Source organism: Myotis myotis, unplaced genomic scaffold, assembly GCF_014108235.1.
Source record: "Myotis myotis isolate mMyoMyo1 unplaced genomic scaffold, mMyoMyo1.p scaffold_m19_p_10, whole genome shotgun sequence".
NCBI classification, from domain to species: domain Eukaryota; kingdom Metazoa; phylum Chordata; class Mammalia; order Chiroptera; family Vespertilionidae; genus Myotis; species Myotis myotis.
In genome coordinates this window covers 29,780,773-29,852,861 of record NW_023416314.1, presented here as the reverse complement: position 1 = coordinate 29,852,861, position 72,089 = coordinate 29,780,773, and positions in this window count along the sequence as shown.

Genomic DNA, 72,089 nt, shown 5'->3' with positions numbered 1-72,089 from the left:
CATCGATGAGAGAGAAACATCAATCAGCTGTCTCCTGCACACCCCCTACTGGGGATGTGCCCACAACCAAAGTACATGCACTTGACTGGAATCGAACGTGGGACCCTTCAGTCTGCAGGCCTAAGCTCTATCCACTGAGCCAAACTGGTTAGGGCCAGTAATCAACTTTGATAAGCTCTTTTGTATCCTTCCAACAGACAGTCAATTATTAAATGTTCTAATTCTCTTAAATATTCTAGAATCTGTAATGTTTTCTTCATATCCACTGTAATTATCTCTATTCTTATATAGGTTAATTCAGAAGCCTCCCCAATGTTTCCCTTTTGACATCGTCTAATCCACTTTTAACCCCAAATTCTAAAAAATTACCTTTTCTAAACATAAATCTAAATTATGTCATCCTGTCATTCACCCAAGGATATGCTTATTGATGAGAGGGGGAGGGAGGGAAGGAGTGAGGGAAGGAGAAAGGGAAAGGGAGAGGGAGAGGGAGGGGTGGGGAGAAAGAGAGAGAGAGAGAGAGAGAGAGAGAGAGAGAGAGAGAGAGAGAGAGAAAGAGAGAAAGAGAGAGAGAGAGAAAGTAACAACAATGTGAGAGAGAAACACTGATTTCTTGCCTCCGGCACATGCCCTGAATTAGGATGGAACCCACAACCCAAATATGTGGCATGACCAGAATCTGAATCAAACCTGCAACCTTTTTGGTGTACAGGACAACACTCTAACCAACCGAGCCACCCAGCCAGGCACATTCACAGGCTTTGCTGACTCCCAGTGCTATTTAAATATGACCCAAAATAATTACCAGTACCTACAAGGTTCTGCATGGTATCAGCCTTGCTTCATTAGAAGCCAGTTTCCAATTCTTATTCCATTCTCCAGTCACACAAACTTGTTTTAAATCCTAGAAACTACCATATTCCCCTAGTAACTACTTTTCTTTAAGCCTAGAATAGTGGTTCTCAGTCAGGAGTGATTCTCCCCCTGCAAGGAGTGTATTGTTTATAACTGGACTAGAGGCCCGGTGCACAAAAATTTGTGCACTCGGGGGGGAAGGGGGGTCCCTCAGCCCAGCCTGTGCCCTCTCGCAGTCTGGGACCCCTCGGGAGAAAACGACCTGCTGGCTTAGGCCTGCTCCTGGGTGGCAGAGGGCAGGCCCAATCCCTAGGTGCAGCCCCTGGTCAGGCTCAGAGCAGGGCCAATTGGGGAGTTGGGGCGCTGCCCCCTGTCATGTACAGAGCAGGGCGGATCGGGAGGTTGTGATGCCACCCTCAGTCACGCTCAGGGTAGGGCCGATTGGGGGGTTGGGGCACCGCCCCCTGTCACACTCAAGGCAGGGTCAATGGGGAGGTTGCAGCGCCACCCCCTGTCACGCAGAGAGCAGGGCCAATCAGGGGGTTGGGGCGCTGCCCCCTGACATGCACAGAGCAGGGCCCATCAGGAGGTTGGGGAGCTCCCCCCTGTCACGCACAGAGTAGGGCCGATAGGGGAGTTGGGGCACCACCCCCTGTCACACACAGAGCAAGGCGGATCAGCCGGTTGGGGTGCTGCCCTCTATCACCCACAGAGCAGGACCGATCAGGGGGTTGGGGCGCCGCCACTGTCACACTCAGGGCAGGGCCGATGGGGAGGTTATGGCTCTACCCCGTCAAACACAGAGCAGGGCCCATCAGGGGGTTGGGGCGCCTTCACCTGTCACGAACAGAGCAGGGCCGATCATGGGGTTGGGGCGCCGCACCCTGTCACACACAGAGCTGCAGGGTGATGAGGGGGGTGGGGAGCTCCCCCTATCAGGCACAAAGCAGGGCTGATCAGGGGGTTGGGGCGCCTTCCCCTGTCATGAACAGAGCATGGCAGATAGGGAGGTTGTGGCCCCACCCCCTGTCACACACAGAGCCGCAGGGCGATCAGGGGGTGTGGGCGCTGCCCCCTGTCACGCTGATCCCAGTGCCAGGAGGCCTCGCGGCTCCACTGATCCCGGTGCTGGGAGGCATATTACCCTTTTACTATATAGGATAGAGGCCTGGTGCATGCACGGGTGGGGGCCGGCTGATTTTCCCTGAAGGGTGTCCTGGATCAGGATGGGGGTCCCCACTGGGGTGCCTGGCCAGCCTGGATGAGGGGATGATGGCTGTTTGCAGCTGGTCACACACCCTTCAGGGTGGGGGTCCCCACTGGGGTACCTGGCTAGTCTGGGTGAGGGGATGATGGCTGTTTGCAGCTGGTCACACACCCTTCAGGGTGGGGGTCCCCACTGGGGTGCCTGGCCAGTCTGGGTGAGGGGCTGAGGGCTGTTTTCAGGCGGGTGACTGAAGCTCCCAACCGCTCGTTTTTTTTGTGTGTGTTTTTTTTAATTCTGGGCCAGCTTTAGCTCTGAGGCTTGGCTCCAGCTCTTAGGCCTCCGCTGCTGAAAGCAGGTTTCTGGCCTTTGTTTACCTTCTGTATTTGAAACAATGTTGCGATCCTGCTGGCTGAAGCCCGGCGGACTAAAGCAGGTTTCTGGGGTTTTGTTTAGCTTCTATATTTGTAACGTAGTTGCTTAGAGTTGCAGCTCAGAGGCCGGCAGCGGCAGGCGGGGAATGTTGGAGTCCTCCATCACTGAAGCAAGCAAGCCTCATGTTACCTTCCAGCTACCTGGCTGTCGGCCACCATCTTGGCTGGCAGTTAATTTGCATATCGCCCTGATTAGCCAATGGGAAGGGTAGCGGTTGTATGCTAATTACCATGCTTCTCTTTTATTAGATAGGATGGTGGGGTATTATAGGTTTCTAGGTAGAGGTCAGCAATGATGCTAAACCTCCCACAATCCACAGGAGGGCTCCCCATGTCAAAGAACTATACAGCCCCAACTTTCAAGAATGCTGAGATTGAGTAAACCTGGGCTGGAAGATTTTCCCTTCTACTTGCACCCCAAATGACCGCCATGTCTAGCTGAAAATACTTACCTATCCTGTCTCAGCTTAGATGGTCTCCATTCAAAGTAATCCTTCCCTGATTTTTGCCTCTAGGTCAGGTACTTCTTTTTTTTTTTACTTTTGTACCCTTACTATAATTTGGAACTAGCTACTTATTCAGTTCATGTTCACTTTCCTTGCCAATTTTTAAGTTCTATGATCTTAAGAACTGTGTTCAGTACAATATCCTTACCATCTAGGTAGGCACTCAAAATATGTGTCAAATGTGCAAGTGAATTGATGAAAGAATGAAGCTATTATATATAGAAAAAGAATGTTAGGCTTTGAACTCTGTATGAGATTTCCTAGCTTTGCCATTATATTAGATGTGTTCCTGAAGAGGTTCCTTAACCATTCATTTGGCCTCATTTTAAAATATGTAAAATAGGAATAGCAATTCCTACTACAAAGATTTTGATGATGACTAAATATGTTGGTGAACTCTATTTTGCTAGGTTAGAATGGAAATTGACATACAAGTGCATGGGAAGGGATAATATGAAACTGAAGACTTAAATACATGTATCTTTTTAAATGAGAATTTTACTTATAGGAACTTATGACAAAGCATTATTGTTAAGCAAAGATTCATTATGTGGAATTTCATCATTAGTTAAATAAATTAATGGGACTCATAAAGATTTTTAAATTTAATGGAGTATACGTTCAACAGAATAAGTTATTTGGAACAATCGTTATATATATCATATATATATATGATATATATATATATATATATTTTATACACATGTACAAACAAGTGTACACATGGATACAGAAAAATGTCTAAATAAAATTACAGCAGTAGTTATCTTACAATTATAGGATTATGATAGTTTAAATTTTCTTCTTTTGAATTTCTGAATTTCTGAATTTTTCTATAATGAGCATGAATTTTAATATTAAAAATAATAAATGCGTGAGAAAAACCACTTTGCAACTATAAAGGGACTGTAAGAAGTTGCTGTAAAATAAATAATAAGACATAATCTTTAAATTTAGAGGTTTTCAAATTAATTATAAAAATTTAATAACTAGATAACTTCGATAAGGAAAAAAGTAAGAGCAGGACAGATCATGATCAAGCAACTAATGGGCATTTTCTCAGGTTCTCCATGCATTAACTTATGAACTATGCAAAACAATGCCATTAGGTAGCTTTCATTGTTCCCATTTAGTGGGTGAAGAAATGGAGGCGCCTGGGAGCTAAGCAAATTACAAGGCCGATTAAGAAAATAAATTATAGAAATCAAATTCAAACTAAAGGCTCTCTAGTTTCAAAACATATGCATTTTTCACTAGGTGCTTAGGAGAAATACTCTGAATTAGGGAAAAGGCAGAGAATGAGTGGTTTCTTGGCAGAGAGAGGCCAAAGGAAGAATACATAGAGCAGTTAACACTTGGAGGATGATTGGGAATTTGATAACTAAGGATTTTAATAACTAAAGCATGAGGAAAGGCATTTCTTGCCAAGGGAACACTGTAAGGAAAAGTAAGAGTTAAATGGATAGTTCATGGAATTTGGGAACTGACAAGCAGATTGGTTGGCTAGAATACCGAGGTTAGTGACAAGAATTTTATTTCCTCAGTGAAAGAACTTGACATTTCTTTGGTAGGACCTGGAGATGAACATAAATAAAAGTGAGGTTAGAATATTAGAAAATCAAACCCTGCCTGGCCAGGAAGCTCAATTGCTTAGAGCAGTGGTTCTCAACCTTCCTAATGCCGCGACCCTTTAATACAGTTCCTCATGTTGTGGTGACCCCCAATTTCATTGTTACAAATTGAACATAATTAAAGCATAGTGATTCATCACAAAAACAATATATAATTATATATGTGTTTTCCGATGGTCTTAGTCCACTCCTGTGAAAGGGTCGTTCGACCCCCCAAAGGGGTCGTGACCCACAGGTTGAGAACCGCTGGTTTAGAGTGTTGTCCTGATACATCAAGGTTGTGGGTATGATCCTTGATCAGAGTACAGACAAGGAGTAACCAATAAACCTATGAATAAGTAAACAACAAATCAATGCTTCTCTCTCTTTGTCCCCCTTCTTCTTTCTCTCCAAAATCAATGGGGGGAAAAAAGAATAATAGAAAAGCAATTATATCATAATAAATTAGAAATATAAAACTAGTTTTAAAAGTAAAGTGAATGAGTGAAATCAGATTGTGCTGTCTTTGTGTTCTTGGAACAAGAAACTTAAGGTAAAAAGGACCTTGGAAAGCACCTGGCAGAAATCTTTTATTTTATAGATGAGAAAACTCTGAAGTCATAAAACTGGACTATAATCCATGTCTCGTGAGTCCCAGTTCTGTACTTTTCCAAGAAAAGGCAGCAACAAACAGTGTATGTTTCCCTTCACAGATTATGAATATGCATTATGCTCATTTTTTTTACATCAGCTGGTAGTGAGGCTCAAATTATGTAACTAGTACAAAAGCCATCTCACTCAAGAACCCATGATTTTCTTATGAATGGAGATATTGCCTTATTTTGCTATTGTGTTCACTAGTATAAGGTTCATAGATACCCAGCATGAGTCAATCAAATAAAAGGCATCATTTGTTATTCTTGATAGAGTTAATATATACAGATTTTATGGACATAGACCACTAAGAGACTAAAGCATGGGAAATAATTTAAAAAGTCACAAATTTTATCCAATTCATTATTTACCAATTCTGAATACTTTTTTTTTCTCCTTTTTTATTTCTAAGAGTTTTGCTTTGGTTACTGGCTGCCACTAATAACTTAAACTGTTTAGGTTTCTAGAGCTTTACATTTCACATGAAACATACAAATTCAGCCAACAGATCACTATGGGTAATATTTTCTTTCTTGTAAAGGTATACAAATTTACCTAACCTACTACATAATTAGACTTTAAAACTAGAATATAATCAGAATTAAAGTTCATAAATGTGTTGTGTTCTTCCTCTGGCACAATTCACATGAAAGAGTTCAAAGCTGGCCACATCTGTAGTTGCTACTTTCCTCTCAAATCTGCCAATTATTCTTCCTCAATTATGCCAGGTGGGTGTCTAAGTAAGAATAGACAGGGAATGAGAACAAAAAGGTTATTAGGGGCAATGCTTCATCTATGTAAGAAAAGTTGCCTAATGACCATTTATCTGAAATACAAACCCTTTGCATGTATGGCTTTATATCTCTTGAAATAGTCCCAAAAATAAAATTAAACATACTCAAAATAATTATAGGATGGGAGGTTTATGACAGGCTAAAATTTCCTTTAATTGTTCAAATACAGATAAATTAGAAAGACACACACAATATAAAACAATGCAATTATCTACAAATGATGCAACTTTAATAAATACTTATTAAAAATACAAAATGACATTGGAAGTGATCTTAGGCAACTTAGATAGTCTCCTTAAAACTCCCCCAAAATAGTATAGTAAGTAAGCAATTCAATACTAGAGACTGAGTATGCCAGTGGACAATGGCTAGGACAGTGGTCGGCAAACTGCGGCTCGCAAGCCACATGCAGCTCTTTGGCCCCTTGAGTGTGGTCACGAAGTTTCAGTCGCACTGTATGTGCGTGCCCGCATGTGGTATTTTGTGGAAGAGCCACACTCAAGGGGCCGCAGTTTGCTGACCACTGGACTAGGGCATAGGCAACAGTAGATCTTTGGCATACAAACTCTGCGTGAACTGGTTGAAACCATAAGGACTGGATCAACACCTGAGAGCTTCCCTATTTTTTGCCCCTGCTTCCAACTCAGGGCAAGAAATAGCCAAATATACCCCTAAAGTAATCATACAGAATTCCCTGCACCTCTAGTTTCCCCACACCAACAATCTCCAATCAGAGCAGATCTGAAGCCTTCTCTTTTTTCCATTATGAATTGTTCCCACTCCCGAACCTACTTTTAATTTTCTGCTAAACCCAGTTGATGGCAGCTGACTCTCTTGCTATATAGCAAGTTCTGAATAAATATCTTCTGCTTATTGTCATCTGGGCAGTCTTTATTTATTTCCACAAATACTTGCAGCAAGTGGAGAATAGTTTTATGTGGGATGACCCTTTGTCCCAGTTTACCAGGGTTAGCACTGGGTTTAGTCCCTTGTCCCAGTTTAATAAAAGCAGCCCTTTATACTTTCAAAAATGGCCTTATCCTTTGCTGTAACTAATACAAAATAATATTGAATAAAAACTGTAATTGAAAAAAAATTTAACTGAACAAAAAGGGAAAGGAAAAAATATCCTTAGCTGGAGGAAAAATTACATGGGAACCTTGAATTTAGGCAGATTGCTCATTAGACAAAAGAATTAACAGGCAAATTGGTATTGAGTCACCTGACCTAGAGCAATAGCACGTGACAATGAAAAGCAGACCGAGACCTTAGGTAACTAACTTAGTCTGTTATCATAAAATCAACTATCAGCTTAGGGGGCGAGAAGTGTCCTTCCTACTGTATCCAGTTCTGTTTTTTATGGGATTTCCAGCTTCATTATATGAGAGACGGGACTTGAAGAGGTGTCCTCTTTTCCCCTCGAGTCATTCCTGCCACCTCTGCAGGATGATGCAAGAGTTGCCATGGCAAATACTTCTCCCACGCTGCCGGGAGACCTTCCACTGCAGGCTAACTTCTGTTCTCTTTCCAGTTTCCTCTCTCTCTGCTACATAGTAAGTCACTCCGAGTCTAGATTTCAGAGTAAAACTTTCTCTGCAGAATCTTTTCTTTGAAAGCAACTTGCTGGCTGCCCACTTTTCTGCAGCCTACGGTGCATTTCCAGACATGAACCCTGATGACAGGGATGTAGAAACATGGGGCCCACAGGAGACCTGACCAAAGAAAGCCAGAGCAGGGCTGGGATGAGTCCATTGAAAGTAAGGATTCTTCAATTTGTTTATCTCAACTGTTATGTTTTCAAATGAAAATAGGAAGTTTTGTAATCTACCTGCCCAGGGTGTATAAATACATAGCTTTTCCCTAAGCAGTAACCTGTTTGGGAGCAGACTAATTCATATAAGCTCAAGGGCTTCAAAGTCAGTAGCACGTATGCTTACATCTGTAATGAGCATGATGGTAGAGACCATTTCTCTCTGCCCACCACCATAAACTGAGTCAGGAAATTAGCAGATACAAAATACATATCTGTTCCCTGAATGTTCGTTGACTTGGAATCCACCAGTTACAAGTAGTAAGTTACATAATTTCTCTGAGCCTCAATGTCCTTGTGTGTAAGATAAGAAAAATAGAGTTGCTTCATAGGGTTGCTGTGCAATTTAATTGAAATATGGTATGGAAAATACCACACAGATGCCTGGCATACAATACATATTTGATAAACAGTCACTGGTTCTGTTCTTGTGTCCCTTGCTGTTATTCAAGAAGTCACGTTCAGGAGGGTCATACTGAGTAGAGCTTTTAGTAAATGCTTCCTACAATATATTATTATTCACACTTGGTTGACTCTAAAATTAGATTACAACCTGTTCAACTGTCACTCACATTTATGCATTTTTAAAGTTTGGAGCATCTGCACTGTGCTAAGAATATTCCTGATCCTTGCTAGATTTTATACTGTTTTTTCAATATTCATACAAATCCTAATTATGAGATTAATAAAAAAATCTTTTGGCTGACCGTGGGTGTTGCCTTATTCCAAATCTTAGTCAGAGCAAATATGGCTATTTCAGTCTCATTACTAGGAAAGTAAAATATGGATCTTTTGAAAATAGATATAACACAGATCGCCTGTTCTTCCTGACTTATCCAGTGACAAAACCGTGAATGACAAATAGGCTTCCTAAAAGGGGGAGGCGAATTTCATATATTCATGGACATATGTACGTGTACTATAAATGCCTATCAATCTGTATGCGTTCACTAACAGTTACTGAGTACCTACTAAGTGCTCTTTGTGTCAGACACTGTAGTAAGTAGGCATTGAGTACACAGGGTGAACAGAAAAGACATCTTCCTTTCTCTGTGGACTCAGTTTCTTTGTTTCTCTCTTGCTCCTCCTGTTCATAAACACTCGCACACACATATACATACACACACCCATACCTTGTGTGCGTGTGTGTGTGTGTGTGTGTGTGTGTGTAATCTATAAATATGCCCCCAAAGGTAGGCTTGTGCAACATGAATTTTTAGGAAAGTTTGTGTGCAGGGAGGTGATAAATGACATATTACTCAAAGTAAAAGGTGGGTGTAGTAATTTGGGAACATTACTTCCTTACGTGTTGAATTATTTATTTAAAATTTGCTTTTTAAAAAATTTACTTTCATCTTGCCTTATTTCAGACAATATGTAAGATAGACTCTACCAGCTGACAATGAGCTCTCCATTTCTGTTTGGGTGGGGATAGAAGGGGCAAAGGACAAGTAGGTCATAAACATGTCATGCTTATCTTGCTTGTCCCATCACTGCCAGAAGCACATCTGTATTAAGCCTTGCATAGATCAGGAAACAACTGGCACTTTAAAAATGATGCCTCTATTTATACTGCAAGTCTTCATTAACATCTAGAAGATCCCAGTATATGCTAGGAACCATGTTGAGAGGTTTTTAAGCGTTATCTCTAATCCTTACAACACATTTGTGTAGGAAGAACTATCTGCATTTTAAATGTGAGAAATTAAGTTTGTGTGATACATAGCATTATGAGTCTGAACTTCAAAACTCAGAACACATGTTCAAGTTTAGAGTAACAGTATTTTATAGTGTTTTGTGAGGAGAAAATGAAATAGTAAACACTTGATATATGTTATATGTTTGTAAGCAAGGTAGATCCTAGTTATTTAGACCAGAAGCATAAACAGAAATAAAATGTTTGATTTGCTCATTATACTTCCCTGTTGTAAATATTGACCAGAATGCAAGTTTTAGCTATGCAAAGGTCCTCACTTATACAACTATGGCTTTGAAAGGTATATATTTTATATACCTATAATGGTGATTCTTTAAGATTACATATCTAAGACTGAATAAAAAACATTCAAAAATACTCATTTAAAGAATGCATACACAAGGAGACCATTATGAAATGTATATAAGCACTAAATTAATATAAATAGAAACTCACTTTTATTCTTCCTGCATTTAAAACTTTGAGTACGTATTACTGCTCTGTCTCTTAAAAATACTTGACTGAGCTTCACTTAATGGGAAATCAGTAACTGAAAGCGTGAATGTAGAAACTACACAATTATAAATTTTCTCTTGAGTGTTCCTTGCCCGTAAGTGGTAACCTGAAAAGTCTATAATGTGCCCTTTGGAAATAAACAATTGAATAATTAAATACTTTCACTCTTCTCTCAGGGAATCAGTTTAATTATGCTTATTCCTTCCCCAATGTGCTTTGGGTCAGCCATTAAGTATCCAGAGAAATCTAAGAGGTACAATGCATCACCCACCTCGACCAGGCCCATTAGAGTGACCTTTTTCTGGGTCCTTAAGATTAAATTTAGAACTTCATTTAATTCTAAACTTCACCAAGAGGTAAGTGTTGCAGTGTAGTATTAAAAGGGCTGGGCACACAGCCTGGGATTTGTGGCTAGGCCTCTATCTTCAATTTGCTCAGGGGTTGGGGATTTGACATGAAAAATAGATGATAATATTTAAGATACTTGTCAAACACAAAATTTCAGGTTTATGTAATAACAGACCCAGAGCCACATGGCTGAAAGGGCTATATAATCTACCCGAAAACCTGAAATCAATTGTCACCTAAAAGTCATTTGCCCACTTGCCACTATAACCTATTCTAAATTTTAATGTCAACAGTCTCCAAGGCCCTCCAGGAACTGAGCCTTTTTACCCTCTCCAACTTTATTGCCACCTTGAAGGTGAGGTTTGGGAGATTCCATTGTTCCATTTCATCAGTTATATAACATCCAAATGCTTTCTGGGTCTTTGGTTATTTCCCCCCACCATTATTTTTCTAGCTCTTTCTTCTGCTAAATTCCTAATGCCATAGTCATGCTATACTTCTCCATATATAGGTGTCTCTTCCTAAAATACTTTTCCCTCCTTTTTTATCTATCCACCTCCTCATTCTTTCCCCACTATGCCATGCAGGGGGAGATATTAGGGGTTAATCCAGGGGTGGGCAAACTTTTTGACTCGAGGGCCACAATGGGTTCTTAAACTGGACCGGAGGGCCGGAACAAAAGCATGGATGGAGTATTTGTGTGAACTAATATAAATTCAAAGTAAACATCATTACATAAAAGGGTATGTTTTTTTTTTTTTTTTAGTTTTATTCATTTCAAATGGGCCGGATCTGGCCCGCGGGCCGTAGTTTGCCCACGGTTGGGTTAATCAGAAAAAAAGTACAGATTACTTCTTGAGAAACCTAATTTAAAATCTCAGCTCATCCATCCACATTTCTGCCTTGTGACCATGGACAATTTACTTAATCTCTGAATTTCATTTCCCTTATCAATAAAATGGAATTAATGATCCCTAATTTGCAGGGCAGTTGTGAATAGTAAGTGGAATAATAAAAATTTAGCACCTGACAAGTAGTAGTCATTCTTCCTCTAATCATGTTCTATTCTAATCTGCTTTCTACATTGCAGGCAATATGATCTTTCTAGAATGCAGAACTAAGTATATAATTCCTTTTCTTAAAGTTCATTCAATGCTTTCTTGTTTTCATAGTTTACAAGGTTCTCCTTTGTTTTCTAATATAGCCTTATTTCTCACCACTGCACTTCGCCAATGCTATGCTCCAGTCAACTGAAGTGTCTCAATTTCCTCAACTCTACCAAGGTCTCTTGTATCTCTGGGCCTCTTTCATGAGCACACACTCTTCTAACCTGCCTCTCTTCATATGTGTCATGCATGAATTATCACATTTCTCTTTCTGCTTGATTTTATTGCTTTTCTCCTGATGTCAGTCTTGGTCATTGTGAATCCCCAACACTCAACAAAGCTTTTACCTATAATCCTCCACGTACTCTCATCCTATCCTTCCTATAAGAACAACCTCAAGTTGAACTTCTGCATTGACCTCCTTTTTTTCTATTATCTAGAGGCTTTCACCACTGGGCCATGAAATAGCAATCTGAATTTCAAGAATGGGGAGATCCGGGAACAATACTCAAGGGAGGCATTTTAGAGGAGAAAAAAAAACAACTGATGTGGACATTAAAGAATGAGTAGGAAGTAGAGAGGAATTTCTTATCAGGGTAAATAGGACAAAGAATGATGATTCCTTTATTCATTTAACAAATCTTTATTGAGCACTTTTTCTTTGCAAGGCCCTGTACTAGCAGCATACTGTACTCTAAGATTGGTAAAGGGATTGACTTTACTGAGCAGAGGTTATGGGCAGTGATTAAGACTGAACACGTTTGGGTGGGACCTGCTTTCATGTACCATAATCCCACTGGACACTGGTGCATTGCTACTCCAAAACACCAGGGCTCTTATTTGACCTTTGTGATGCTTTATTCATTTATCTCATTCATTTTCTGTTTCCCCATTAGGATCCCAGGTCTGTGTGGATTAAATTCTTTTGGTCTGTTTTTTTCACTGCTATATCTCCAGCACTTGAAACATTATCAAGCACAGTGCAGGCAATTGATAAATATTTGCTTGGCACTATGCTGAGCTTATCCGTCACACTGCATAAAATACTATTAGTTGATATGTCTGTCTTTCCCATTAGTCAGTGGTTGACAAACATTTTCCGTACAGGGCCAGTTAGTAAATATTTTTTGTTTTGCAGGCCACGTGATAGTTGTTGTAACTATTCAATTCTGCTATTGAAGCATGACAACAACCATAGCTAATACATAAATAAATGAGCATGTCTGTATTTCAATAAAATTTTCTTTACAAAACCAAATGACGGGCTGGATCTAGCCTATGGCCATGGTTTACAGACACTCATACTAGGCTATAAGCTCATGAGGGAAGGAAAATACTCATTTTTGCATTTCAGTATCTTGCCCAATACCTGGTATAGAACAGGTACTCAGTAATATGGTTGAGTGCTTACTCTGTGCCAGTCACTGTTCTATATACTTTACAAGTACTGATCCATTTAATCTTCATAACAATTCTTGGTCTTATTATTATTTCACAGGTGAGCCAGCATTAGCCCAGGTAGGGTAAGTAATTTGCCCAATGTTACATGGGTAGTAAGTGGCAGAGCTGGAATTCTGACAGTTGAACCCCAGAGCCAGTTCTTTCAATCATAATACCAGATGGTCTCTTAATAAATGAGAATAACTTAATTTGACAGCCCCAAGCATAGGATTCTAGACTTCATGAAATAGGGCAGTGCTTCTCAAAATTAGGAAGCAGGGCACTCGGAAGAACTAATGCTATTAATATACTTAATTCCATAAACCAGAATCAACAAAATTACCAACAGAATATAAGACTATGATATGCACTGAGTGGCCAGATTATTATGACCACCTGACATTTGTAGGCAAATTAGCTATAATTTCGTGCTGAAGTTGCTAGAGGGCCAGACCATTATAAATAGGGAAGCAGGTTGTTTACCATGACAGTAGAAGTGATTTTTTTCCTGAAGATATGGGTAAACATGATTTAACAGCCTTTGAACGTGGAATGATTGTTGGCGCTCGGAGCCATGGAGTGAGTATCAGCAAAACAGCCGAAGGCCTGTTTGAACACCTTTGATGTCCGCAGTTGGCAAGATAAAACATCTCCAATTCGCACAGGAACACAAGGATTGGACAATCGAGCATTGGAAAAAAGTCATGTGGTCTGATGAATCACGTTTCCAGTTGCATCATGCAGATGGCAGAGTGAGTGAGAATTTGGCAGAAACAGCATGAAAGCATGCACCCCACATGCATGAATACAACTCTTCAAGCTGGTGGGGGCAGTGTTATGGTTTGGGGCATGTTTTCCTGGCATGATTTGGGCCCTTTAATTTGTGTGGAACAACGTCTAAATAGCACAACATATCTAAGTATCGTTGTTGATCAGGTTCATCCTATCATGTTGATGGTGTATCCCAATGGAGATGGCTTCTTCCAACAAGACAATGCGCCATGCCACGGTGCTCGTATGTACAGGAGTGCTTTCAAGAACATGAGGGAGACTTTACCTTGCTTAGGTGGCCCCCACAATCACCAGATCTCAATGCAATTGAGCATTTGTGGGACAAAGTTAAAAGAGCCATCAGGTAGCTGGTTCCACAACCATCAAATCTCATAGAACTGGACAGTGCTATTCATCAGGCATGGTGTCAGATTCCTCGCATCACCTTTCAACATCTCGTGGAGTCAATGCCAAGAAGAATCGCCGCAGTATTGAAGGCAAAAGTTGGCCCAATGAAGTACTGATGGCGTGGTCATAATACTCTGCTCTCTCTCTCTCTCTCTCTCTCTCTCTCTCTCTCTCTCTCTCTATATATATATATATATATATATATAAACATAGATATAAATAACCTCTGCTCTCTCCACAAGTGAAGCTGCCAAATGGAGCTTGATTTCTGGAGTTTGTGAATATTTGCTACTTCTGTAATTGTTTGGTTATCTGCCAGCACTCTACTAACTCACAAAGGTGCCAAGTGCCAAAAGTTTTTTTTTTTTTTTAAATACATTGTAGGAGAATAACTTATAAACGGGCACGTTATACTCATTAGTTGATCTTTGGTTTGGCAAGTGGTAAAAAGCACATTTGGCCATGATGAGGATACACATGGGTACACCTGAAATTTAATTCTGAGGCCCAGAAAAAGCACAGCAGAAGAAGGCTTAATAGCGAATGGGAGGCAATGCGTGTTTCCAGGAGAAGAGGGTCCTGTGGAAAAGCTGCCAACCCCCAACAACCAGGCGCCAGGCTGTGGCTGATGATGCCAGGCAGCTCTTCACACCACCTATCACCAGTTATCTGCATGGTTCTCCCAATTATGTCTAATAACTGATTTACAATCCCAGACACTTCACTGGAGGTCTCTTTGACTCTGGTAATAATCTCAAGCAGAGCAAAAAGCTGAACAATGTTCCTGACAATAGGTGAATGTTTGTATAGAAAGTTTAAATAGCAAGCTTTTCACAAGAAAGACAACTCCACATGGAAAAGAGCAGAAGGAAGAAAGGAAGGGAGGGAAGGAGGAAGGGTGGGAAGAATCTAAGCTAAGCATTATATTGGTATCATTAGCCTTCTTTTTTACAGAAGAGAAAACTGAAGCTCATTAACTATATGTAAATTATTCACAGTTCTACCAGTAGTAAATAGAACAGCTTATATATGAACCAAGGTCAAATTTGAAACCAAGTGTATTAGACACCAATGTCGACAGTGGGTCTTGATCAACTTTGCATGCTAAATCTATCATGTTTTCATGTGTCTTTATTATTGGAGTTCATATATTCATGTTCCTCTTTCAAATATATCGATAGTAAACATCTAGTAAATGTCTATTAGGTGCCAAGCACTATCCTAAGCTCTTCATATGAATTAAACAATTTTACCCTCACAACAACTCTAAGGGAGAGATACAATTATGATTTCCATTTTACTGACGAAGACAGAAAATCAACTATTTACCCAGGTTCAGAAAGTACAAGATCCAAGTCTAGCCTTACTAATTCCATAATCTTAAGCATGCTCTTAACCACTATACTTATTGTATTGTATTTTCTACAATATACTACACAGTCTCAGTATATTTTCCTATACCATTAAGTGATTACTAATTACAACTTCATGGTTTTAAATTGCACTCATTTTCTTACCTCATTTATCAGCATCTACATATAATTTAGTCTACATTATGTGTGATACTTAAAAATAAAGCAGAGCTTTATAAGACAATTAAGCTATTTTATGGTCCACCTTTCAGTAATTTGTACAAGGCCACTTCATTTGTTAATTGGATTGTTTGTTTTCAGGTGTTGTTATTCTGAGCTGATTTGCTCAGCCTTTGAAGGCAGAGGCCAATTCCTTTGATGTCTGACTCAAATGCCACCTCCTCTTTGAAATTTCCCTCTCCGTGTCAAGCAAAATGGGTCACTCCTCTGCACTCCCAGGGAGTTGCATTCTTTCATTGCACTGAGTTGATTGCATATCTATTGGTCCAATAAGAAAGGGTCTTAATCCTTTGCATGTAGTATCAAGACGGGCAGGAAGTTGGTGTGTCTTACCTCAATGAGTAAATGCAAACATTTTTAAGTTACAAAAAAATTATGTGGAAATTACCAAGACCTATCTCATCAGTGCACAACTGCTGTGGGATTTCTGGAATGCCACATAGCATCAAAAACAAACAAACAAACAAACAAAAAACCTATGCTCACTGGACTTTGATCCCTTAGTATCCTAAGTGGAAGCATAAACCCCAGATAACACACTTTGTTTGCTAGTTTATTTTGTTCATTAGATTCCACATATAAGTGAAAGCATGTGGTATTTGTCTTTCTCTGATTAGCTAATTTCACCCAGCATAATATTCTCCAGGTCCATCCATGCTATTGCAAAAGGTAAGATTTTCTTTTTATTATATAGATAAAAAGGTTGTGCCAACTATACAACTTTTTTATCCACTCATCTACCGATGGACACTTGGGCTACTTCCTAATCTGGGCTATTATAAATAACACTGCAATGAATATAAGAGTGCATGTATTCTTTCAAATTAGTCTTTCAGGTTTCTTTGGATATATTCCCAGAAATGGACTTGCTGGGTAATAAGGCACTTCCATTTTGAATGTTTTGAGGTAACTCCATACTGCTTTCCACAGTGGCTGTGCCAATCTGCATTCCCACCAACAGTGCACAATGGTTCTCTTTTCTCCACATCCTCACCAACTCTTGTTTTTTTACTGAATGATAGCCATTCTGACAGGTGTGATGTGATATTTCTTTGTGGTTTTAATTTGCATTTCTCTGATTATTAGTGATGTTGAGCATCTTTTCATGTGTCTATTGGCTATTTGTGTTTTCTGTTTGGAGAAGTGTTTATTCAGGTCCTCTGCCCATTTTTTAATTGGACTGTTTGGTTTTTGGTGTTGAGTTTTATAAGAAGTGTAAGTTCTTTACATGTTTTGGATATTAACCTCTTATTAGATGTATCATTGGCAAATATGTTCTCCCATTCAGTGGGATGCCTTTTTATTTTGTCGATGGTTTCCTTTGCTGTGCAAAACCGATTTAATTTGATGTATCTAATTTGTTTATTTTTCCTTTGTTTCCCTTGCCCAAGGAGATACATCAGAAAAAATATTGCTATAAGAAATATTTGAAATTTTACTGCCTATAATATCTTCCAGGATTTTTATGGTTTTGAGTCTAACATTTAAGCCTTTAATTCATTTTGAGTTTATTCTTGTGTATGGTGTAAGAAGGTGATTGGTCTAGTTTCAATTTTTTTTGCACATATTTTCCTAGCACTATTTATTGAATAGATTATCTTTACCCCATTGCATGCTCTTGCCTCCTTTATCAAATATCAATTGACCATAAAAGCCTGGTTTATTTCTAGGTCCTCTATTCTGCTTCATTGATCTATATGTCTGTTTTTATGTCAGTATCATGTTGTTTGATTACTATAACCTTAGCAGGTAGCATAATTCCTCCAAGTTTGTTCTTTTTCCTCAAGATTTCTGTGGATAGTCTTTGTTCTTCTTTCTCAAGATTGCTGTGGATTTAAGTACCTATTTCTATTCCTAGGGTTTCCATGGATCTGGATCTTCTGTGGTTACATAGAAATTTCTGGACTATTCTAGTTCTGTGAAATATGCCATTGTAATCTTGATAGGAATTGTGTTGAATCTATAGATTGCTTTGGGTAGTATCAACATTGTAATGACCCACAGCCAATATCATACTCAATGGACAAAAACTAAAAGTGTTTCCCTTAAGACCAGGAACAAGACAGGGATGTCTGTTTGCACCACTCTTATTCAACATAGTACTGGAAGTCCTAGCCACAGAAATTTGACAAGAAATAAAAGGTATCCAAATTGGAAAGGAAGAAGAAAACTTCCATGATACCGTGTATAGAGATCTCTAAAGATTACACCAAAAACTACTAGAACTGATAAATTAATTCATTAAAGTAGCAGGATACAAAGTAAATACCCAGAAGTCATTTCATTTATATACACCAATAATGAGTTATCAGAAAGGGAAACAATCCCATTTACAATTATATCAAAATAAAATACTGGGGTGTTGGACACAATACAATACACAGATAATTATTATAGAATTTTATTCCTAAAACCTATATAATTTTATTTAACCAATGTCACTTCAATAAATTCAATAAAAACAAAAAACTTGCAATTAAAAGTAAATGAATAAATAAATAAAATACCTAGTAATAAATTTTTAACCAAGAATTTAAGAGTCGTATCCTTGGAAAATTATAAGACACTAAAGAAAAAAATTGAAGAAAATACAGATAAGTGGAAACATATGCTGTGTTCATAGATAGGGAGAATTAATATTGTATTTAATGTACAAAATGTATCCAACAAATATTAGTAGTTATTAATAATAGGACTTCTTTCTGAAAAAATTATGCATTAGGTACTTTTCCTGCATTTTTATTCATCTGCCCTGCCCCATCCCAGCAAATTTCAATTTTCCATTTCCAACCCCAAGTTCATTAATCATTCAAAGAACCCACAGAAACAAATTCTAGAGAGGAGGAGGAATAATTAGAGAGTCCTCCAATCCCATCCTATAGGAAAATGCTTATATTATTTACATGGAAGACCTGTTCAGTAGTCATTTAACAAGACTTGCTGATTATAGAATCCCACATGAATGCACATCATTTATTTAGCCCCCTTGGTCAAAAACTCTTTCCTGGAACTTAGGGCTTCCAAATTTGTTTCTGGGTTGTTTGTGCTTGGCTCCAGCAAAAGGCTAAGCAAACATTAAGCTAAAAAGTTGTGATCTTTCAATCACCATTATTTCTAGTCTTCAAAGTTAGCTCAGTACGAAGCCAGAGAGACACAGATGTGTCTTGTAGGAAGTAGAAATTCCATGTCAATAAAACACCAGGGTGATGTAACATGGAGTGAATTCCTGAGAGAACTCTTGTTTGCAAGCTCTAGCTGGCTGTTCAATATGTGTCTTTAAAAGGCCCTGTCTTGCTTACAAAATCTCAGTGGCCAATATCTAGGTGTCTGTAGGCTTGGTATTCTTTATAACAGAATTAGTATACTGCTGGCTAACTACAAACTTTGACAATTCTTAATAAACATCCATGATTCCACATAATTGACCACACACCCAAGCTCCAAACTCTGGTTTCTAAGACAACTTTTCTTGACAACAAACTTACACTGAATATCAGTTGGAACAAAATGTACTCCCTTAGGTGTGCTTTTGATATTGGACCTTTAACCAGCCCTACAGGAAAGAGGTATCTACTTACCTTGCGGGCTCCCATTTCTGAGCCTGGCTTGTCACACAGCCTTTCCAACAGAGACAAAATTATAGATAGTCTAACTTTGCTTAAATGTCCAGGAACTTTTGCTTCACAAATGCAAATGATGGATTCTAAGTGAATCAAGGTTCTATTTTTATTCCTAGAGTTTCCATGGGCCTGGAGGCTTTATACAGAATCTTAATGGTGATTTCTTTCAGGCATCTAAAAAATGTTCTATAATATTAAAACTCTCCACAGAAGAATTCAAAGCAATAAATGTGTAATAATTACTTAATACTCAGCTAGATGTTCTAAGGAAGGATTATAGAGGAGGAATAAAAAACAGGGCCCTACCATTTAACAGCATATAATTTAATTGCATGAAAGAATATGCATTTATAGTTCTTTTCAAACACCTCTTAGAGCACTTATACTTAACTAGAGGCCTGGTGCACGAACTTGTGCACCAGTGGGGTCTCTCACCCTGGCCTGCGGGATGGGGCCAAAACTGCCTCTCCAACATGCCTTGAGGAGTCCCGGATTGTGAAGAGGGTGCAGGCTAAGCTGAGGGACCCCACCGGTGCACTATCAGTGCTGGGGAGGGATGCGGGAGGTTGGCCATCTTGGGAGGGCTCCAGGGCATGTCTGGACCATCTCACTCAGTCCCAATCGGTTGGACCCCAGCAGAAAACTAACCTACTGGTTGGAGTGCCGGGCCCCCTGGTGGTCAGTGCATGTCATAGTGACTGGTTGATCAGTAGACTGTCTGCCCCCTGGTGGACAGTGTACATCATAGCAAGTGGTTGAGGGGCCTTAGCATATTACGCATTGATTGGTTGAATGGCCAACCGATGACTGGATACTTAGCATATTAGGCTTTTATTATATAGGACACTTAAATTATAAGATAATTGTTCATATGTTACTCTAATTTACATATAAGTCTCAACTAACAACTGAAAACATCAAGTGGTTATTTAGTCAAAGGAATAAAGATTTGTGCTTAAATGTAAATTATATTGTGTGCTAGTTGAATAATCTTAAACAAATTCCCTAACTGCTATGAGACATATTTTATTCATCAGTCCCGATCGGCTGGACCCCAACAACAAGCTAACCTACTGGTCGGAGTGTCTGCCCACTGGTGGTAAGTGCACATCATAGCGACTGGCTGACCAGTCCACTGTCTGCCCCTTAGTGGTCAGTGCAGGTCATAGCAAGCGGTTGAGCGGCCATAGCATATCATTAATATATTACACTTTGATTGGTTGAACAGATGACCAGTTGACTGGACACTTAGCATATTAGGCTTTTATTATATAGGATTGTAATTATTTGTCTTTGTATCTGTTTACCCAAGAAGACTATGAATTACTGAGTACACAGACTGTTATTTTTTTTATCTTCAGACTAGTTGAGTTTAGCACAGAGCCTGGTACCATATTTATTAAGGAAAAGAGTAAATGATTGTAAGATTTGTAGTAATATGGAATAAATAAGAGATAAAATATAATACATCTGATGGATGCTTAGAGCAGGGATATGGTAATACTACTTAGTGGTCCAGGAAAGGGACACAGAAAAAGGAGAACTAGATCAACATGTGAAAGAAATCCTCATGAATATAGGAAATTATGGGGAAGATGCTCTTTTGGGTACGGGAGAAATAGAAAGCAAAAAGAAGAACATGGATCACTGATTATTTACAATAGTCAGGACATGGAAGCAACCTAAGTGTCCACCAATGAATGAATGAAGAAAATGTGGCATAGACAACAAAATATTATTCAGCCATAAAAAGAAGGAAACCTTGTCATTTGTGACAACATGGATGGACCTCGAGAGCATAATGCTAAGTAAAGTAAGTTAGACAGAGAAAAACAAATACTGTATTATCTCACTTATATTATATGTATATTCTACACAAACAAACAGATATAAAAAAAATTCATAAATACAGAGAACAAATTGGTGATTGCTAGAAGTGAGGGGTGGGGGATGGACCAAATGGGGAAAAAATGGTCATAAGCTTCAAATTCCCAGTTATAAAATAAGTCATGGGGATGCAGTACACAGCATGGTGACTATAGTTAACAATGCTGTATTGAATATTTGAAAGTTGCTGAGAGACCTTAAAAGCTCTCACCACAAGAAAAATAAAATTCTAACTCTATATGTTGATGAAAGCTAATTAGATTTATTGTGGTGACTTTAATTATAATACATACATATATCAAATCATTATATGTACAATTAAGCTAATATAATGATATATGCATGTCAACTATATCTCAGTTAAGGAAAAAACTTGATTAGAATAAAGTTATCTAAATTACAATAAAAAAGAAGGAATGTGGAAATGTACATAGATAACGAGAAAGAAAAGACTTCATTAAGTAAAGGCACATAAATTAGTGGATTTAAAAGACTGGTCCTATAGGAGTGGGGACTCTGAAATATTTGCAAGGGGGAAAGAATAAGAATACATATTTAATGAGTATCTACTATGTGCCAGGTCTTTGCAAGGCATTTCACATATATCATCCCATTTTTTAAAAAAAGTATTATTGTCCACACTTTATAGATGAAAACATTAAGGGAAGGCAAACAGCTTGTCCAAGGACAAATGTCAAAGGGGGGACTTGAATCCAATTCTATTTGACTGCATGCTCTTTTTATTTCTGCTGGTGTCTTCTATTCTCTCAGAAACCTGACAGATTTTACTCTCAGGTCCTACACTACTATGAATCCCTCCTTATATGTTCCAAATTTTCATCCTCCCCGAGTGAAATAAAGACATTTTTCAATGTTAGATAACTCCCCCCTCCCAAAAAACAAAAACAAAAACAAAAAACAGACACACACAAAGATAAACTGAATTTTCTCTAAATTCCAAGTCTCCTTACTTTTTAAAAAATTCTCACTCGAGGATATGTTATTGGTTTTAGAGAGAAGAAAAAGGAGGAAAGAAGGGAGGGAGCGAGAGAGGGAGAGAGGGAGAGAGGGAGGGAGGGAGGGAAGGAGGGAGGGAGAGAAATCTATGTGAGAGAAATATTAGTCAGTTGTTTCCAGTACATGTCCTGACTGGGGATTGAACCTGCAACAGATATGTGCCCTGAGCAGGAATCAAAAGGGACAACACTCCAGCCACCTGAGCCACCTGAACAGAGCCAAGTCTCCTTATATTTAAATGTAATCTTCTCATTCATTTCCCCAAGCAAATGTCAATTTTTTTAAACATTTCTTCTAAGGGTATGACTTTCAATTGTTCATCATTCATCTCTTCATTTCAATCCAAGAAAAAAGAGCCTTAAATGCAGACCTTTGATAGTGATGAAAATGCTAACTAGGATAATGACATTTTCACATTCTGCATTGTTCAAAATCTTGCAGAGCTCCACATGTATAGTACTCAGGAGCTAAGGGCTAATAAATACAGTCCTATAACAAGTTGAGGTTCCTCTCAGGTCAGATATAACTAGCACTATTCAATATTTATGAAGCAGTGTTTCCCTTGTTGAGAATTTGCTGTTTCTTTGGTGAAAGATATATTGAAATGGGACTTTGAGCAACAGTGAGGAGAGCAGGCTCAAGCTCCATACCTCCTTAATTGGCAGGAGGTGAGTAAAGCCTTTATATAGGACTTCTGTGGTTTTCTGCTTTGTAGGTGCCTGTCTGTCACACAATCTGCACAAGCTCAGATGAAAAGAATTTTCAGCATGGATGTTTGACTAGAATGTATAATTGATAGCACAGGTGAGTAAAAAATTCTAACAGTGGGGGTCTCACACCAGTGTAGCTCATTCCTGCCCTACCCACCTCACTAGCCTGTTGTGAAAGTTCAGTAGCAAAAACGTATGGTGTAAATGCAAGGCAGAGGATCAGCCCTAGCTGAAAGCCTGGGTCTGAGCATCCAGCTGTGATTCCACACATAGTTCCAAACCTTCTCCTGTATCCTACTCACTCTTAGTTCTGCTCTTGCTTAGCTACTGTCCTTACCCCTAAATTCTAACCTAAGGATTTCATATATACATATAAACAGCTATACACACACGTGTGTGTATTCATTTAGATGCTTTGTTTAGCCATTAGTTTATGAATTCATTCACTATCCTTTATAGAACACTTATCATGAGCCAAAAATACTAGTAAATAATCAGGGTATACATTTTAATAAAATTATTGGAAAATTTCTAAATATATTCCCCCCAAAGAAGTTTGATTTAAAGGCAGTGTTTTTTTAAAAAAACATTCTGCAAACTAAAGCATATAAGTAGTCATTTACAATGACAAACAAAATGAAGGGCCTGCAGCTAAAATGGAAGGAAGAAGTCCAGAGCACTGCTCATGCCCAGACTACCCCCAAATACATGTTCCAAGGGCACTTTATACAACCTACCTCTTCCCAACCATACCCAAGCCCCACTACCACTGCATCACTGTTTCAAATAGCCTAAGGCACTGACAAATGGTGCTATAGTCTTCAGATTGAGGACACAAATGAACAGACACATTGACAACCACAAAAATTTCCAACATTTCCCCCTTAGGTTATTAACACCCACAAAGGCAGCACCAACTACCTAGGACCTGCAATGTGCCAACGAAGCACATACAAGGTGCTTTATAATCATCACACAAAGGTCTTAACCACCCTTGGAGGTCAGCATACTCTTGTCCTTATCTTATAGACAAGAAAGCAGATTCCATGAGGTAAAATAACTTGTCTCAGGTCACACCGGTAGTAGAGATGGAGCCAGGACTTGAACTCAAAAGACTGGATTCAATTCTCCTATTGCCATGGATAAAGCAGAGATGAAATACACTGTGGGATATAGTGAAAGAGCTTCACTCAGGCCTTTAATACGATACTGCTCCACCTCTTCCTGGTTAACTAAGCTTGGGTAAATTATTTGCTCTCCTGGCCTTGGGTTTCCTAATGTTAAAAAAAAAAGATACTACAATATCAAATTTGCATGTTCACTATGAGGATCACAAGAGATAACACACGAGGCTTACTAACTACAGAGGCCTTGTCTTCTCCTGTTTCTAAAATCACCAGAATAGTTTCAGGTAAGCATGTCAATGCACATCTGATAAGAAACACACACACTGCTTAGCACAGGATATGCTCACTAGCATAGTATTCTCTCCTCTCATCCATGGAATTTCCTTTACAAAAAGTATTTTACAGTCATCTGTTACAATAGTCCTCATGGTGTGGTGAAATAAATACAACAGCAGTGATAAAAAGTTGAAAAAATATGGGAAAGATGGCCAAGGATTCCTTTTCTTTTCTTTCTTTCCTTTGGTTTTTGAGAGCAAAATAATCTAGCAGTGGCTCATTCCTTTTCCCCAAAGTGCAAGGAGGGGATGAAACAATGATTTGTTTCAACTAAAGTTGCCTTGTCAAGTTTCCGTCTTTAGTAAAGCCACAAGACTACCTTGGAGTAGTTAGAAAGTCTCATTATCCTTTATCCCTTGTGTTCTAAATATTCTCTATGTAGAAAATTACAATGGCTCCCATAATAAGGTGCCACAGGACTCTAAAGGAGCATCTGAGGACCACCTCACAGCCGAACCTCAAATATCTAATCACCTTACACAAGTAAATCATTTCAGAATCACAGGAAATACAACTTTTTTGAAAGGCTTTAAGGGTTGCTGTGCAATAATGCACCACTGACATATTTAAAGAATGTGTCTATGGTAACATATGCCTATTTTTGGAAACGTCTAACACCCACGTTAATTCTTGAGCATTTGGGCCCAGAATCAAATCAGAGCAAAATTTATCTGCACTATATTGTGATTTAAGAGCAAAGACTCACAGATATGCCCTTTCACATGAAGCATTTTGACCAGGGTCACATCAGAGTCAGAGCTGCCAGGGTCAAACCCTGGAATAACCCGTTTGCCCACCCTAAGCGCTTCAGTAAGGCATCAGTGGAAGAACTCTAATTTCATTGTTCATGAACTCTCACAGAGACAACCTGAATTTTTATGGTAATCCTCTTTGCATTTAGATTAAGAACACATTTCTTTAAAAAGTAGAAATGTAAATTTTTAGAAAGACAGGAAAATGGCTATTCTTAACTTAATTTCTCCTCAGAGATATATATTCAGATGATACTGGTGAAAGCACACTGCACACGTAGCTACACTTAACACAGTTTACAGCACATGGTAAGTGCTCAAAGGCACCCATCACCATCCTCATAATCATCATTATCCCTGCTTACACTGCAGGCAATTTAGCATCACAGAGTACCCAAACCAGGGGTCCTCAAACTTTTTAAACAGGGGGCCAGTTCACTGTCCCTCAGACCGTTGGAGGGCCAGACTATAGTTTAAAAAATAACTATGAACAAATTCCTATGCACACTGCACATATCTTATTTTGAAGTAAAAAAACAAAACGGGAACAAATACAATATTTGTATTTGTATTTTCATGTGGCCCGCGGGCCGTAGTTTGAGGACCCCTGATCCAAACTGTAAGGAGCATTGAAGCTCACCTGGTCTAGGCCCATAACTTTATAGGGGGGAAACTGAAAGACATCTTGGGTGAAGGTCAATCATTAAGTTCATGGAAACTTTAAGAACCAGGACCTCTGTCCTTCTCACATTTCTTATCTGCATTAATTTAAAAATATAAATTTTGCAAACAAAAATATGCTTCCTCTGAATCAAGCTAATTATTAGCAATGAAAGATTTATGGAATCATTCTTAATAGGAAACATAGCTATTAAAATAAAGAAAATTTAAGAAAGCTAACTTCATTTACTAATTTATAATTTAAAGGAAAAAAAATCAGTTTCTATGTGTGCAGCCTCTCTCCATTAAATATATATATATATATGTGTCTATGTATATACCAGAAACATATATGGTTGGAAATCATCTTTAAAACCTCTTTGGCTTGCCCTAACTGGTTTGGCTCAGTGGATAGAGTGTCAGCCTGTGGACTGAAGGGTCCCAGGTTTGATTCCAGTCAAGGGCATGTACCTTGGTTGCAGGCACATCCCCAGTAGGGGGTGTGCAGGAGGCAGCTGATCGATGTTTCTCTCTTATCGATGTCTCTAACTCTCTATCCCTATCCCTTCCTCTCTGTAAAAAAATCAATAAAATATTTTTTTTAAAAAAAAACCTCTTTGGCTTGCCCACCAAAATAAAATCCATGTCTAACATCCAGGGCAATTTTTAAACAACATCCGAACCTTGGCATCTTCATAGAATTTCTTCTGCTAAGGAGTAGTTGTACTTTGGTTAATTGATCTTTGCAGTTTGAATGTGCTTTTATTCTTAAGCAATGTTCATTACCATCACTAAATTTTCATTAGTAAATGCACTACCAATGATGAAAAGCCAATGTAGGCCCTATCATTGGATCCAATTTCATGTCCCCAAAATATTCATTTCCAACTGCTAAATGAAACGGAGACCCAGGAAAAGGCTTTCCTTTGCTGCGTGTGGAGCAAGTGAAGGAGACATTTCCTACAGCACAGAGCATTTAAGGCATTAATTTTTTCACTCAATAGTTATTGATTGGCTATGAAATGTGCAGGCACTGATTTAAGAATGTGCATATGTTTTATTAGAACCTGTCCTTGAATATTTCATATAAGGCAAGTAAGATGATACCTATTTTGCAGATAAAAAGAGGCTCAGGTTAAAACTCAGTTGATGTAGAAGTCTACTTCAGGTATTTGAGATTTTAAAACTAATGTGGAGATTGCCATTTAAACCAAAAACTAAATAAATATAACCCAATATATCATAAATACATATATGAACACAATATTATGGGAACGAACATATATACATATAAGAAGTGTGATTAATTCCCTAAGGGACAGTCAGAAAATTATTTTATATCCACAATCTCAGTCCAAACAATTTAGAATCTTCTTGGAAGGAAAATCTGATGTGTATATTTTAGTATTATTTATGCAGTAAAAATATTTATTCAGCACCCTGTGCATTATGTGCTATAAATAGATCATAAGATGCCTAAATCTTTCACAAGATTGCAGTAATGTTCCTACTACTGTTTGGCAAACTCTGCAAGTTTTCCCAGTACATCCTGCAGCACAGATTCTCAGGGAAAACATTAAACCCAATTATATCCAACACAGCACTAAATGAGTTCAGGTTAGACCCAGGGTCAGACTTCTGCATCTCTCAATAGGTTGCTTCTTTTTCAGCCCACATCGTTAAACTTTAGAAAACCTTCTGATCTTGTTCAACTACTCGTTCTACCTGCCATCACGTGATTATCAGACAACCTAGGTAATTTTTCCAAAATATAAAATATAATCACATCACCATTGCTCCTCTGCCCCTGCTACCTGTAAGATTCCATCTCCTTTAACTCCCCACCTCAATTATTAGGCAACTCTGAATGACTTAAGTTTTCCAAATTTTCTATGCTATCCCAGACTTCTGTGTTTGCATGTGTCTGGATTGCCCTCTGAGAACTCATCTATTTGTACCTGTCTTCCAAGCCTCAGTTGCTACTTCAAGTGTCACCATCCTTTAAATGTCAGATGCAATCTCTTGCATGAAGCCTTCCCTTCTTCACTTGAAATATTTAAATCTCTATCTTCTAACGTTTCCACAGGAAACTGCTAATATAGTAACTGTATTATATTGACTGTATATTTATTTGTTTGCCTTATTCAAATGTGAGCTCATTGTGGGTAGGGGTTATGTCCTTTCAAGTTTGAATGGAAATTGCTAATGCTGTCCTTGACATATTGTAATTACTCAAAAAAGTACTTGTCAAATTAACTGAAGGCGGAAATTTGAGTAGGCAAGAAGCGTAGTGGATTTGTTTTCTTGCGGGAGGTTTGCAGAGATGGAAACTGCTTATGCTACACAAGGAACTATCAACTATTTTCTCTGAGTTGTACCTTCAACTCCGTAAGAGCTACCATCACAGGAAAGGGATACAACACCCTCACTGAAGTCAAGAAAAAGTAGGGCCTTGCTGAAGACCAACTGCAGTATCTGGAGGCAGATATCTGGGCGGCTCTGTTTGGATTCATTCAAATGCTCTGCACAAGGGCTTGTCAGGACTGAAGGAATTTAAGAGTCTATAATTTGGAACTTCTCCATTTTGTTCATCTGTTAACTTCTGTTTCTCCATAGTGATCAGCAATAAAACCTTAAAAGGCAAAAGGCCTATGAAAAGTGAGAAGCCAGGTAACCGAGTTCCATGCCATAGCTACATTTATGAGGGGATACATTTCAAATACTAAAGCTAGTCTCTCTAGTGACTAAAGATGAGGAGAACATACTGACTGTCTCAGACCACAGCAGAGGAAAATAAAACAGGAGAGCGAGAGGAGGTTGGTGACGAAGAGAGGGCCTCTTGTCTAAAATTTGAAAAGAAACATGAATCTTGTGGATCAGGCAGACAGCATTTCAAATTCACTTAACTTTCCTAAGTCTGCTTCCATACTAGTAAATGAGATAATAGATCTTTTTGTAGGATTGGGAGAAAGAAATATTAGTTTGTTCCCTCAATAAATGTTTAATAAACTAGATGCAAAGTTGATGGGGCACCTAACAGGTATATATTATATACTACCTAGTAGCAATATTAATGTTTACTCTTGTTTCATCATAATTAGCTTAAAAACTGAAAAGGTCTTATATTAATATAAGTTTATAATACATATTAATATAATTAATGTAAATAAACATATTTCATTGTGTATTAGGCACAAGTCCTTATATGTATGTCTTTCTTTTATTAAATAAAATACTCTTCAATTTTATTTTTTTTCTACTTTTTGTTTTATCTATTTTTAAATTTTATTTTTCCCATCACCATTTATCCCTTCTATGCCCTCTTCCGTCTCCAACCCCCCTCTTCACCTCACAGTCATCACACTGTTGTTCATGTTCATGAGTTCTCCCTCTTTTTTTTTTTTTTTGCTCAATCCCTCCACCCCTTCTAATAACCCTCTCAACCAGAGCTGTCCACATGCTAACTATGTGTCTGTTTAGCTTGCATTATGCTAAGTGAAATAAGAGAAAGACAAGAACCATATAATTTCACTCAATGTGGAACAAACTAACTACCCAGTATATAATTCTGATAAAAACAAGGCCATTTTGATTTCAGCAGAGATTGGGCCAGAACCGAGTAACTTAACTTTCTCCTCACTGTCTTCCTGACAGGATGTACGTCCTGAAGAACTGAAAGCAGAAGACAAGAGTTATGGGGCCGTGGTTTCAAACCACTACTGAGCAGTAAAAAGCTATTATTTCTGAGGAGGGAAATATATGACTTATGTGGCTTTTTAATGGGATTAACTGGAAAGTGTTTAGATTGAAGATGAGTCTACCGGTGGCAAGAAGACCATCTGGAAGGCTATGACATAATCCTGGCATGTTATGATGAGGGGTGGTATTGAGAATTAAATTTGGAAGATATTTTTAGAGAGGCACGTTTGGTGTCAGACAGTCTATAGAGTTACAATTTTATCCTAGACCAAAAATTGGGCTTATCCTTGGTCTTTCTAAATTCTGAGATTAACTGAAGAACTGATGTGTATATATGCATAACCCATGAACACAGACAAAAGTGTGGTGAAGGTCTGGGGCAGTGGGCAGGTGCAGGCTAGAAAGGGTTAAAGGGGGGGTGGCATCTGTAATATTTTCAACAATAAAGACACATTTTAAAAGAAGATTTCTGTGTCACATATAAATGAAGGACCTGGAATTAGAACATCACATTTCTGACATTTCTGATACTTTTTATGATATATGGAAAAACCAGACAGGATTTTTAACTTTCTGACAATCTGGGGCAGAAGACTAATAAAGACAGCGGATAAAAGAGAGGCCGTATTTCCTGAAGAACTGAGGTTTCTAGCCTGGGAGACTGGAAACCCAATAGTTCTACTGAGAGGAGGAGAAGAGAGCAATGAGTTTCCCTCAATCAGTCTTGGATTTGATGAATTTGAGGCAATGGCAGCACCTACTGAGCAAAATCGCCTATAGGCAACTATAATTATAAAATGGAAAAACAGAACAGAAACATCCTTTTAAAAACTTCCAAAGGACTCAACAGATTATAAACAAAAGGCTTGTAATTCCTGCTCAATGTTTTTAAGAAAGTAAGAAATCCTTTTTTACTTTGGTATGGAAATTGCAAAATCTTGGACTGTACCTCACTTTGTAAAGAATAAGGCAACTATTGGGAACATGTTAAAAAACAAGAATTGGAAAGGTCACTTCATAAATAAAATATGCTGGTTGCCAGTAAAAAATTACTTACGAAGGAATGGACCATCCACAAGTCCTGAAAAGGTCAAAAACACCAAGGCAGCCCTGGTAGAAGAGACTAAAAAATAAATATAAAATAAATAGAGGTTGCTGTCTGAAGCAAGTGTGGACAAATATTTTCAAGCAGGAAACACATCAAAAAATCTTTTCCCACCTGGCCAGTGTTGCTCGGTGGTTGAGCATCGACCTATGACCCAGGAGGTCATGGTTCAATTCCTGGTGGGGGCACACGCCAGGTTGCAAGTTCAATCCCCAGTTAAGGAGTGTGCGGGGCGGGGGAAGGAGGGGCGGCGGATAAATTATTCTCTCTCTACATTGATATTTTTATCTCTCTTTCCCTCTCCCTTCCTTTCTGAAATCAATAAAGTTTTAAAAATATATATTTATCTGTAGCAAGAGAATCTGGCCGATAGGAGATATGTTGCTGTCCCATGGTTTAATTCTATTTTATTTCATAGAAGAGATGGACTAAAATTATATATTTATTTCAGTATTTCTCTGCTAATTTTAGATGTGACAAATGACTCTTTTAATAAATGTACTTGAAGAATGTATATAACAGAAAATAGTTAAGACCTAAACCTAAGGAGTCAGATCATTTCGGTTTCCTATCAATGTTAGTTTTTCATGATTGGAAAAATTCTCAAGGCAATACCGTCAGAGTGAAAACTGCATAACTTGGGAAAAATATCACAGGACTTCATTTCTACAATCATAAAATTCATTGTTTCAGCAGACAACATATAAGCTGAACAGCTTTATTAAATTTAACTGGCATTTTCTAAAAACCAAGTTTACACAAGGTGTTATCTTCAGAATGAGCAATCTAAACTCCAGTGGAATAATCTAGAAAAGTCAATAAATAACAGTAATTATTATAAAATTATCAAAGATGCAACTTTTAGGCAATTGTGCAATAGAATGAAAACACACACAAACATTTATATGAATAGAAGTCTTTAAAGATTTATTTATAGTAGCAACATGTAAATGATCGAAATGTCCAAACAAAAGGGAACAAATGAAAATCGTTATGGAATGTCAATGCAGTTTAATAGAATGCAGTTGTTAAAATCATGTTTTTAGAATAAAATTACATAGGACAATATTCACAATATGCAGTGTATGTAATACCATATGTAGCAGAATGCGTATTTTATAATACATACTTGTGTATGGTTTGTGTGTGCACTGAAAAGAATGGAGGGGGAGCATATACCAAAACAATAACAGAGGTTATTTCTGCCTGGTGAAGTGGTTCTTAACTTTAGGGAGTTAAGTTCCCCTTTGAGAGTCTGATGAAAGCTTTGAACACTTACAAGGCCAATACACTGAAAATTTGCCTAAAGCCTCGGGGTCTTTATGGATCTTGTGGAGTCTGTTCATGACCTCCAATATGAGCCTTCTGGGGGTAGTAGTATTATTAAGATTTTTTATTTTAGTTTCTATATTTCTGTACATTAAAAAAAAATTTATTGGAATGTATTTTCTTATCAGGAATCAACCAATATACTTTTTGAAGACTATTGTATGATTTTATAAATGTTAAAATGCTTGGAAATAACTGTCCCTTTTATTTCTCAGTGTAGCCAGCAAGTTATTGTACCTCTTGATTTTTATGTGGGGAAAGTAAGACAGAGCAATTCTCTGATTTTATTCAAGGCCACCCAATATCTTAGTGGCAGCATTGAGATGAAAACACTGTTTTCTAGGCTCTGATTTGCCTATGGAGTTGCAATAACTAATAAATGTTACAATTTTAAATGTAATTTCAACATTTCCAAAAGCAGGGTTGTCTTTTTTTTTAACCTTTAATCTTTAGTTCTCTGGGGAAAATAGTTCTCTGCTGGAGCAAGGCTTTTATACGTGTAGAGAGTATATACATGTACAATAATGGCTTTGTTTGAAAGTCTCTCTATTTAAAGCCTAGAAATAAAAGCTTAAACATTATTCTCCATTTGCAAGAAAAAGTGCAGATGGTCTTCCTTTCTTTCTTCTGATTTGGTATAAATCACATTATCCATAATGCCTTGATATAATTTTGGTTCATGAATAAACATTACTTAACAATACTTAGGTAGTACCATCAAAAAAAGAACTGGGGCCCAGCCAGCGTGGTTCAGTGGTTGAGCATAGACCTATGAACCAGGAGGTCACAGTTCAATTCCCAGTCAAGACACATGCCCAGGTTGTGGGCTTAACCTCCAGTGTGGGGCATACAGGGGATAGCCTATCAATGATTCTCTCTCATCATAAATGTTTCTATCTCTCTCTCCCTCTCCCTTCCTCTCTGAAATCAATAAAAATATATTTTTTGAAAAAGAATTGTAATTTAGTCACCTTTGCTGCCTCATCCTCCATTCCAGTATCCAAGGTGAACACACAGGCATAGCCTCCACCCAGGGCCAGGGAAGTCTAGGTAAAGGCTGGGGCTGCTACATTTGTAAAGCCTGCTAATCTCTGCTTTCTGGTACCAAATTATGGCTTACCTCCTCACCCAAAACTGAAAGACCCTCATTCTCTTCTCTTACCTTTCAGTGTCTTGCAAGAAACATATTATGGGGAAATTCAGAGAAAAACCTCTTTCTAAAAATCTCTATCAATTACAACAGTTTCAAGAATTTGAGGAGAGAAACCAAGATGGCGGCACAGGTAAACACCGGAGTTTGCTGCCTCGTACAACCACTTCAAAAATACAACTAAAAGACGGAATGGACATCATCCAGATCCACAGGAAGGCTGGCTGAGTGGAAATTCTACAACTAGAAGGAAAGAGAAAGCATACCGAGAATCAGAGGCGGTGCAGTGCAGAAGTAAAATACTAAGGTGCGGAGGTGCGTGCGGAGCGGGCTGGTGGCTGAGGGCGCGGTTGTCGTTTTCAATCCGGAGGGAGTCTCAGGCTCTGAGCTCCAGTTCCGGGTGAGTCTCTAGGGACCCAGACTCATACAGGAGAAGCGGGACTGTCTGGCATCGGTCGGAACTCGAGGGCAGCTTTCTCTCTGAGGGGCTTGCAGCGATTACCGGGACACTGAGAAGCAGAGCCTCTGAGGGCAGGACTGAGAGCAGCCATAACTTCTAGCCCTGCCCTGTTGATCCCCTGGGACCCGCCCCGCCCAAGCCCTGCAGAGAGGTTTTGCTGGATAGCTTAAGGCAAAGGCTAGATTAGCACCTCCCTAGAGATTCAGGAGCCAGGAAACCCAGAGGTCAGAGTGGGACCATCCAGTTTGTAGCTCCCTGGAAACATAAAGGACACACTCATGGGGCAGACTCAGTGAGCACCAAAGCCCCACTGAAGCAAGTCTTGCCCCAGAGGGGTGTCTCCAGCACAGAAGTTCTCCCACTGCAGACACAGCTGATTCTCACAGCCAATTGGCCTGGAGGTCAATTCCTCCCAGTGATACCAACTACAATCAAGGCTTAACTACAACAAGACTGTGCACAAAGACCACAAAGGGGTTCACCAAGAGTGTCCTCCACAGGTAATTGGGGAGGCTGAACCACTGGACCCTAGAGGACACTTAGCACAGAAAACTACTTTGTCAACACAGGGAAGCATAAAAAATGGGGAGACAAAGAAAAAGGACACAAATGACAAAAATGGAAGAAAGCAAACTACAGGATATAGGGTTCAAAACCACACTTTTAAGGTTTTTCAAGAATTTTCTAGAAACTGCTGATAAACTTAATGAGATCTACAAGAAATCTAATGAGACCCTCGAGGTTGTGATAAAGGACCAACTAGAAATTAAGCATACACTGACTGAAATAAAGAATATTATACAGGCTCCCAACAGCAGACCAGAGGAGCGCAAGAATCAAGTCAAAGATTTCAAATGCGAAGAAGCAAAAAACACCCAACCAGAAAAGCAAAATGAAAAAAGAATCCGAAAAACAAAGATAGTGTAAGGAGCCTCTGGGACAGCTTCAAGCGTACCAACATCCGAATTATAGGGGTGCCAGAAGATGAGAGAGAGCAAGATATTGAAAACCTATTTGAAGAAATAATGACAGAAAACTTCCCCTACCTGGTGAAAGAAATAGACTTATAAGTCCAGGAAGCGCAGAGAACCCCAAACAAAAGGAATCCAAAGAGGACCACACCAAGACACATCATCATTAAAATGCCAAGAGCAAAAGACAAAGAGAGAATCTTAAAAGCAGCAAGAGAAAGAAAGTCAGTTACCTACAAGGGAGTACCCATACAACTGTCAGCTGATTTCTCAACAGAAACTTTGCAGGCCAGAAGGGAGTGGCAAGAAATATTCAAAGTGATGAATAACAAGAACCTACAACCAAGATTACTTTATCCAGCAAAGCTATCATTCAGAATTGAAGGTCAGATAAAGAGCTTCACAGATAAGAAAAAGCTAAAGGAGTTCATCACCACCAAACCAGTATTATATGAAATGCTGAAAGGTATCCTTTAAGAAATGGAAGAAGAAGAAAAAGGTAAAGATACAAATTATGAACAACAAATACACATCTATCAACAAGTGAATCTGAAAATCAAGTGAATAATCTGATGAACAGAATAAACTGGTGATTATAATAGAATCAGGGGCATAGAAAGGGAGTAGACTGGCTATTCTTGGGAGAGAAAGGGGTGAGGTGGATGCAGGAAGAGACTGGACAAAAATCGTGCACCTATGGATGAGGACAGTGGGTGGGGAGTGAGGGAGGAGGGTGGGGTGGGAACTGGGTGGAGGGGAGTTATGGGGGGAAAAAAGAGGAACAAATGTAATAATCTGAACAATAAAGATTTAATTTAAAAAAAAAAAAGAATTTGCGACTCCATTTGGGGAAGACTTTTTGGTCTCAAAGGAGCACAGAGAAAACTGTTAACTGAGAAAATAGAGTGTTTTTTTCTTGAGTCTAGAGAAATCAGATGTCTGTAGAAGACTACATTTTATGTCATGCTGAAAAATTACATTTACTCAGATTCAGATATACCAATAGGAAATATGTCTTCTTTGCATTCCCTCTGGCCAACAGGAGGCATATTTGTAAAGTGGTTGAAAACAAACCTCGCTAGTTTTTTTCTTTCAGAGATTTCTCCATTCTCTCTGGAGGAAAGTCCCTACACTCATTTTCTCTTTTCTTCTACCCTGAAGACCAGTTTTTTTCCAGATGTACAAGAGTTTCATCTGCCTTTCAGTCTTTTACTTATTCAATATTTTTTTACTGAGTGCCTCCTAAGTACCAGGCAGGAAAACATCAAACTTCCCCCCAAATATTTCTTTCTGTATTTGCACATTTATTTTTTTAAATAAATGTTTTAGGAAAAATATACTATTTATCAAAATAGTAATTACCAATTGTGGTATATTAAACATAGGAAGGAAACTTATTTAGAAATGTGGAATAGACCTTCTAGGCTGTTGAGGAATATACCAAGTCTGCCAAAAAGTAAATTATATCAAAGTTTTATGAAGATTGCAATTCACTACATTGTAAGTACACTGAGATAGAAAGAAGCTTGATTTTTACAGGTTAACCCATCAGAGTATCTGACTCTACCAGGGCTCTAGTATCTGAAGGATGAACAAATTTTGAATTGAAGGCATTGTGCCTTCATAGGTACAAAGATGGCATTATTACATTTATGTATTTATTTTTATCCTCACCCCAGGATGTGTTTTTTGATGAGAAAGAAAGAGAGAGAGAGAGAGAGAGAGAGAGAGATTGCCTCCCATTCACGTCCCTACCAGGATTGAACCCACAACCTAGGTATGTGAATTGAACAGGCAACCTTCTGGTGTTCAGGATGATGCTCCAATCAACTGAGCCACCGAGACAGGGCAAGATGGCATTATTTTTTTTTTTTTGAGAAATTTAATGTTTATTCCAATTGTTTGCCATTTTTCACATACAATAAAAAACGAAGTGAAAACCTGTCTTTCAGGAATTTTAAAAGGAGAGAAAAAAATCAACAAAAGCACATAGGAAAGTTTGGGGTATGCTTAGCAAACAGTAAGCAATCAAGTTAGACATGTCACATTTCCCATAAAGGAAATATAGAGATAAGGATAAAAATAGGATGATGGATTAAACATCTGCTTTAAAATTTATATAACATTAATGATTCCATTGGGAGTTATTAAAATAAAAGTTGAGATTAGGCTTAAAGTTAAGATAAAAAACTATTGTAGAGACATAAGAATCATAGAACCAGAAGCTAATAGAATATAGGGGGAAATGGCCCTTTTATTCTCAATATCTTTCTCAGGCAAATGAGATTTTAATTTAAGAACAAACTGCTGAGATTTTCAAATGTTGAAATAGATTGATTTGTGGACAGAGAGAAATAACATTAGAATAATTCCTAAATAACTTTCCTTCAAAGTATTAATTAGTTTATAACAGCAATTATTTGATGGTGTAGAATGCCCTGCAGTTGTGTTAAATGACCTAGAGAAAAACTTCAAAATCAGCCTACTACTACATATAACTTCTACTGTTACATTTCTTTCTGTTGTACTGAATAAATTAAAGGAAGTTGAAAAAGCTTTTGGCTTTGTGAGAAAATGTAGGCGAGACATTGACTAAAGGAAGAATGTAGGAGGGAATGTCTACTGATAAGAAAAAATAAAATCCCCAAAGAAAAAAGGAAGAATTTATATTTCTAATGCACTTAGCATCTTAGTATTAAGTAGTTCAGACAAACACTAAAAATAAACCTATATATGGGGAGAAAACTATATTTCTTGCTACCTGACACTAATAAGTAAGAGATGAATTCTGGTTCCACAGACTCAGAGTAAAGAAAAGCATACTTAGTTCAAGTGACACATAACACAGAGAAAAGCGTTAATTCCGTACCACTCCCTAACCAATCATCTCAGAAAAGGCCTCTTTATCTATACTTCTTTGTTTTTTACCTCTACTTCTTACAAAATTAGCCACTATATTATTAAATGAAGATCTATATTACTAGATCTTCATTGAAGGACACAAGATTTTTGTGGCCTTGTGGTCACTTGGGTTGTGGGTACAGGAGGCTCTCAATAAATTGTTTTAGGTTTTATAGTAATATGGTTCCTATAGAAATATGGGTCTTTTAATCTACTTTTCCACATTTTCCAAGCAATTGACATCATACAATAATACATTTTAACTTCAGTTTTAAAAGGAGCTATTGTCCATTACATGTTGTTCTAAGGTTCTTTCCCTTGAGTTCTTCTTTGCTTTGTGGAGATTTACATTGATTCTCTGAACAGCTAGAAAGCTTTCTTCAGTGGCTCAAAAGATAAGTTTTTAAGGTTACATTGTCCAACTTCTCAGCCCTAAGTAGGTATACCTGATATCTGCTCTTAACTTGAACACCTACATTAACCTGCTTCAGAAGATAACCTATTGCTTTTAATGGGTAGGTCTATTAAGTGTTCTTACCTATATTAAATTAAATGCTACCTTTGTACAACTTCCAAACTTTGGATTTATTCAAAATATGACCACTCACTTTTTCTCATGATATGTCCCTAAACATGGGTCCTTTTAAATCTTGCCCTCTCCCAGCTGGTTAAGAAAACAGACTTTGCAGCTAGACCGTCTGGGTTCAGTTTTTTTTCATCCTAGCTGTAATATTGGGCAATCTAAGCCTCAGTTCTCTAATTTTCAGTGTGATATGAGAATGCCTTTATCCTATTACTATTGTGGGAATTAAATCACAGATGCAGGAAGTATCTGAACCACAGTAAACACAACAAATATCCCTTGTAACATGTAGTTTTCTAGATCCCTGGATAGGAGGTATTTGCTTATCTAGCTAACTCATGTCTGTCAATCTCTCTTAATATATGGGGTTAAAAATTAAAGAAAAGAAGGATCAGCAAAAGAAAAGCAGAGTTACAATTTAACATCAAGTTTCTTTATTAATTTAAAAATCAATGAAGGTCCATGTTGATAAGAAAGACCCAAGTTTCTTGAGGAGAGTGCTGTATACCTCTTTGTATTCCTAGCACAGCTTGTGAAAAACATAGTTATCAATAAATGGGGCCAGCAAACTTTTCTGTAAAAAATCTAGATAGTAAATATTTAGGCTTTGGGGCCCTAGGGTCTCCATTGCAAATATTGAACTCCGCCGTTAACATGCAAAGTAGTCATAGACAGTACATAAATTATTGAGAATAGCTATGTTCCAATAAAACAATTTATGGATTGGAAATTTTAATTTTCTATAATTTTCACATGTAATGAAATAATTTTCTATTTTGTGTTGTTTTTCCCCAAACCATTTCAAAATGTAAAGTCATTCTTAGCTGGTAACTGTAAGAAACATACGAAGCTGTATTTGGCCTGTTGGCCTTTTTTTTTTCTTTTTTTTTTTTTTTTTTTTTTTTTTTTTGCCTACCTCTAATGTAAGCTGAAAGGAGAAAAACCCCATATTTATCTTCATTAAATATCAATGGCATGGATAGTATTCTCCCATATAGACCAGAGGACAAGGAAGAGGAAAAGCTGAGAGCTCAGGTTGAACTAAGGCAGAACACCGAACTGACCAATTAGAAATTAAAAAAAAAAATCTCTTTGAAAGGGAGAATAGAATGTGACTCATGCAAGAGGTTATCCTTGTCATAAGTGTTTTTAAGGAAAGCATTGCTGCTTCCCAGAGGTGACATTTCTTTGTCATTCAATTTACTGGCATGTGGTGGTATTATATATAGTAGTTAAGACCTTGGAAACTGGAAACTACAGCCTTTCGAATCCCACTTCAGGTAGTCATTAGTACTGTGAACTTAGGTAATTTAGTTCACTTTCTAAATGTGCTCATTCATAAAATGGCCATAATAATGGAATTTGCCAGTGAGACTGCAATATGATTTTAAAAGATACGGCATTTAAGTGGCGCACACACCCATTATTCCTGGAGTAGCATTCCTGATGTTAACTTTGTGAAAGAAATAAATAAAGAAGAGAAAACCTTTTGTGAGCAAGGCATATGCTCAGTTGACTACACTTAGAAAGAATCCAAAGGTACTGTATCTCCATCCCGTTTTGTCTAGTTTTGCAAGTCTGGTCACTTCGCAGCATCCGCAATAAGAGCGATAAATTCCCAAGTGTCACCCCAGATCTAGTGAATCAGAAACTCTGGAATTAGAACCCAGAAATCGTGTTTTAACAAGCTCTCCAAGTAACTAAGATGCAAACTAGATTTTAAGAATCGACTAGATGAGATTTGGTTAAAATAAAAAGGAGCACCCGTGAAGTTATACATGGGTATAGACTTATTGATAAATAAAATGATTTAATTTAATTCTTACAACAAACCAATTAAGAGAAGTTTGTCAGATACCATTACTCGCAGATTTTAGATAAGAACACTGTGACTCAGGGAAAGTAGCCAAGGCCCATATTCTAGTTCTGGGCACTTTTTTCCCTTTTTGCTGAATTTATTGGGGTGACATTGGATAACAAAATTATACAGGTTTCAGGTGCACAATTCTACAACATGTCATCTGTACACTGTATTGTGTGTTCGCCACCCCAAGTCAAGTCTCCATGCATCACCATTTATCCCCGCTTTATCCTCCTCCACCTCCCTCCACCTCTCTCTCCTGGAAGTCACCACATTGTTGTCAGAGTCCATGATTTTTTCCCCCTCTTTTTTTTTCTTTTTTGCTCAATTCCTGAATTCACCTCAATTCTTTATACAGCAGACTGATACTTATCTATCTATTGTCTATCCTGCTTTTTCTTTACAAATAGTACTTAGCTAATGATATAAATTTCCATGCTTCACTTGAATATGGGGATGATAATGTTACAATCCCGAACAATAAAATGAAAATGGAAGTCATAGTTTCTTTGAAAGCTCCCTCATAGTCAGCAAACCTAACTGGAATGTGCCTTTTGCTTTTTCCTCTTTTTTAACCTGGATCTTGGGTGCAATGCTCAGATCTTTAAGCCATCTGTGCTCACGAGGAACATAGAACACTGATGAGCTCAGCAAAGTAGAAATGCTCAAGAAGAATGACTCAGAATGGCACCTTGAGTTGCTATATCTGCCCTGAACTGTCTATATCAAACATTTTACGCCATATATTTTCAGGATTGTTTGGTCACTCATAGACCAACAATCTTAACTGATATTCCTTGTTAAGTAGAGGTAATAATTGACTGCCCAAACATTTTGGCAGCAGAAGAAATTGACTCTGAAAACATGCAAATCATCTGAATTTTCGACAAATTCATATTGTCTTCCTTTCGTGGCCTTACAGTATCTGCATCTTCTTGATCTTTCTCCTCTTCAGATTTCTTAATGTTCTAACATCCTCATTTCCAGTGCTTCCATGCTCACATCTTTTTCTTCAACACTAACAAATTACTTCTAACTCCCATCATCTCTTCATTCCTCACTTTTTAAAAAATATTTTTATTTATTTCAGAGAGGAAGGGAGAGATATAAACATCAATGATGAGAGAGAAGAATCACTGATCGGCTGCCTCCTGCATGCCCCCAACTGGGGACTGAGCCCGCAATCTGGGCATGTACTCTTGACCGGAATCGAACATGGGACCTTTCTGTCCACAGGCCAACGCTCTATCCACTGAGAAAAACCAGCTAGGGCTCTTTATGATTCTTTAAGAGGCAATTCAAATATCCTGTCCTCAACAAAACTTTCACTGACTGAACCTAGCTGACTTAGCCATGTCTTCCTCTATGCTCCCCTAACTCGAATGTGGCCGAACTATAAGAACTGTCACAGAATATGGCATTGACTTTTATGTATGCCTCCTCTCTACATAAAATCGCTGGAGGCTGCTGGTAGTGTGTTTTCATCTCTGTATCTCCAAAACCTGATATATGACATAGTGGAACCTTGATATGTGTGCTCTGAAAAACTGAGTGAACTGATTGAGAGTCATGATGGCAGCATGCAGTACTCAAGTCCTCCCACAGCCACGTCAAAATTACAACTAAACTACAGAACAACCATTATTCAGAACTGCCTCAAACAGCAGAACAGAAGGCCTAAAACTAAGGATATAAAGAAGAAGCCACATGGAGACTGGTAGGAGGGCACATGGAGACTGGTAGGAAGGGTGGAGACACAGAAGGGGCTAGTCCCATGCCCAGGTGTGGAGGATAAAAAGTGGGAGAAATATCTTGGCTATAGACCAGCGGTTCTCAACCTGTGAGTCGTGACTCCTTTGGCGGTCGAATGACCCTTTCACAGGGGTCGCCTAAGACCATCCTGCATATCAGATATTTACATTGCGATTCATAACAGTAGCAACATTACAGTTATGAAGTAGCAACGAAAATAATTTTATGGTTGGGTCACAACATGAGGAACTGTATTTAAAGGGCCAGAAGGTTGAGAACCACTGCTGTAGAGGTTCCCCCTGAGGAGTCAGAGGTCCTAGCCCCATATCAGACCCTCCAGGCCAGGGTTCCAGTAATGGAAAGAGAAGTCCCCTATAATATATGACTGAAAAAAAAATAGCAGGAGCTCTGGACAGTGTTGATCAGTAGTAGAGCATCAACCCTTACACAAAGGGGTATTGGGCCTAAGTCAGCAGTCAGACATCCATCTCGCAGTCCGGAGCTCTCACAGTCCAGACCCCTGGCTCCTTATAGCCTGCCTGCAGCGAAAGCAGAAGAGGCTCCCACCAGCTCTGCTAAGCTTGCCAGCCGTGATCCCAGCTTCTGGCTGAGCGGCACTCCCCCTGTGGGAGAACACTGACCACCAGGGGGCAGTTCCTGCCTTGAGCGCCTGCCCCCTGGTGGTTAGTGCACATCATAGAGACCAAGTGTTCTGCTGTTTGGTCAATTTACATATTAGGCTTTTATTATATAGGATATGATTGTCTAACCCAGCCGTGGGCAAACTACGGCCTGCAGGCTGGATCCAGCCTGTTTGAAATGAATAAAACTAAAAAAAAAAAAAAGGCCATACCCTTTTATGTAATGATGTTTACTTTGAATTTATATTAGTTCACACAAACACTCCATCCATGCTTTTGTTCCGGCCCTCCGGTCCAGTTTAAGAACCCATTGTGGCCCTCGAGTCAAAAAGTTTGCCCACCCCTGGTCTAACCACTAAGCGGTACAACTGAAACTAATACAAAATAATACTGAATGTAAACTATAATTGAAAAATAAAATAAGAGATCATTAGAATTAAAAACCAATGAGTGAATTGAAGGGTAGATGCAATGATGATAGTGAAAATATTTAATACCAATTTAACTAATCAAATTAATCAAAACAGTTGCTACTGGTATGCTGTTTCAGTGACTACAAGTCTGGATATATCAGCTCTGGATAGATAAATGGGCAACACATAACAGAAAACCTCATACACTTGTAACAATAAATCATATCATCTGAGTAGCTTGATCAACAGCCTTTACAGTGTATCTGCATGTGTAAGCAGGATATATGATGCAAGGAATACATTTCCTGTCATTTTTAAGAGGCCTCGTATTTTTATCAAGCACCAGAGTAAGTTAGTGGCTTTCTTCCACCCAAAGTCCAAGGGTTTCTTATCTTCTACTTATTATTTAAAATGTTTTATGTATTGCTTTTTTTTTTTCTATGATAAGATTTCAGTAAAGAAAGCATCCTGGTATGTTGCCAGGTAACAAATTTGTTGAGTTACCCTTGACCTTTTAAATTGTGATTTTATTTATTTTTAGAAATGTGCCCCGCAGGACTTAAGAAACAAATATATTATTAATTTTTTACCATGAATATCAATACTCTTAGACATTTCTTACTTTTAACTGATGCTAAGGTCTAGATCAGACCCTCTGTAGATAAGGGAAGGAAATGTTGCTTTTAGAGCATCCCTCTCCCATTTTGCATTCGTTCCCTTGTTTGTATTTCCCATCCAGTCCATATGGATTTCAAGCCTTGAACCTTCCTCATTCCTTCCTAACCCAGTTAAAATGTATCTGCATAGAATACTAGTATACTGTTGGCTGCTTATCCATCACATGTGCTTCCTCCTTCTTTTTAAACAGAATTGTAATTTTGTTCGAGTATCTACCTGTCCTTGATGTAGCTCAAGGAGAAGCTGACCCCACTAGCTCCAAGGGGTGTATGCTGACTAGTCTAAGCCTATTGGCACATTTTCCCTGGTAACAGTGGCTGATCTGGAGATGGCCAGGGGATCTGAGGTGGTTCAATCATACTGGAGGAGTGGTTCTTACTCTCACTGGATATGGACAAGGCAATATTTTGCTTGAATTGCTTCAGGCAACCATCTTGGAACAAAGAAGGGAGCCAGAACTAAGCCATAATATTTTCCACGGATAAAACAAAACAAAACAAAAAAAGCAATAGTAATTCATTCTTAATGACTCCTTTGAGCTTCTGACCCAACCTCTTTGGACCTCTTGTTATATGTATAAAATTTTTTCTTGTATTTAAAGGCAATTTGAGCTGAGCTTTTCATTGCAGAAAATATCCTCACGGATACTCTTAGGATCTATTTCCTTGGAAATCATGGTATTTGTTAATTCATGTGAATCTGGATCCTTTTATTGTAGCACTAATAATGCAGCATTTAATACATGTTTAATGTTAGTTGAGATATTTTAAATTATTAAACTTAAATAAAAATAGGATGCAATGTTTTTAACCTCCAACAAATACAACATAGACCAATTATTGATTTAAAACAAAAAGGATTAAGCAAACATTTTCTTTAAATAGCATAATTGCAAATGTTTTCAACTTTGTGCACCATATATGGTTTCTGTCTCAACTATGCAGTTGAGTCATTGTAAACTTTTGTTTTTATGTTAAAATAAACAGACGGGTGTGGCTACATTTATTTACAAAACGGTCAGCCAAAGGTCTCTACAGCTTGGCCTTTGCTTTCGGGTCCAGCCACATTTTGTATTTTTCCATGTGTAGCAGCTTTTGTTCTAGTTATCTGCATCTAACAGCATGGTGTGGACATGTTTGTGAGTTCTCACTTCAGTACTTGGGTCTCTCCCACTCTCCAAGCAGCCACTGCCTATTGGGCCTTCTCACACCTGCTTGGGTTGGAGCATATACCCCCTCCTTTGTATTCTCATAGCCTCTGGACAAAGCTCCTTTATACAAAGCTTATCACATTGCTTTATAATGGTCTCCTCCTCCAAAATATAAGCTTTTGCAGAACATAAACTTTCCCTAATACTTCTCTATTACCAGCATCTAATATAGTGCAAGATTCATGTATTTGTAATATATTAAATAAATTATTGAGAAATAGGCCCTCTCTGTTCTCTTGATTTGTTGTGAGAATGAACCAAGCTAAGAACTTTAAAAAATATTATCATTCGTGTCTGGAATATATAGATACAGATGTAGATAGTATCATATTTTATATTATATTAACTATATATGCAGGAAGAAATAGAATTTATGTGCATAATGAAAAATTTTGGAAAAGATTATAGACACACAACACCTTGAGGATGATAGTTGTAAGAGAGGTGGTCCTGCCACTAAGCCAAACTCAAATAAGACAGGGGCCCTAGTAAGCATTACTGAGTAGTCCTAAATAAGTCTAGCTCTACAACTGGGTAGGTATAACAGATGCTGCATCTAGATCCAGCTTAGAGGAGCCAACTCTTACATTTTTTTTTTTAGCTCTGATTGGAATTTTATAGACACCAATGTCCCAAGTTGCATGTGATGATTCACACTTTCTATTTTGCCTATGAAACAGTCGATGGCATTTTCTAAAAGTCCTATAAACCCTTCATAAATGAAAACTTACAAAGAAGCCCAATATAGCAACACTCAAACATATATAAGCAATTTCCACCTTAAATGAAAAAATGTTCCCTTGACTCCCACATCCTCACCCAGCTACTGCTCTGCCTCTCTCCTCCCCCTCACAGCCAAAATTCTGAAATGGTTTTCAATATGCACTGTTTCTACTTCCACACCTCCCACTCATATTTCACTCCATTCAGGCTTCCACCCCCTCACTCCACCCAAAGAACCTTCATTAAATTCACTAGTGGCCTAATTGTCACAAAATCCAATGGATGGTTTAGTTCCAATCTTACTTGTCCTCTAAGCATTATTTTATATTGTTGAAAATGCCTTTTCTTCTTGGGAATACTTTACATATTTCTACCTGTACCTTCCATAATGCCAAACTGCCTTGTTTTATTCCTATTTGTCTGGATGTTGATTTGGCCCCAATCTCTTCTCACTATGTAATTGCTCTCAAAAATCTACAGAATGAATTGCTACCTCAAATGGCTACCTACACAGGCCTCTGCTCTGAGCTCCCAGCTGCCTATGTAGCAGCTTTACTTAGATACCTGATGGGGGCATTATATCCAATAATAAACACATGGTCCATCCTCTCCTCCAGAACTTCTCTAATGTCCTCTAACACAGTGAATGATACCTCCAGCCACTCAGTGTACCAACTAAAATCTAGGAGTCATCTCTGACATGTTCTTCTCTCTCAGCCCCCATACACAATGTATCAACAGATTTGCAATTTCTCTTATAATATCTCTCAAATCAATCTGCTTTTCTTAGTCTCCTTCTTGCTTATCCCAAATTTAGTCCAAGGTACCATCATATCTCCTGTGAACTATCCCAAAAGTCTTCTAACTGGATCCTACATCCAACCTGGAATTCACAGGTAGAAAAAAAATCGTTTTACAACGTTAATCTAAATAGATGCAAAAGTCATTAAAAAAATATTAGCAAAGAGAAGTAAGCAATATATACATTGCACACCATGACCAAATGGGGTTTATTCCAGGAATGCAAGGCTGATTCAATATTTTTTAAAAAATCAATCAATGTAATCCACAACATTAGCAAGCTAAAGAAGATAACACATGATCATATCAATTGATACAGAAAAGGCATTTGAGAAAATTCCACACACATTCATGATAAAAATTTTTAAAAAATAGGTATAAAGGACACCTTCTTTAACTTGATAAAGAGCATTTATAGAAACCTACATATGGCATCGTATTTAGTGGTAAAAGACTAAATGCTTTCCCCCTAAAGTTGGGAATAAGACAAGGATTCCCACTCTAATCACTCTTATTTGACATAATCCTAGAAGTTCTAGCCAATAAGAGGAAGTTAATAGAATACAGATAAGAAAGAGAGAAATAAAACTCTCCTTATTTGTAGATAACATGATTATCTACATGGAAAATCTTAAGGAATCTATTAAAATAACCTAACTTGTAGAACTAATAAATGAGTTCAATGTCACTCAACACTGCTGATAAGAATCTAAAATGAAAACTAAAACATTTCATAAAACAGTAGATTGTTTAGTTTTTAGGCATTTTCTTTAAAACCTCAACATGTAACTACTATATGGCCCAGCAATTATGTTCCTGGGCATTTACCTCAGAAAAAAAAAACAAACTCATAATCACATAGAAACCTGAACATGAATATTTATAGCAACTTTTCGTAATAGCCAGAACTAGAAACAACCCAGATGTTCTTCATTGGGTGAATGGTTAGACAAACTGCAGTACATCTATATCATGGAACACTACTCATCAATTAAAAAAACAAAAACAAAAAAAAACTAGTGATATATGCTGGATAACTCAGATAATTATACTGAGTGGGGGGGAAAAAGTCAATACAAAAGACTATAATGTTTTACTACATTTATATAACATTCTTGAAATGACAAAATTATAAAAACGAGGTCAGATTAGTAGTTGCCAGGGATTAAATACAGGATGGAACAACAAGGAAGTGGGTGTGACTATAAAATGCCAACATGAGCCCTAGCTGGCTTGGCTCAGTGGATAGAGTGTCAGACTGTGGACTAAAAGGTCCCAGGTTCAATTCCAGTCAAGGGCACATGACCAGGTTGTGGGCCTGACCCCCAGTAGGGGGCATGCAGGAGGCAGCCAATCAATGGTTCTTTCTCATCATTGATGTTTCTATCTCTCTTTCCCTCTCCCTTCTTCTCTGAAATCAATAAAAATATATTTTTTAAAAAATAGAGAGATCCTAGGAGAAACCAAGATGGCAGCATAGGTAAACACCGGAAATTGCTGCCTTCCACAACAACTTCAAAAATACAACGAAAAGACAAAACGGACATCATCCAGAACTACAGGAAGGCTGGCTGAGTGGAAATTCTACAACTAGAAGGAAAGAGAAAAGCACACTGAGACTCAGAGGAGCTGCGGAAGTAAAGTGCAGAGGTACGGAGGCTCGAGCACGCTCACATGCGCGCAGGGAAAGGGGCTGGCACCTGAGGATGCAGCTGTCTTTTTCAATCGGGAGGGAGTCACAAGCTCCCGACTGCTCTGAACTCCGGTTCTGGGAAGTCTCTGAGGACCCAGGACTCATACGGGGAGAAACTGGACTGTCTGGCAGCAGGCAGAACTCAGAACTTGAGGGCGGCTTTCCCTCAGAGGTGCTTGCAGCAATTACCAGGACACTGAGACACTGGGCCCCTTAGGGCAGGGCTGAGGATCTGCCATAGCTGCTTGCTCCGCCTGTTGATTCTGAGATCCTGCCCCACCCAGGCTGTGGCAGAGGCTTTTGCATATGAATGCCCTGGCCCTTTGCAACCTGAAAATTACCTAACAAATTGCACCTGGGCCAGACAGACCCAGAACTTCCAAGAGAAGGCCCAAGGCCCCACAGCAGCTTGCATTGCTTCACAACTGGGCCTCATCTGGGCACCTCCAAACTCCAAAAAAGGAAGGGGAATCTGCAGATCCTTTCTTAGCTCCTGCTGGGTAATCTCAGGCAGAGGCTAAATTAGAACCTCCTTAGATCCAAGAGCCAGTGTACCCAGTGGTCAGAGTGGGACCATCCAGATTACAACTCCTCAGATCCATAAGGGACACACTCAGGTGGCAGACTCAGTGAGCACCAAAGCCCCACTGAAGCAAGTCTTGCCCCAGAAGGGTGTCTTCAGCACAGAAGTTCTCCCACTGCAGACACAGCTGATTCTCACTGCCAATTGGCCTGGAGGTCAATTCCTCCCAGTGATACCTACAACAATCAAGGCATAACTACAACAACACTGTGCACAAAGCCCACAAAGAGGTGCACCAAGAGTGTCCACCTCAGGTAACTGGGGAGGCTGAGCCATTGGGCCCTACAGGACACCTAGCACACAAAAGCACTCTACCAACACAGGGAAACATAAAAAATGCGGAGACAGCCGAGGCCGGTTTGGCTCAGTGGATAGAGCATCGGCCTGTGGACTGAGGGGTCCCAGGTTCAATTCCGGTCAAGGGCATGTACCTGGGTTGCGGGCACATCCCCAATAGGAGATGTGCAGGAGGCAGCTGATCGATGTTTCTCTCTCATCGATGTTTCTAACTCTCTCTGTCTCTCTCCCTTCCTCTCTGTAAAAAACCAATAAAATATATTATAAAAAAAAAAAAGAAAAAAAAATGCGGAGACAAAGAAACAGGTCACAAATGACAAAAATGGAGGAAAGCACCGATTGGATATAGCGTTCAAATCCACGTTTATAAGGTTTTTAAGAATTTTATGGAAACCGCCGATAAATTTAGTGAGACTCTGGAGGATATGAAAAAAGACCAACTAGAAATTAAGCATACGCTGACTGAAATAAAGAATAATATACAGAGATCCAACAGCAGACAAGAGGATCCCAAGAATCAAGTCAAAGATTTTAAATATGAAGAAACAAAAAATACCCAACCAAAAAAGCAAAAAGAAAAAAGAATCCAAAAATATGAAGAAAGTGTAAGGAGCCTCTGGGACAGCTTCAAGCGTACCAACATCCGAATTATAGGGGTGCCAGAAGATGAGAGAGAGCAAGATATTGAAAACCTATTTGAAGAAATAATGACAGAAAACTTCCCCTACCTGGTGAAATAAATAGACTTACAAGTCCAGGAAGCGCAGAGAACCCCAAGCAAAAGGAATCCAAAGAGGACCACACCAAGACACATCATCATTAAAATGCCAAGAGCAAAAGACAAAGAGAGAATCTTAAAAGCAGCAAGAGAAAAAAAGTCAGTTACCTACAACGGAGTACCCATATGACTGTCAGCTGATTTCTCAACAGAAACCATGCAGGCCAGAAGGGAGTGGCAAGAAATATTCAAAGTGATGAATAGCAAGAACCTACAACCAAGATTACTTTACCCAGCAAAGCTATCATTCAGAATTGAAGGTCAGATAAAGAGCTTCACAGATAAGAAAAAGCTAAAGGAGTTCATCACCACCAAACCAGCATTATATGAAATGCCGAAAGGTATTCTTTAAGAAGAGGAAGAAGAAAAAGGAACTCTTACCATTTGCCACAGCATGGATGGAACTGGAGAGCATTATGCTAAGTGAAATAAACCAGTCAGAGAAGGATAAATACCACATGATCTCACTCATTTGTGGAATATAATGAACAACATAAACTGATGAACAAGGACTGATCTAGAGACAGAGAGGCATTGATTGGACTGTCAGGCCTTGGAGGGAAGGTAGGGGAGGGTGGGGGTAAGGGGGAAAGATCAACCAAAGGACTTATATGCAAGCATATAGGCCTAACCAATGGACACGGACAATTGGTAGGGGGTGAAGGCATGAGCGAGGGCGGGGGGGGGGAGGTAGGGGGTAACATGGGTATAAGGACATATATGTAATATCTTAATCAATAAAAAATATATTTAAAAATGTAAAAAAAATAGATAGATCCTGTTGTTGATGGAACTGTTTGATATTTTGACTGTGCCAATGTCAATATACGGGTTGTAATACTGTGCTATAGATTTACAACATGATACCCTTAGGAAAAACTGAGAAAAAGGTATATAAGATCTTGCTATATTATTACTTACAATTGCATATGAAGCTAGGTCTCAAAATGATGTTTAATTTTAAAGTGTCAATCTATAGTGTCTCTTCCTATGTTCAATATAATTCAATAGCTATAACTTATTATTATAATAAAGACAAAATTACCTAACTTGGTATGCAGGCCATTCTTCATATAGAGTCATCTCTCCAACCTCATCTCATAGTTTTCTTTCCTTATTTGAGCCATACAATCATCTTAATTTTAAACCTATTCTCCTTTCTATGATTGGGCCTTTGCACTTGCTGTTCTATCTGAAATGCCCCCTTCCTTGCTTCATTCTCCCTCTCAATCATCACCTCATGTAGTTAACCACTCATCTTTTCTAAACTTACTCATGTGTCCCTTTCTTGGGGAAGGCTTCTCTGATCTATAGGTCTACTTAAATTATTTCAAAAATCTTTAAAATAATTGTATGCTTTCCTTCAAGGGGCTTAACTAGGTGTATTATATGCATTAACTAGTGTGATTATTTGATTAGTAATTGTTTCCTCCATTAGAACATAAACTCCATTAGCTAACTCTTATTCACAAATATGTTTCCAGATTCTAGCCTGGCATGCAGTAACTGTTTAATAAGTAGTTGTTAAAATAAGAACAAAGCGTGATTAAAGTACATATTGGAGTTCCTTCCATCTCTTTCTGTAGTTCCATCTCCTGAGGTGCCTTATTTAAAATGTAGGGGTCTATGGAAAAAAGTTTGTTTGAAAACTGACATTTCAAAGTCCCATAATGGGACTAGCGTGACAAAATCGAATGCTGAAAATTTTGGCTCTTTCGGTCCAAATTTGAGATAAGTTTAGAACTGCAAAATATGTGGTCCAGGCTTAGCTCCTCTTACCCTTGCTACAAACGTGAGCCCTAGTCTCCCTGTCTCCAGCCCTACTCATCTCCACTATTTCTTCATATAGCCACCATTTCAAAGTTTATGGAACACAACTAATAAGTCATTGCATCATGACTGAAATGGTACATTGAGAGGGACCTTTCCTATGGCTCAATATTAAAGGCAAGAAAAAATGGTGCTAAATATACCACATCTGAAATCGAGTAATCAGCTAGCTACCTATAGTTAAGACAGAAACATCTCTCCTGGGATGACATAAAGATGCTATTTCCTTAGTTCTGGCCACACACCACCAACCACCCTCACTGTCAGTAAATAAGAACAGGGGAGCCATGGGGGAAATCATCAGGGAGTGTAATGTTCGAAGTGAGAAGCTATTACCAACTTCCACTCTTCAACTCCCCAAAGGCCACCATAGAATCACTCCTAGAGAGTTGGGGCTCCTGAAGAAAACTGGCCTTGTGCTCCCTGGCTATGAGATTGCTGAGCTGCAGAACCGAAGGCCGCTCCTAATAGCAGTGGAGATAACATTGGTGAAAAAAATTCTTAAGGAGATTAATACATGTCCTCTGCATTCTTAGGGTTCATGCAAACATAGAGACAGATTCTTCTCCCCTGGAATCCCATACCAGTGAGCTTTGAAAGACCAGTGGTGAGTTGTGTGTGAGAAGAGAATGAGTGCAGCCCTCACTTTACCCCAATTTGAATTGTGGTTTCACCATTTGCTAAGTGGATAATCCTGGGCAATTTACTTTAAATGCTAACCGTAGTTTCTTTTCTTCTATAAATAGAGTTTTCATGGCCGTTTCATACATAGAGTAAAAATAAAATGAGAGAATGTTTGTAAAACTACTGAGCCTGTGGCACATGATTGATAGATATAATCATTGGTCTCAGGTTGGATAAGAAGTCACTTTAGCTCTCTAACCCTCAGCTGTTGCTATGAGTATTGGTAAAATCAATTAACAGAGTTCAGCGCAGTCCTCACCAATATTAATCCTGTAACAGATTAAAGTCGGGTCTACATATTCCCCTCTATTTACTGGGTGTAAGCTACTGAAATACTTAAATACATGTGCATGGCCTCACATCTTCTTGTTGCCACCTCAACTCCATTACCACCACCATCACCACCTGGAAACACATGGACTTAATATAAATATTTAATAAATACTGAATGAATTTGAATTTTTATTTTGATCTTCGGACCCTTTGAGAAACTGTTTTACTAAGATTCTGGTTAGAAATAACAGACTCCAAATTAAAGTAACTTAAGAAAAAAAAAAGATTTCAGTGATGGATTTTATTGGAAGTTTATGTCATATTTTATGGAAGAAAAGGACAGGTAGGTCTTCCCAGGGATGGGGCAGGTCCTGAGAAATCATTAAGAATACAAACTGTTCTCTCTCCTGGCCTGTTCCCTCTGTTTTCCCCAGAGGTGTTTGCTTCGTTCATTCTCTCTGCTGACTGGCTTGCTCTTTTTCTACACGCTCATGACAAGAAGAAGATACATTTGTTTTACTCTAAGGTTTCATCTCCTCTCTATTGACCAGCTCTGCCTGACTGATCATCTCTTGGAGTTTATTGTTTAATAGTGTCAGGAAGCCCACTTACTATTACTTTGTGGATAATTTCTTTTTTCTTTCCACAAAGATTTCCTTTATTCTTTGTGTTTTGTAGTTCATGCTTCAGAATGGCTTTGTTTTTATTTATTCCTTGGTTGGAAGTTTGTATATTTTTTATCTAAAGATTACATCATGTCTTTCTTCTGGAAATTCTCAGACACTATCTCCTCCAAAGTTATCGCTTTTTTCCCTTTTCCTCTCTATTCTCTCCTCTCTACCCTATTTTTAGCCATGTCACTATTTCTCCTTCTATTATTCATGTCTTTTATCTTCTCCTTACATTTCCTATTATTCTCTTATACTATATTTGAGAAATTCACATCTATCTTTCAATTGCTACATATTAAGACTTGTCTACTATTTAACTAACCTATAAAGGCTGTGTTTGTTGCTAGTCCAAGTTGCCCTACTCTTCCAACAAAGATAACAAGTATCAGTATTAAACCCAATTTTATAAAACTACTACATCAAGTCTGGGATAGATCTATTAGTTGTTAGTAACATACATGAAGGGGCACTAATTACTCAGTAAATGTAATGTAACCAACATGAAACCACACCTCTACCTTTGGTCCAGTGACATGGACTTGGTTGAGCCTTTCAGGCCATGCACATTTATGAAATTTACATGACCAAAAAAATCTGATTAGAAGAAAAGTTGAGCAGTAATCATTCTCCAGAGTGCCTTGCAGCTGATTAAAAGATAGGCAAGACATGTTATTTATAAAGTAGTTACAAACTGAAACACCAAAGTTACCTGTATTCCATTTTTCTGAAAAGGAGCAAGAAATTAAGAGAATCTTTGAATTGATGCTACTTGCCCAAGTGGCAGTGCTAGGCAATGTTAGAGTGGTAGAATAGGGACCCTGGTGGGGCAGACATATTGGTTATAGAAGTCATCAGTAATTATGCTTTGCTTCTAAAGAGTGGCTAGCTGACTTCTGATTTGTAATCTTAGGTACATTACAGATAAATGAAAAAGGCAGTTATCATCCAGTAGGACTGATAAATAGCACATCGAAAACCAACTACATGAGGGCTCTGTTTGTAGTGAAGTTTCGCAGAAGAATGCATCCAGCATTTTTCTTTCCTTCATTAGCCTGCACAATCACTCTTTTGGCCATTTAAAATAATTCCCTTATTCTGTCTTGGGTTTTGCTGAACATTCCATGCACTCAAAAGTGCCGACCTGGTTAGTCATATGTCTAGGCACTTATCAGGTTTTCTTGGCTCTTGATGTACCTTGGCTAGCTCCTGTCTCATACACACACCCTTCAGACGAAGATTCTAGTTCCCAACCAGGATGATGTACACAATAGGACCGAAATGCTTGACCTCTAGGTTCCTTTCTTTCTGGGAGGTTTTCTATCCTACCAAGGTTATGAATGAAGAATTCATATCCTCACCCAAGGATATTTTTCCATTGATTTTTAGAGAGAGTGGAAGGGAGAGAGGGAGAGAGAGAGAGAGAGAGAGAGAGAGAGAGAGAGATATTTATGTGAGAGAGGCACATTGATTGGCCAAAGACCAAGCCTGCAACAGAGGCACATGCCCTTGACCAGAATGGAACCCGTGACCCTTCAGTCTAAGGGCCAATGCTCTATCCACTGAATCTACTGAGTTAAACTGACTAGGGCCCAATTTCACTTACAGTAGTTTTTGTTTGTTTGTTTGTTTACAATATAATAACATCAGTGTTTGTGTAGGAAAAGGGGCCTCAGCTGGTCATGACCTTGCTGCACCATAAATCTAACCTTGCCTGCTTTTCATTCATTTAAACATCAACCATGAGATTTTCTGGCTGCTTGTCCCTGGCAAGATGATGGGCCAGCTGGTCTTACCCTAGGCTCCATCATGATAATCACCAGCATCTTTCAGCAACTATCATCCAAGGTTCACAGAGTGCTCTGAGACAGGGCCTGTGTTGCAGAGAGGTTCTACAGAGTACATTAGGTTTCTCAGGTGACAGGCACTTAGGCAGCACCTTCCGAGTCAGATGTTGCTCTGTCACTCATGAACTTAGGGGCATTATGGCTTAGTGGGTGAGAAGCACAAGCAAGCTTTAACCAATTTAAAAGCATTTATTTTGAAGTTGCTTTCAGATTATTCTATTATTTCTATTTCCTCTCATATGATTTATTATATTTGCTGCTTATTCTGATTATCTCCTATCATATTAAATTGATGTGTATGTTATAATTTTATCTCTAAGTTTGTCCTTCTAAAGAAATATTCTAGAGTTCTACATTTCTAGATGGTGGTATCATGGCTGTTGAGGACCCAAAAAAAAAATGATACCAAGAGAATCTGAGAAGGCATATCACGTATGTTGCTTTACAGATTCCAAGACTGGAATTTCCAGTCATTTTCAAGTGCCTGCTGGGTCATAAGTGCAATTTTCTATGCTTTACACATAGCTGCCCTAGCTGCCCACTATGTATGGATTTCTGGCCTCAAGTATCATTGCTATGAAGCACTGAGCCTCAGTTTGTGAGGTATACATCAAGTGTGTTATCCAATTTCACTTTTTTGTTTGTTTGTCAATCCTTATCCAAGGATATTTTTCCATTGATTTTTAGAGATAGAAGAACAGAGGGGGAGAGACAGAGAGAGAGAAACATTGGTGTGAGAGAGACACATTGATTGGCCACGGACTGAGCCTGCAACAAAGGTATGTGCCCTTGACCTAAATCAAACCCTTGACCCTTCAGTTCGAGGGCAGATGCTCTATCCACTGAGCCAAACTGGCTAGGGTCCAATTTCACTTTTTATTCACAGTTGGGTTCTCCCTGTTTTTCCTATTTGAGGATTTTCATTTATGACTTTGAACTTACTACATTATTTTTTTTTAGAATTTTTATGTGTTGGGAATAACAGTGCAGAGTTCTTATAGCAGATCATTTTCCTGTCTAGCCCCAGAGCTTGGATTGACTATCCCTTGGTCCCAATTCCAAATACCAGGAAGGGGAGAGGAATTAGCTCATATTCTATCTGGTTACGCTTGGACAAATCAATCAGTGGTGCCAGCCAACTACAGAAACAAGTAGTAAAAACACATCTGCCAATTCTGTGGGTCAGAGGGCAGCCCTTATGATAAGGTTGCATGGCAGATATCCCTGTACCATTTATCATAGATTTATTAAGAGAATTTCTTATTAATTTTTATACTCTTCTAACATTTTTTTATCTAAATACATCAAGATGTGATATACTCTACTTATTACATGTCTTAAATCTGACCTGCATCCAAGAGACATATATCTAATCTTACAGAAACTTTAAATATCCTTTGCAAAATGAGGGAAATAACCATCCCTTGACACAAGACTTGGATTTTCTGATAGACTTTGGACATCCATGAAACAAATGAGCAGTCGACTCCTATTCCCACCAGATAATTAACAAAAATATTAATATAACCGAACAGAATATATCTTCTCTAATAAGGTTCACTGTAAGTTTTTTTCTCTCTGTTTGTTTCAGTTATTACTAAAAGTTTCAAAACACTCGAGTGATTGGAAGAGCTGGAGTCTTCATATTATGAAAGGTTCTCACCAAAAATGTGGTTATTGGCAGTGGCATGATTTCAATGTAACATTCCAGAGCTCACATGACTGGATAGTCTCATATTGACACAAAGGAAACTCATGTCTGGAACTGAAAATTGAACATCAGCCCAAGCACAAAGCAATAAACCTGTACACATCCAGAGATAACGAGATGCCCTGGGAAGCATGGAAGGGCAAATCTACATCCAATTCCTAAGGGGACTCCTGAATCGGTGCACATCAGCAGGCTTTTTGTAAAGCATCCGTCATTTAAACAAATTTCAGATCTTCCTCATGATGAATGAGTCCTGAGAACTGAGCATGATGTCCTCCATTTCTAACACAGCCTGGGCCTTCCTTTAACACCACCCTGCGGGAGCTGTCGCGCACCTTCCTTTCTAGTGTGCTTGGGGAAATGTGCTGCTGGAGAGTTACACTGTTCAGCAATACACATCAGGCAAGAAATGCATGCTCGTTATGTTCCTAACAATAACTCATATTTGCAGAGTGTTTTTCCTTTTTTCAAAACATATTTGCTGCTTTCCTCATGTGGTCCTCGTGGCTACACTCTGAAGGCTACGTTTTTTTCAAGTCCAGAGCTTAGAAATCTTGTTGGTATTTAATCCAATTGTGTAATCTTCCAACAAATATTTGTTGGATAAATGGAGTATCAGAAATGTTGACTTGGAGTTTTAGAGACTTATTTGTATCCTGTTTCCCCACCCCCAACTTAATAATTTGGTGATATTGGGCAAGTCTGTTAATATTTCAAAATTTTAGTCTCCTCACCTATACAAAGAAAATAATGATACTTGATTCACATGTTTCTTGTATAACTTTAATGAACTAAAGTATATGAATACCTCTTTATAAGATCTGACATTGAAATGTGCTTAAGATATATTTATGGATAACTGAATTTCCATTTAAGGGGTACCTGAGTGATGGAACTATTTCAGATTTAGACTCAAGTTAGTTAGAAGATTTTATACTTTCTTTTATTAATTTGTTAATTCACAATATGAATATCCTAGCCCTGTTTTCCTTCCTAGGGGTCAAGGACTTGGCTTCATCAATATGGCTCTGAGAAGGGGCAAAAATGTGGAGGAACAAATTAAACATGCCAATTCTAAACTCATTTCATTTGAAAATACAGGTTCATCATATTACAAAGAATATTTAAACCATTAAATGCAAATAGATACCTTTCATAAACTAACTTTTCTCAGTTACTGTTGGCTGTCAGGAACACTGCACAGAGAGTAATTCTAAAACCAATCTGGTTTAATAGAAAAAAATCCCATGTATCTTTAGCAATAATTGCCATGGGTACTGGAGTAGGAGCAAGCAACTTTTGCCCCAGCCATAATAAACTGTTAGCTATACAAACAACTTTTGAGAACTTAAACAAACCCTATTATCATATACATCCAAATCAGAGAGAGGCAACTCACCAAAGAATATTAAGATGTAATGATCATGATGAAGGCAGTGGTTAGGGTTTTAAGAAGCTGTTATAGTTCATGCTACAGAGCTCAGATTTAACTTTTAGGTGTTGGATGCTATTAGAGAATTATATGGAGTTATATGGATAGTTTTCCTTCAACAATCAGTGATTTTCAACCCTCATTGACACATCAGAATTACCTGGAGGGCTTTTAAAAACACTTATATCTCACCTGAGACCAATTAAATCATAAGTTCTGAGCATAGCACAGACAACAATGCTTTTTTACCCTGACCCCCTCAGATGAGGGGTTTGAGACGCTGTAATTTTCTACCCCTAATAAATTAATCATGACAAGGATGCTCTGGTTTGACTTTGTCATCTAAAGTAATTTTGCTAATCTTTGGTGAAGAACTTTGAGACTGACTTTTAAAAAAATACTGCAAAAATGGCAAAGCCCAGAACAGAGTACCCTACTCAGAAGAAATAATAAACCAAGCTTTGATTGTTGAAAGAGAAAGTGAAAATAATAATTAATGTGGTGAAGATAAATCTGTAAAATTATATATGCTAGTCTAGTGTTTCTCAAATTAATCGTCCTTGGCCTTTTGGGACTCTGAAAAGATCCACAATATCTCCATAATAACTTCTTTTTCATTTGGGGTTTTCCTTTTCATAACAATCTAAAAGTAATGATAGAATGATGGGCTGGTTCACCTGAATGACCCCCTTTTACCTGAGTGTGGTATAGAGATTTTAGTGTCCACATTGGTGTCTGCATTTATAACCATGAAGATGTCAAATGGTACTACTTCAATTAACCTGAGATAATATAAAATGAACAGAGGAGAACTTAATATGTAATGATGCATGCAAGCCAGATGAAGTTCAAATGACCTCAAGGACCACTATGTGGACTAACATTTCACAATTGTTGAAATATAATACAAACAACAGAAAAGTTCCAGGAAAATTGAGGCCTTACATAACACACAGTAATATGCCATGACGAATTAAAATGAGCCAGGCAGCAGCAGTTATTACCATATGGATACTGCAAGGCGGTGACTTAATTTCAACAAACATCATTTGTCATACTAATTATGACATTTGTAGTTTTGATTGCATTGAAGTAATAAATTGATTTTGGCTTAATGGTTATATAGGAGCTATTAACACATGGATCTTAAATAATTTAATTTTAGGCATATTTAAGTAATACAACAATAATTTAGTTCAAATTTGGGAGTTATGGGAGATTTATTTTTTTCTTTGTTAAGGGTATATTACTCCAGTTTGAGAAATAAGAACTATCTTCCTTTGTTTAGCAATTGACTTTAGCCATTGGCAAACTCATATTTTATAGAGTACCTGGAAAAATCAGTATATTTGGAACATCTAAAAATTTTTAATTTACTATCACCTATGTCTGGGAACTGAGCAAATAATCTTAAAACCCTAGCATTCCAATAGCAAAAAAAAGTTGTCTACCACTATAAAATTTTAAATCCCTTTCTATTTTTGAGACCTTAACTTGATTTATTTTCAACAATTTAAAAAGGATCATATGATGATCTTATTCTTATGAAAGTTTCCTCTATTTGAAGCCATGGTTGCAACTACAGTTTTTAGAGACAGACTGCCCTGAGTCCAAATTTCTAATGTGCTATTTATACCTATGTGACCTTGGACAGCTTATGTAACTTCTCAAGGAACTTCACCCAAATATGAAGATAATATTAGTACCTACTTCAGGCAGTTGTTCCAATGATTACCAGGATAATCCATATGAAATGAACCAGGGAAGAGAGGTAGGTATGGTGTTCTTTCCTGTTCATGATTTGATAGAAAGTTTTCTAGACTGGGAGTAAGGGGATTGCCGCTCTGTGTCTCTATGAGGTTTTGCATAAGCACTTATTTTCCCAGTTTTGTTATCTGCAATATAAGGTTGTCGGACCAAATAATGTCTTTACCCTGTCATGTCACTAACTTGATCTTAGTCTCCTGATTGAAATATGTCTACAAGCCTTATTGAAGTCCTTAGAGGGTCTGTTGTGTTTTGGAATTCAGAGATGTTTGAATTTTAGAAAGTTAACAGTATAACTGCCAGGAATTACATAATAGCCCCCAGCAGGATCTGGGACAGAAGCCTGTAATCAAATGTATTGGTATTGCTGCAATGAAATGTGTGAATAGTCACACTAAGCAGGATACATAAAAGAACTATAAATAGCCTCACATTCACTCATAGGTTGGGTTTTTGCCACACACAAAAAAAATAAGTTTTGATGCCAAGATTATACAAAAATTTTGAAGTTTTGGTGGTTTTAGATTTTAGAGTTAGAGGTAACATATTTGTGGACTTCTAAATCCAACCTTGACTCTCACTGTCTAGCTTTGTGAAGTCAAATAATTCTACCTTCTGGACCTCAGTTTCTATATTTGCAAAATAAAATTTTGAATAAGATGTCTTCTAGGGTTCCTTCTAAGAGTAACAGTTTATTTATTTTAAATGAAAGAAGCTATAAACACTATTGGTTTTCACCACAATATAACCTAACTCACTCATTCAATGAATATATATTTATTGAGATTTAACATATGGCAGCACTTTTCAATGTTTTGTAGATTCTGTGGTGTATAACTCTGTTCTCATTTCATTTATCATCTGGATGGAGTGAAGACTAATAATAAAAACAGACAAACAAGTGAACAAAAACACTTCTAATACTAACTAATGCTATAATGAGATAAAAGAGGGTGGCATTATAAGAGTGATTGATGGGATATTTTCTCCTAATTCAGTGTTAGGAAAAACTACTCTATGGAGGGAGGTGACATCTGAACTGGGATCTGAAGGATAAGGAGTCAGTCCTGTGGAAGTCTACAGGCAGAGCTTTCCAGAAACAAGAGATGGCAAATTCTAAAGCCCAGATGCAGGAAATAGGCCTCTGGAACTAAAATACAGGGAAGAGTGGCAGAAGATGAAGCTGGAAGGAAGGACAAGGATAAGATTATGTTGGGTTTTGTAGATCACAGTAAGAAGGATGAATGAAACCAGCCTATGGCTTTACGAATGCTCATGTAAGACCTATCGGTTTCTAGAGACCTATTATAGATAGCTTGAAGGGCAAAAACCTCTAGTCTGTCTCAAGAAAATGTTAAAATGAGAATAGAATGCATTGATACCAATAAAACTACAGTGAAAAATCAAATCAAGAGCTATAAGAAATAAAATAAATGAAATGAATCATTTATTGATTCGGGGAGTAAAGCAAATTGCTTTCAATGGTCTCTAGGACTTTTATACAGAAATAAGCCATAAAAATTTTTATCAGCAAGAGTATTAGCATAACTCTCTGGCAGTACACCTTCATGTATTATAGGTTAAGTGCAGGATTCAGATAAGCAAGAGGAAAAGTGAGAAGCCATATAAATTGGAAAGATCTGGATTTTAAACATCAGAAGACATAACTCAAATTTAATGTAGAAAATTTTTCTTCTGCTTTAGGCAACACATTAATTTCTTTTTAAGAATTTTACTGTCTATTACCAGTACTTATTTGATACACATCAATTTCACTCACACAAATACTTACAAACTAATTTTAAAAGTAAAACACAGAACTCAAGGATGGTGGCTACCACTACTAAATTCTTTAAATACAGTAATTAGAGTTCACAGAGTTTAGCAAAAACAAAACAAAACAAAACAAAAAAAAACACTGACATATCAGAACCTGTTGCTTACAAGATCATATCTTCTCTCTAGGGTCACATAACTAGCAAGTAACTAAACCAGAAAATTCAAGTCCATCTCTGCTCAACCATAGTTCCAGAAGGGATCTACTACAGAAAGGCAGGTTTCCCAAGAATCCCTGTGATTTCTTGAATGAATTATACTCAAATGATTTTGACCATAAACCTAGGATTGTTCTCAGCAATGTAAACAATAAGTACAAACTAGAGTACCTAAAGTCAAAAATATTTTACCTTTGAGCAACAGGGCTAAAACACATCAAACAAAAGTCAGTATAATCTGAAATATATTTTAAAATTTAGAAATGTGATAGTCTAAGTTAGATTTAGACTTCACTTTCTATGCTATAATAGCAAATGATAAGATTATTATATGCCTTTGCATAATATTAGAGTATAATGCATTTGTCTCTTACAAAAACACAGTAAAAACACTCTTTACAACCGGCACCCAATAGGATAAAGGCACCCTGATGATATATTTATTTTAAGTTCTAGTAATAAAAGGATGTGTCAGCATCCTTACCACCTAAAGACCATAAATAGCATGGCTTGCTCAGTCCCCTGAAAGATGTGCTCATAGTTCAAACCCAATTCCATTAAGCACAAGTCCCAACCCGATTTATATATGATTAGGAGCCACATGTCCTTGGATTGTCCTCTTTGCAAAACACCCTAATAGGTAATAAAGTAGCTCCACATGGCATCTTTTTAAACCTTATCTTCTATCATTATCTCTCTCTCTCCCATCTGCATTGTCTAAAGGGAAAGTAATTTCAGTTATATGTACATTGAGCTATCAGAAGATCTAACACTGACTCAAAAGGATTGCTCCAAAAATCATCCTAGAACCTGAGGCAGAGATCTATTCTGCAAAGCAATTCACTTACGGGCTTCTTTAGAGTTTAAACTCTTGTAAGATAATTTAAAGTCACATTGAAAGAAAACAAAACAAAACGGAAAAATGTTAATTGCTTTTTTATCTTCAAGTCAGAAGAATAATATTCTATTTACCTTTTAACTGTGTATTAAGACTAAGACAGGTTTTCACAAGCAATTTGCCTTATGAATAAGTGTTTAGAATTAGAAAAAGATCCCACTGATTCTCAACATAGGCACAATTGGTATTTTAGTCAAGAAAATATTTCATTGTGTGATTTGTTCCCACACATTTGAAGAATATTTGTCTTCCTGGGCTTTATCCACTACCAAGAGTATCCCAGTTATGGTGAAAACAACCCCTACCTCAATGTACACATTACCTAACAATTACATAGGGTTGTAATGACCCAGGTTGAGAACTACTGCAACTACCTAATTCTGTAATAAAGAATTAGAGATTCAGAAAAATTTAAAGCTTTGCTAAATGATACAGAGCTAGTAAGTGCAAAAATTGTGTCTGTCCACTTAATGATCTTTTTATTTTTCTCCATGGAGAGCTATTTCATAAAATAAATATATTGAGTTGAATGATAATGTAATGTAGGGGTGGGGTGGGAGCAGGTTTATATGGAAAATAATACAATCCTAATAAATAATTAATACAAGAATACGCTCTGTATTTCAAGTACTCACCACTATACCTACTTTTGCCCTGCACTGTGTCTAAGACTTTGACTCTACACAGAGATAAAACTCAAATAAACAAAATCTTTCAAAACTGATCAAAACATGTGACTTCCCCTAGCACTCTATTTAACATTCAGGGAAAGAGTGAAAGAGCAGGTAAAAGTAGGTGAGATTTATTTTTCAGACTTTAACTATGTGATCTTAAATTATCCTACTTACATGAACTCTCCAGGCCTCAGTTTCCTCATATGTATATGGACATGTTTGAGTTTTATTATTCTTAAAGGCTTGTCCTCTATAAGAAATGCTTGCCTTTATACTTTTCAAATAAACAAATTTCATTAATTATAGTTCAAGTCTGTTTTATACTATTCAAAGATAGGTAAGAAAATTTCATATACTTACATTTATACAAATTTTTTTTTTATAACAAACAGGGAGTAGAGTTTTCTGGTTAATCAAATAACCTGGCAAATAAAGGCCTACATGCCATGTAGTCCCAATAGTTCAATTTATTCTTTCATCAAGCATTTACTACAATTAGTATTCTAATAGTATTCTCTGCTATTTCAGATTATAGGGACATTTATATGAATTAGATACTTTCTCTGATTTCTAGGAAACCACAGCCTGATCATAGAGTTAGATATGTAAACAGGACATTATAATGCAATGCCATTGGTATCATAATTATAAATCTAGTTATTATACTAAGCAATTAATTATACTTACCATAAAGCAGTAATAAAAATGGTGAAATATTCATTTGCTGATTAAACAGATACACCATTATGGATATAAAATACTTAAGTACTACAGAAAAAATTGTTGTGGTTAATAGAGAATTTAAGTTGATAAAAGATTAAATAAGGATTTTACTCTCATAACTCTTGCTTGCTAAAGTAAGCAAATAAAAAATAATAATAATGGGTTTGGGAATCAGAAAAAAACATGGATTGAATAATTCTGGCTCTGCCATTTAGAAGGTAGGTGGACTTAGACAAATTTCATCACCCCTTAGCCTGATTTATCATTTATAAAGTGAGAACAGTTGTAAGCTATAAATAAGGTCATTGATATAAAGTGCCAAGTACATAAAAGATCTTTTTTAAATATTAAGCATCTTCCCTCTTTCATGTGGAAAATTTTTGTCTTTACCTGCCTTCAGAGATATTCTTATAGAAGATTATATTTTCCAAAAAATACTAGGAATATTTTTTGTTCCACATGCTCTTGTAGAACTTTGCCATCCCCTATTAAGAAATGGAGTCTCGCCCTAACCGGTTTGACTCAATGGATGGAGCTTCGGCCTGCGGACTCAAGGGTCCCAGGTTTGATTCCGGTCAAGGTCATGTACCTTGGTTGGGGGCACATACCCAGTAGGGAGTGTGCAGGAGGCAGCTGATCGATGTTTCTCTCTCATCAATGTTTCTAACTCTCTATCCCTCTCCCTTCCTCTCTGTAATAAATCAATAAAATATATATATATATAAAAAAGAAGTGTACTCTCACCCTAGCCGGTTTTGCTCAGTGGATAGAGCGTTTGGCCTGTGGACTCAAGGGTCCTGGGTTTGATTCCTGTCAAGGGCACAAGTCTGGTTGCAGGCTCGATCCCCATTAGAGGGCATGCAGGGGCAGCCAATCAATGATTTTCTCTCATCTTTGATATTTCTATCTCTCTCTCTCTTCCTCTCTAAAATCAATAAAAATATATTTTTTAAAAAGGGAAAGAAATGGAGTGTGTGCCCCCCTCCTCTTGAACCTAGGCAGCCTTTTGTGACTTGCCTCAATTAATAGTGTGTGGTGGAAGTGATGCTGTACTTCCTTCCAAGATTTTGTCTTAAAAGGAGACAGCTTCTCCCTGCAATTTCTCTCTCTCTCCTCCCTCTCTCTCTCTCTCTCTCCCCATATTTGAGCCCTGACAGACAACACATAAGAATTTTAGCTGCCCTGAATCAGCCATGGTGGAGAAAATGCATGGAGGAACTACATAAAATTAGAAAGATCAAAGGAACCCCAGTTAAAAAGAGAAATTCAACGATTATTTTCTGACTTTTAGATAAAACGTATGTTCAAAACTCTAAATGTTCCCATTGTTATTAATGTTCTAAGTCAAAGCATATAATAACCACAAAAAAACCCAGCTCTAATCACCTGGTAATTGAAAAATTATCAGTACAAAAGTCATGGGAATATAGTGTACAGCAAGCATGTCAAACTCAAAGGCTAACAGAAATGACCCTCAAGGGCCAAATAAATGAGGTATGCGGCCTGCAGGCCGCGCGTATGATGTGCTTGATGTACAGCATAGGGAATACAGTCAATGATATGGTAATAACTTTGTACAGTGATGGAAGGTTACTAGACTTGTCATGGTCATCACTTAGTAAGATATACAGATGTCAAATCACAACAAGACCAGCATTACCCTGATACCAAAAACATGTAAGGACATCCTAAGAAAAAAATCTATAGGCCAATATCTCTGATAGATATAGATGCAAAAGTTATAAGAAAACAGAATTCAACAGCACATTAAAAGGAGCATACAGCATGATCAAGTGAGATTTATCCTTGGGATGCAAGATGGTTCAGCATATGCAAATTAATAAATTTGGCATACCACATTAAAAGAATAAAATATTAAAAATATGATCATCTCACCCTAGCCAGTTTGGCTCAGTGGATAGAGCGTCAGCTTGTGGACCAAAGAGTCTCAGGTTTGGTTCCAGTCAAGGGCACATACCTTGGTTGTAGGCTCCTCCCGGCCCTGGCCCTGGCCCTGGCCCTGGTCAAGGCGCGTGCAGGAGGCAACCAATAGATGTGTTTCTCTCTGTCCTTTGCTCTCTCTTTCACTGTCTAAAAGATCAATGGAAAAATATCCTTGGATGAGGATTAACAAAAATAAAAAAATTAAAAAATGATTATCTCAATGGATGCAGAAAAAGCACTTGGCAAAACTTAACATCCTATCAGATAAAACTACTTAATGGACTGGATATTGAAGGAATATACCCAATATTGTAAAGGCCATATCTGACAAGGTCACAGCTAACATTATACTGAATGGTAAAAAGTTGAAAGAATTTCCTCTAAGATCAGGAACAAGACAAAGATGCCCATTCCTATTCAACATATTACTGGAAGTCCCAGATAGAGCAATCAGACAAGATAATATAAATTAAAAGCATCCAATTCAAAAAAGGAGTAAAATTGTCTTTGTTTGAAAATTATATGATCTTAGTTAGAAAAAAAAACCTACAGATTCCACCAAAAATTGTTAGAATAAACAAATTCAGTAAAGTTACAGGATATAAAAAAAAATAATAAAAAAAAATAAATCAGTTGTGTGTCTATACACACAAAAAAATATCTGGAAAAAAAATTAAAAAAAAAAACAAGCCTAAGTATTTATCGAAGAAAACAAAATCACTAACTTGAAAAGATAAATGAACCCTATGCTCATTGCAGCAATACTTACAATAGTGAAGATACAGAAGCAACCTCAGCGTCCAATGATGGATGAATTATTTAAAAACTGTGACATGTACACACACTGGAATATTAGTCAGCCATAAAAAAGAATGAAACCTTGCTATTTACAAGAAAATTAATGGATCTTAAGGACATGCTAAGTGGAGTAAGTCAGACTTAGAAAGACAAACACTGTGTGACCTCACTTATGTGTGGAATCTAAACAAAACAAAACAAAAAGCAAGCTCACAGATACAGAAGACAGATTGATGGTTGCCAGAGTCAGGGTCCAAGCTGGGAAAAATGAGTAAAGAAAGTCAAATGTTAGAAATGTCTAGTTATAAAATAAATGCATGTAGGTGTTTTAAGGTACAGAATGGCAACTATCATTAACAATACTATATTGCTTATTTAAAAATTGCTATGAGATTAAATATTAAAATATCACAAGAAAAAAAGTTCTGTAAATATATATGACTAGAGGCCCGGTGCATGAATTCATGCACCAGTGGGGCCCTCGGCCTGGCCTGTGGGAATTGGGCCGAAACCAGCTCTGCGACATCCCCCGAGAGGTCCCAAATTGTGAGAGGGGATAGGCCAGGCCGAAGGACCCCACTGGTGCACGATCAGGTCTGGGGAGTGGGACAGGAGGGCTCCAGGGCATGTCTGGTCTGTCTCACTCAGTCCCGATCAGCCCGACCTCAGCAGCAAGCTAACCTACCAGTCAGAGCATCTGCACCATGGTGGTCAGTGCATATCATAGAGAGCAGTTGAACTGCCTTCGCATATCATTAGCATATTACACTTTGATTGGTTGAACAGCTGGCCAGACACTTTTATTATATAGGATGACGAATATTATCTAGACTTATGGTATGATCATTTCACAGTATATAAAAATACTGAATCATTATGTTGTATACCTGAAACTATATAATATTTTATGGGAATTATAGCTCAATAAAAATAGAAAAAAAAAGAACATAGTCCCATTTACAATAGCATCAAAAACAGTAAAATAATTAGGAATAAATTTAACCACAGAGGTGAAAATATGTACAGTGAAAACTATAAAACATTGATGAAAGAAACAGAAGGCAGAAATAAATGGAAAGGTATCCCATGTTTATGGATTGAAAGAATTAATTTTGCTAAAATGTCCATAGTACGCAAAGCAATCTACAGATTCAATGCAATCCCTATCAAATTCCAATGGCATTTTTCACACAAATTTTTAAAATCCTAATACAAAACTCCCTGAAAAGTCAAAGCAATCTTGAAAAATAACAAAGCTGGAGATATTACACTTTCAGAGTTCAAACTATACTATAAAATTACAGTAATTGAAGGTATGGTGCTGGCATAAAAGTAGACACAGATTCAAGATCCTAGAAATAAACCCTTTTATATATGGCCAAATGGTATTTGACAAAATAGTCAAGAATACTCAATGGGAAAAGGCTAGTCTGTTCAATATATGGTGTTGGAAAAGCTGGATAACCACATGCAAAAGAATAAAGTTGGACTCTAATATTATACCACTCACAAAAATTAACTTTAAATGGAATAAAGACTTAAATATATGACCTGAAACTATAAAACTCTTAGAAGAAAACAGGGGGAAGGTCTTTGACATCAAAAGCACAAGCATCAAAAGCAAAAATTAATAAGTGGAAGTACATCAAACTAAAAAGCTTCTGCAAAGCAAAAAAAAATAATCAACAAAATGAAAATTCAACCTACACAATGGAAAAAATATTTGCAAATCATATATATGATACGCAAACCAAAATATGTAAAAAGCTCATACTACTCAATAGCAAAAAAAAATGATGATGATGATAAACAAAAAAGGGGAGAGAAACGGAAAACTTTTTTTTCCAAAGACAATACACAAATGGACGATTGTATTTTCCAAAAATAGTAGTAATATTTTTTGTTCCACATGCTCTTATAGAACTTTGCCATCCCCTAAAAAAGTACTCAATATCACTAGTCATCAGAGAAATGCAAATAGAAACCACAATGAGATGCCATCTCACATTTGTTAGAATGACTATCATAAAAAAGACAAGAGATATCAAGTGTTGGTGAGGATGTGGGAAAAAGGGAACCCTTGTGCACTGCTGGTGAAAAATAAAATAGCACTGTAGGAGGAGAAAACTACACTAGTGCAGCAAACAGATGGTGAGAAAAAGATCTTGCCTGGCCAATGTGGCTCAGTGGTTGAGTGTCAACCCATGAACCAGAAGCTCCTGGTGCAATTCCGTTAGGGTGCATGCCTGGGTTGCAGGCTTAATCCCCAGTGGAGTGTGTGCAGGAGGCAGCCGATTGATGATGCTCTCTCATCACTAATGTTTCTATCTCTTTCTCCCTCTCCCTTTCTCTCTCTAAAATCAATAAAAACATATTTGTTTTTTAAAAGAATCTTCATAGCTTCACCTTGTGATACCTTAACTCAATTCCTCTCCAGCAGTCTGCTATAGGGGAGGGTTACATTTAGTCCTATTCCTCCATATTTCTGGCTCTACCCATGGGTAAGGAACAGATTTCTACTCAGATATTAGTAGTGCAGTGTTTATTTACATCTTCCTATTTTTGGTTATACAACAGATCCCCATCAGAGAAGGATTGGCAAGTAAAAAGGATTTTTACTCAAAAGCCCTTCCAGACCTCTAACATCTGTCAGCTCCACATACCTCTATTGTTATACCTCAAACTTATATTGGTTCCACAATCAGCATTCTCTACCTCTGTGTCTAGGGTAGTATCTATGCTACTAGAGAAAAATCAGAAGAACTGGTAATAACACTAGATTAATGCCACCAACCTTTCTGGAGCCCCCATGACTGCCAAGGGATCCTGAGCCTTCTACTGCATCCCTCTCCCAAGTTACTCAGCAGATGCGCTTCACGACTTGAAGTTATCATGCAACTTCCTGCTCCCATACCTACATACCTACCTGTACCTACACTTGGATTTAAATCCTTTCTTCTTGATACAGAAGAATGTTCTCTCTCTTCCTCCTTAAAGGCAAGTAAAAATTTTGTTTTTGGAAAACTTCCCTTTTGAAAGATTATTTTAAATCTCGAGTCAAAATAACATAGTCAAAGGACACTGATAATGCTTAGAGAAACCACCAAAAAGACTGAAAATCACTTAAATGAATATTTGTTAAATTTACACAAGTAGTAAGTGCCCAGATTACTTGTGATTGGCACGGCTTTTCAACTGGCATATGTAAAAAGAGTCTCCCTTGGTGACATAGTCTATTTTGTCTTTGAAAATTCTTTTTTTTAAATATATTTTTATTGATTTTTTACAGAGAGGAAGGGAGAGAGACAGAGAGTTAGAAACATCGATGAGAGAGAAACATCGATCAGCTGCGTCCTGCACATCTCCTACTGGGGATATGCCCGCAACCCAGGTACATGCCCTTGACCGGAATCGAACCTGGGACCTTTCAGTCCGCAGGCTGACGCTCTATCCACTGAGCCAAACCAGTTTCGGCTGAAAATTCTTAATTATCCACTGCACAGATACTCATTTATAATTTTATAGTTTGATAAATTTATTCCTTTAAGAACATTGTCCTGTTTGTAGTCTTATAATTTAACACATTTATCTTGCAGTCCAACATTTAATTTTTAATTATAGGAGACCATCTAATGAAAACATGTTTCTTGTAATGAGAGATTAGACTTATTTTTTAAAAAGCTGCCTCTCCTTTGGAAAGTTGTTTTTAAAATAACAACAAACTAACCTTAAGTAAATGACCAGCCTTTCATACCTTAGAGTACTCATTACTCCACTTAAAACATACATAAGATGATGCCTTCAACTCCCAGGGCGGTGAGACACCATACTTGGGTAAAGGGTTGAAAGAACACAATTTTCAGATTTTGATGTGAACTTATGTCTCCAGATTTAATAAACTTTTCCAGGTGAGTATATAAAGCTCAGAGTGTAGAGCCCGGCACTTAGAAAGTACTAAAGAGCAATACTAATTAACTATAGCTATTTTTCTTCTACATCAAGAATATTTCCCCCAATTTGATCAAATGTTTTATGGAAATTTGTACCATGAATTTATCTCTTCATTATCTTAAATCCAATACTCTTTTAACACTTTACAGTAACTTCTATAACAATCTATAACAATAAAAGCATAAAATGCTAGTTAGACTGGATGTCCTTCCAGACAACCTTCCAGAAGAAGACCTTCCAGACAGAGCCAGGGTGCGAAGGAAGCCCGGGTCCTGGGTGCCTGCCAGTGGCCAAAGAGAAGCCCGAAACGCAGGTGCCTGCCAGCGGCTGTAGGGAAGCCCGGGTCCCAGGTGCCAGAGGGAAGCCAGTGCCAGGAGCTGGGGGAAGGAAGGCCTACTCTTGCACAAATTGCATGCACCAGGCCTCTAGTATAGAAATAACCGTGTAGAGTATCAGTGTTGTTTTCTTTGATTCTATGAAATGAAGTAGAATTATAAATTGAGACCAGAACTCCAACCATATAATAGTACAGCAAAATAATCAAACTTCAATGTTTTTTAAAAAACTAGTTTTATTACAAATAAAATATATTTAAAGAAAAGAACATAGGTAAAGCTGTCATTGTCACATCTCCATGTTGTTCTTACTGAAATTAACTCAGGGTGATGTCATATAATAATCACATTGTCACTGATTTCTACTCTTAATAATCAAAATACTAGCAGTCAGGAATATATAACTTGTATATGTTTTTTTCTTTGCCCCTCTTTTATTGTCAGCCTCAGATAGTGAGCTTACTAAGGACAACAATCTATCAAAAAACATGTGTTTAACATTTACTGTATCATTATACTTTTGACCTCAATCTCTTAACGGGTTTCATTCCCTTTAAATTCCTGTTCTTCAACCTCACAGAGATCAGTATCCAGCTCCTTAATCCCTTCATTTTTCTCTCACTTTGCAGGCCCCTTCTGATCTTTATCCAGCTTGAACCTAATGGTTATTCATTTGACCTATTGCCTCCGCAATATCTTTGATAACCTTTTAGTCCCAGCTCAGCAAATCTCAAACCCCAGATCTGTCCTGCAGCTGATCTGTCCACCTTGGAGGAAATCACCATTTGTGCTGATGGTAGCCTCTACCTCGTCATAGTTTTCACACTGAGTTGGGTTCTCTCATGTCTCAGCTTCCTCTCTCATTTTTCTAAAAATAATTTTTTAAATCATTACCATCTTCCTGTAAAACCTTCATCCTCTGTATTTCCTCATTCTGATCTCGAGGCCATTATCTCCGTTCTCCCTACACATACATACCACAAGAAGACCGAAAAGCCAACCCACAGCCCAACCATCCTTATCCTGTGCCCTCCCCCACTCTCTTCAGTTCTCTGCCAGTTATGTCAGAGGTCAGCCAA